The sequence below is a fragment of the Schistocerca piceifrons genome, chromosome X (genome assembly GCF_021461385.2).
Source record: "Schistocerca piceifrons isolate TAMUIC-IGC-003096 chromosome X, iqSchPice1.1, whole genome shotgun sequence".
In the NCBI taxonomy this organism is placed as follows: domain Eukaryota; kingdom Metazoa; phylum Arthropoda; class Insecta; order Orthoptera; family Acrididae; genus Schistocerca; species Schistocerca piceifrons.
The window spans coordinates 751,069,711-751,141,799 of NC_060149.1; the positions used below are offsets into that span (position 1 = coordinate 751,069,711).

The following is a 72,089-nucleotide window of genomic DNA, read 5'->3' on the forward strand; positions in this document are numbered from 1 at the left end:
ATACGCTCATTTACTACTCCCAGTATCAAAAACATGATGATTATGGATCGATAAACTTGCAGCGCCCCAAGTGGCCTGTCAGCGAAACAAGGTCATGTTGCTGGCAGTCCCTATAAAGGTGCGTCCATATAATGCCTATTTTGTCTTCAACTTCGCGCATGAGCATAACTTTCCAGTACCGCAACTATGCATGCACATTTGTGCATGCGTAATTTCCTGGAAATGGAGACCATGCATTAGATGCATTGCTACCCCCTTCGTCGGAAATCTTTGCTCTTTTTAGCAGACAGTGGTATAGTATATAGTGTGTTGAGGTTATGCTGTAAGGCGATTTATGTGCAATAATGTCTGTTGACACGGTAAGCACGCACAAGTTTATAGATGATTACAGACGAAGAAAAAGCCATGTCTCATGCAGCTTCTGAAGGTTATTTGAATAAAAATTCGAGTTGTGTTGCCCTTAGTGTTACGTATTAGATTGTCTCCGATCATATTTCTGCAAATAATAAGATTCCGTAAGTTTCGAAGTAGGAAAACTGAGAAGAATAACCTAAAATTTATGAAAATAGCATATGAAAGCTGCAGACGAATATTCGCGATATGGCGACTTAAAGCACAACAACTGAAGAGCCTGGCATCTGAACAAAAGAAGTGACGAGAAATGTGTAGCTCCTCAACAAACTACTAAAAATGCAAATGGAGCGCACTGATGATGCAAAAAAATACGAAATGTGAAACACAACCTCTGTTCTAGTGAATTCTGGCATCTACAAAATTCCAAAATTTGTCGAATCCTTTTAAGCTAATCTATATATCATATTTCATGATTAAATATAAATGACACATTGAAACAAAATTAACCTTCACATAACGTTAAGAACCTTCCTATTTCTCGGTTTCAGGAATGATCACTTTTATTTATTAATGTTCCATTAATCCAGTATTCGAGAGAACTGTAACGATAAGTCGTAATTGTACATGAGAGCAGTACTTACAGATGCTAACAGGTACAAATTGTAACGTTGTATAGGAACAAAATATGCTAATAATTTCAAGCTTAGGCATTTCATACAGTGAAAAGAGCTATGATACAATCAAATAATGAATTACAATTATTCCACATTGCGAGTTACAAATTTGGTAGAACTGAAATGTTTGTCTTAAAATAAGGACTAAATAATTCAAACGAGTACGTAAATCGCCAGTTACCAGGTAACAAAATTTGATTGTCAGCCTTATCGCTGCATCTTCCCAAGCAGAAACTCCAAAATTACGTCGTGACCTCTTTCTGAAATTTGCAGACAAAACGTTGTCATCAATTTGTATTTCTCATTCATCTGTTGTTTATACGTTTATGTACTTACAGGCGCCTTTGCGTTTTCTTTTTTTTTTTGTCGTGTTACACCACAATAAACACACCACACGCTCCCAAGCAAAGAAGAAGATTCTTAGCAGACTGCTTACGCAATGAGGCAGCGTGTGGATACGAGAACGCCCGTGCGTACACACTTTCCTTTCGCAAGTTTTTGTGCATGCCCTTTTATTCCCATGCTTCCGCGATTTTGTACGAAGAAAGGGGCATCGTGTAGATATACGTTAAGTGCTTCATCCCCGTGGGTTAAGTTATCTTGAGTTTATACTCCGATAAAGAGTTATGCTGATTCGGTACAGTGTATTTTCCGTGCTATTCCAAGAACAGGACTTAACCGGCCGTTATATGTATTTGTTCTTATATGTTTGTATTTACACAAAATTATATCATTAACTGCTCTTATGGGCCAGAAGATGGGCATTAAATAAATAACAAATAAAAATGTGTGGTAAAATCTAAGATTGATGATGGTAAATTAGTGCCAGAGTCGTGCGTAAGCGGAGACTCTTCTGTCATGAAAACAGAATTCGTTCCTTAGTTTGTGCAAAGATGTAAAGAATACTGCCTCTTTGAGTTTACGCAGTACCTTCGACCAAAGCTACTAAGTGGTATGTCCTGTATCTAGTGTCTTTGACTTGTTAGTAACTTGCCGATTGTGTTTGACAGAAGTGACGCGCGTTTGTTTTTCCTTAAATCGGCGGTTGCAGTGTTAAGTTGCTCGTCGTAGTACGGTGCGTTCCTAGAGTATTTCGCCAATACGAATAACCCGTTGCGCATTACGTAAGTAGCGTAAACGAAGGAAATAGAGCGTCATGACAGAAGATATTGTAGATTCTGTGATTAGATATGGGCTATATTTCGGTGCAGTGTTTCAGTTAGTATGCATTGCCGCTGCTGTTATTATGCCTGACAGTACGGGGGATACAAATTCGGTATTGAAGGTAAGATCATAATGATAAGTTATGAAATTAATGATTTTTCGGGAGTAGGATCTCTTCATCGCCGAATAATCACAAGCTTCTGTTGTCTTCTTGTCCGAACTGTTTATCGTCCACATTTCACTTCGACAGAACGCTCCACTCCATACATATACGTTCAGAAACGTCTGTGTAACTCTTAAATACGTACTAAATGTTAACATGTTTATCATTTCAGTATATCTTCTTCTGCCCATTGTCAGTCTGCATTTTATATCATATCCCCTTCGGCTATCATCAGTTATTTTGCTGCCCAAATAACAAAACTCGCGCGCTACGTTTAGTGCCCTGTTACTGTTATCCTCCTTTCAAGACGCTGACTGTCGGGAATTGTGTAAAACACTCACTCCCTTCTCATCTATTGCTTCCCTTCAACTCTTGTAACTTTCGCTCCTTTTATTTTAATCCTGCGACCTTTGTAATTTCACAAAGTATTCCAGTCAACATTGCCAAAAGCTTACTCTGTCTACGAATGCTATAAAATTAGGTTTGCCTGTCCTTAATGTATCACCTCATGTGTTCCTGCATTTATGAGGAATCCAAACTGATCTTCCCCAAGGTCAGTCTCTACCAGTTTTTTCCATTCTTCTGTAAAGAATTCATAGTTCTATAATATTCACACCTGTCAGCACCTTCATTGTTTGGAATTGGAATTATTATATTTTTCTTGAAGTTTGAAGGTATTTCACCTCCCTCATACATCCTGTGCGTCAGCTAGAATAGTATTGTCATGGCTGCCTCTCCCAGAGATATCAGTAGTTCTGTGGGAATATCATCTACTCCAGGGACCCAGTTTCAACGTAGGTCTTTCAATGCTCTGTCCAATTTTTCTTGCAGTACCATATCTGTGGAAGGCTCTTCACTCCTACATAATAGTTGCAACCTACATCAGCCTTTATGCCTGCTTAGTGTAGTCAAGTATTAGTCACCATCTAAAATTTTACTCCCCCACCCCCCCTCTCCAAGGAGAAGAAAGAAGGAAAAAAAAAAATTCCTCCCGTCCTCAGGAAGTATCATATATCATACCAATCAGTTCTTTTAGTCAAGTTGTTTTCCCCCCTCTGTTTCTATTGTGTACTTACTATTTGTCCAATCCACCCATATGCTCTTCGGTAGTTTTGTGCAGCACCTCATTTCAGTTCTCCTTTTGTCTGAACTGTATATTGTCCACATGTTAGTTTTATATGAACCTACACACCAGATAAATACTTCCAGAAGAGCCTTCCTAACACATTTAACGTGAAGAAAATATTTTTTTTTCATTGAAATGATTTTCATGCTATTGTCAGTCTGCACTTCATATTCCCTCTATTTTGGCCAAAGTCAGTTTTTTTCCCTGTTCAAACAACAAAACTTGTCTACTGCTTTTAGTCCATCATATCCTAACTGTATTCGGGTCTAGTGCAGCAGGGGATACAACCCGTCGGCTTTGGACAATGACGTCACAAATCGCCAGAGAGCAGTTTACCATTTTCGCTTTTGCTGTTATGTTTCAGTTTCGTTTTTTTACTGATTGCTTAATAAATTGGATCTGTTTATTCTATCTCGTGAGATTTTTTTTTTAAAAAGCCAAAAAACACTTATCAGCCACTGAAGGGAGCTACAACACTAAGAAGAATCGCTTCTCGATTGGCCACTTGTGACGTCATTGTCCAAAGCCGACGGGTTGTATCCCCTGCTACACTAGTCCCCTGTATTCCATCACTCTTTTTGTTTGGTCTTCTTATTAATCTGTTTCCATGGCACTAACCATTCAACTGATCTTCAGTCCTTTACCGCCTGTGAAAGAGTTACATAGTGTCATTGGCAAACATCAGAGATTTAATAACAGTGATAATAAGCTACAACCCTATCGCCCAGTTTTCTACTCCCATTCATATCCTTCAATTCATATAACTGAATTATGGTGTATGAGCATGTGGATGCAGATCACCTTTCACTCCCTATACTTTCTCTCTGCTGCAGTCATAATGTCAAATGGTGTATTCCAGTTGCCATGTGTCCAGGACAAATCATCCAGTCAACAATGACAAAAGTATCTCTACATCTATAAATATGAGTTTTCCTTTTCAATATAATCCATTATGGAGTCGAGGTAGCAGTTGTTGTTATACTGGTTATCACTGTTAGCATTCAACCGCGATTCTTATACATATATTTTAACAACGCGTTTCAAGAGACAATGCTCTCATCATCAGGTTGTAAAGTCTATGTCATGAAATTAAACGGACTAAAAAGACAAAATACCATCACAAATAGTCAATGGCCGTCCCATAGCTACCAGATATGCTGTCGCACTGCGCCGGCTTGGGAGCTGTTTTGGACTGACGTGCCTAGGTGTTGTGGCGTGGTTACAGCCGTGTGCTTGACGGTAACGCTATGCTATTGGGCGCCTGATTTCCTTATTGCATTGGTCTGCCATCATTAGCCTCTCGCAACTCCGTCAGTGACATGCTACAAGTTTAAAGTCGCATACCTGCCCTAAAATAATTCTAAAAACCCGCTAAAAAATCTCATTTTTTAAAAATTATCTTGTGCATTTAGAATATTGCTTTGTTTCTTTTCATGGATAGCTATCTCGAATTCCTCTAGTAAATCAAGTTTCCTCCCTTTCTTTTCTATATGCAATATTTCTACGTTGTCTTCTATGCTATTAAGGGGATGGCCTGTTTCATATATATGGTTCGCAACAGCTGATTTGTCATAATTTCCTAACCTGAACGCATCTTTATGTTCTTTATACCGGATCGCGAATGATCTTCCTGTCTGCCCTATGTATTTTGCATCACAAGTTCTGCACTGAATCTTATAAACTCCCGATCTTTCAAACTTATTTTTCTTCTCGCCAGTATCATGCTTAAGGTTATCTCGCTAGATTATTAGTCTGAAAAGCTATTTTGACATCGTATGGATTAAAAATATTTGCTATCTTTTGTGAGACTTTTCCGTAGTATGGCATCGTGATAATTTTCACTTTCTATCCATCAGGTTTATTCTTTTTGTGCTTATTACTTTTCCATAACAGTTTTTTAACCATATTTATTCTGTAACCATTATTCATCGCTATTCTTTTAACGGTATTAATTTCAGTCTCCCTATCTCTTTCACTCATAGGTATATTGACTGCCCTATGCACGAGACTACGGAAAGCAGCTTCTTTATAAGCCTGCGGATGGCATGAATCATTCGGGATCATGGCATCAGTCGTAGTTTGTTTTCTATAAATGGAGAATGCATGTTTGTTGCCCTGCTTTTTTATATTCAGGTCCAGGAACTGTAAACAATTGTCAGTTTCATACTCCACGATAAATTCTATTTTATTATGTGTGTCGTTGAACTTTTTTTACTATTCTCTCAATGCCCTCATGGGACATAAAGTTCTAAATTCTGACAATAACGTTATGGATAAAATTGTTTATTACAAACGTTATGTAGATGACACTCTGTTACTTGTCTATGGTTTTTAGAATTATTTTAGAGCAGGTATGCGACTTTAAACTTGTAGCATGTCACTGACGGAGTTGCGAGAGGCTAACGATGGCAGACCAATGCAATAAGGAAATCAGACGCCCAATAGCATAGCGCTACTGTCAAGCACACGGCTGTAACCATGCCACAACACCTAGGCACGTCAGTCCAAAACAGCTCCCAAGCCGGCGCAGTGCGACAGCATATCTGGTACCTATGGGACGGCCATTGACTTGTGTCAACAACTTCAATGTAAGACGATGACCCACAGTTCAATATACTTTTAATTCTGTTTTACTCTATGGACTTACTAACTATTTGTGATGGTATTTTGTCTTTTTAGTCCGTTTAATTTCATGACATAGACATTACAACCTGATGATGAGAGCATTGTCTCTTGAAACGCGTTGTTAAAATATATGTATAAGAATCGCGGTTGAATGCTAACAGTGATAACCAATGAGTTTTCCTTTGACATCCTCACAACTCTCACAGTTGCATATTTCAAGTATAATGAAACAAAACCATGTAATCTGCTCCATGAAAGTAATAGCCTGTGTGCTTTTGTTCAGTGTGTATGTGCAGTTCATTGAATCCCTTAAGTGAAGTAATAGACAAATTTATTCATATGTGTACCTCAAAAACAAGGAGGATTTTACGAATTCAAAGTGTTTCTGTGTCCTGAGTTTAGAACAATCATTAATTTTTCATTGTGTATTTATGTTGGAATTGTTGGAATATTTTTAGCAGAGCCAGTTGGAATTGTCATGTCACCTAAACTTTTTCTTTTTCTTCCCCAGGGCTAAAGCTATATACCACCCACCAAAAAGGAAAAAATCTTGATTGTGGTGACCCTGATCTGTAGTGCAGCCCAAGGTCTAGATTAGGTTAGGTGACAGTTTGGTTGAGAGTTGGCTTTTCCAACGAATGTGAAAGCAGGAAATCTGATTGTGATAAATTTGACTGGTAGCAAAGCCTACTGTTCACATCCATACCATGTTGAAGGCTGCAAACTTTTACCTTTTTCAGTCTGAAAAGTGGTTTGATAGTCCTTTACGCTCTCTATCCTGTGCAGGCTCAACGTCTTCAAAAAAACTACCGCAACCTTGATCCATTTCAATCTTCTTATTGTACTCCTATCTTGGACTTAGTGTACAGTTTTTGTCCTCCACACTTCCCTCCAGTACTAAATTGATGATTTCTGGATGTCTCAGAATGTGTCCTGTCAGCTGATGCCATCATTTAGTAAAGTTGTGCCGCAAATTTCTTTTCTCCCCAATTCTAGTCAGTATTTAATTAGTTCCCCAATCTACACAATCTAATCTTCAGCTTTCTTCTGTAGCATCCGATTTCATGGGCTTCTTTTCTATTCTCTTCTCTTTTTGCCTGAACTGCTTCTTGCTGGTGTATCAGCTCCATACTGTTTCAGTTTCAGAAGAGTTGTTCTTTTGAGAATGCCGTTTACATGTTCACTCACCAAATTTTACAAGAAGAATCACAATATTCTTGTAGATAAATTGGAGTTCGATGGGCTTGATGGTACAGCCAACCAGTAGATACTGTCATATCTAACCAAATAAATGCAGAAGGTTATACTTATACAAACGATGTGGCCTAAGGACCTTATTCTGACTGGAGAGAATCAGAGCAATACAGTAGCATCTAATTCCACCCATCTACGTTGACACGTATCATCAGTAGGGTGTAAATGCCTAGTTCCTGCATATACAATATGGCGACAATGATGTCATTACATACGCATGCTTACCAACGTGAACGAAAATAAAAATGATGCAATTTCTTGCTCCAAAATTAAAATGAAACTAATGGACAAACTGCGGAAAATTGGGGGTTTAGGGTGGGGACGTGCTAAGTATACAATAATAAAAAAAAAAACAGCGCATCGTCCTGAAGCAGGGGGGGGGGGGGGGCAAACAACACCACCTACAACTCTGAAAAGTGGAACCAAAACTCCGAAAATTCAAAAAAATCCAAGTACCCCATATTCACAACATGAATTAAGACACTGTCGACCTGCCATAAATATACAGCAGACAAAACATCACTAGGATAAAATCGAAACAAAAATTACTTACCAATAAAAGCCAGCTACCTTAATTCAAAACCATGTTAGCTTGAGGACAACCAAAACTCAATTGAACCAATACCACACGTCAGACTCAGCACGTCCACACCCATCACCATAGGGCACCATCAAATATGACATGACATCTAAAAACACAACCAATCCAAAAACACCACACCATAGTGGCATCTCGCACCACAAAACCATTATGTCATGGGTCAAAGCAGACAGGTGGAATGGAATGCTTCTGTTGACCCAGAGCCACGAACAGGGTTGCCCAAGGTTCAATCTTAGCTCTACTATTGTTCCTTGTATATTTAAATTATCTTCTGCCTAGCGTACAACAAGCAGAGTTAGTTCTTTTTGCACATGGCAGTAGTACTGCAATTACTCGAAGCTGGCGCGTGCAAACCCCCCCCCCCCCCCCCCCCCCCCCCCCCCAATCCCACAGCCACACGCGTGCGCGCCCACACACACACACACACACACACACATTTTGGAACCCCTAAAACAACTTAATTCAGTCACATTTGCACTTGGAATCTTGCAAATTGTGGAGAGACAAATCAGTAGGTTGACTTATTTTGCACATTTTCATTCAGTAATATATGGAAAAATGTATGGGAGTAACTCATCTTTAAAAAAGTAATTCTTCATTGCTTAAAAATGTGCAGTATGGATAAGTGGTGCTCACCCATGATCATCTTGTAGACATCTGTTTAAGGAGCATTATGACTACTGATTCACAGTATATTTATTCCTTCATGAAGTTTGTTGCAAATAATCCACTATAGTTCAAAAGGAACAATGATGTATGTGGTTACAGTACCAGGTAGAGAAAGACTTTCATTATTCCATGTCAAGTTTGGCTTTAGCACAAATAGGGATGCACAATGCTGCAACAAAAAATTTTGATAACGTACCTGGTGGCATAAAATGTCTGCAGATAGCAAAGTAAAATTTGAACACAAACTAAAAGAGTTTCTCCTTGACAACCCTTCCTATTCTGTAATTTCTATTACTGTAATGTGTGAAAGGTGGGTGGGCAGGAATTAGTAACTCACGTCTTTATATTAAAAAGTAGTTGGCAGGAATTTGTTGTTTGAACGTAAAACGACTCCTTCCACATCGTCATTTGTTATGCAAATGATCCAGGGAACATGAAACTAACAAACTGCAAAGCTACACTCAAGACAAATGCCTTCAGGAAAAAAAAACTACCTAACACTTAAATTATTTGATGTTAACAAACTTGTCTTCTTTAGGAAGGCTTCTCTTGCTGCTGCCAGTCTATATTTGATATACTCCCTTCATTGGCCATCATCAGTTATTTTACTGCCCAAATAGCCAAACCCATGTATTTCTTTTGGTGTCTTGTTTCCTTGTCTAATGCCCTCAGCATCATTCCATTACTCATTTTATTTTTGCTGATGTTCATCTTATATCCTCTTTTCAGGACACTGTCCATTCCATTCAGCTGCTCTTCAAAGTCATTTGCTCTCTCTGACAGAAATACAATGTCACTGGCAAACCTCAAAGTTTTTGTTTCTTTTCCCTGATCTTTAATTCCTACTCCAGTTTTCTGTAGCTTCCTATACTGCTTACTCAGTATAGAGATTGAATATCATCAGGAATGGGCTAAAGCTGTCTCACTCCCTTCTTGACTACTGCTTGCCTTTAATCTCCTTTAACGTGACAAAACCAAAAGCTGTGAGTCTACTCATTTGCTTTGGCCTGTGATTTCTTCAATATGGCAGACACCCTATTTTAGGCATACACAATATGGTGACCATTACGGCACTCGACATCCTTGAACAGCGATAAATAACACATGAAATATTTAACTCCAGCAATAGAATGAAACTAATGGGACAACCATGGAAAGTAGGGGGTTTTGGATTGGGGCAAACTAAATGTATACTAATTAGACCACTCAAATCCAAAGGTATTGTAAATTTCACTGGGCACATATGGAGGTAAAACAAAGCCCGCAGTACCTAAAACCAACATTCAGATCATAAAATCAATGATTGATCGAAGCTTTTGCTTACCATGTCTGTCTAAAACAGTCCATGGTACAATAAACCAAAACCCACTCATATAGCTAATAAGACACATAACATAACCAATTATGGTGAACCAATAGCTGTCATACCTACCAACACAGTTACCAAATGTTGACAAGAAAAATGCTGAAATCCATGAAAACTTGCATCATCGCCAATTTTGATGTACAAAAATAACTATAAACAAAACACACATACTGCATATATTACAATAAAAAAACAAACTACAAAACATACTTATGACTTAAAGCTGCCATCACAAACTCTTCCAGTAACAACCTGACACACTCAGCTCACAATGTCAAATGACTCACTAACATAACTAGGAAACAACTTCAAAACATAAATGTTGAACACAAAGAGTCCAACAAATACAACAGCACACAATCTATGAACATGAGCTGACTCGAAAACACCCCACTACCATGTTGTCACACAACACAGTTACGTCACAGGTCAGAGAGAATGGCTGGAATTGCAACTTATTGGATGAAAATTTATCTCTTACAACTGCAATCAGTTTTTTCTTTTTTTTTTTTTACAATTTGTAGATAACCTTTGGTTTCCTGTATTTTGTCTCTGGTACTTCATCACCCCTATTTGATTTTCTGTTTATAATCCTGTACGCACCTTGCCAGAAGTCCTGTTCATCCTGCCATGAGACTGCAGTAATTCCCACAATACCTAACTTCCACATATCCATTTCCTTTTTGAAATTTTCTGATCTACCTACCTGTTAAGGGGCCGCAAGTGTGTTTATGGTGTCGGCAGCTCTTGTGTTGTGTGCGAATGTTGGCAATTCATTGATGTTGGCCGTAGCCAATTGAGTGATCTAATGATTTCTTTTGGCAGAAGATTCTGATATGTCTTCCGTCCAATACAATCAGATGACCTGTAAAATATGTTACAAAAATAATAAATACAGTACATTATGTTATACTGATTACTTTTTTTGTATTGATAGGGGCAGAATACTTTTTACTAATCTGGTTACTATGAATTTTAAGGTTTCTTACTGATTTTTGTATTTCCTTTGTGCCAAGTAAGACTGACCTGTGACAAACCCTTAAGCCTAGGATCCACTGGAATGTGACAGTTTGGTTGTGACTTATGGAAGCACAAAAATAAGATTGCCAAAATAGATTGATGTTCAGTGTAGCGCGAGATGTGTGTTCATCATTGCAGTAGGGTAACCTACTTATGTCTTTCTGATTTTACCAATAATTCCATCAACATGGTTAAATTCAAACCTTAGTTAACAAAATAACAGCTATCTTTATTTAGGAAATAATAAACGAGAATCTCATTTGCTAGCTGCATCTCACTCAAGATTCTTCATGTTAATTTCTCATGATTCATTGTGTGAACTGTTACCAACAACAATGTGCAACAGAAAAGCCCTTGATGCCATTAGTGTTCTTATACAATTAAGGGATCTAACAATCAGTAGCATAATAATTTATTTGTCCAATGATCATTTTATTAGATTTCTCAGTTTAATACAAGGAAAAACATGTCATATATATACAGACACACAAATGTAAATGCATGTTTGTGATGAGGTGGGACAGGCAGTCTGCCGTGGCCTTGGTGAATGAACCATCCCAACATTTATCTGAAGTGATCTAGGAAAACCTAAATCAGTGGCCAGATGGAGCATGAGGTCCCTGGAGGCCATTGCCTTGAATACTTCGAAATACTTACGTCAGTGAAGAATAATTATATCTCCATACACACCGAACACACATGCAGATGTTGGAAAAATGACCATGCCGTACCTCTATTAAATCTCCCTCAGGGTGGGTGAGATGTGCAACTGTTAGATGGTGAAGATCTGGGGTGATTGTTTTGTAAAAACAGCGTAGAATGTGACACGGGTGTTTTAATTATTACTTTATTTATGCATTATTTTTATTTAGCCCTACTCTGAGTTCTCTAAGTGATCTTTGAATAGTATGTATTATTTGACTGCATTTTAACATAAATGTATGTTAGTCGCTCTTTCATCTCATTGAGAAAATTACTAAGTTTTAGACCATCATAGAAAATACTTTTTAAAGTTTTCATTTGTTTTTCCTTGTTAAATATGATTACAAACTGGCCTTTATTCTCTGATCATGTATATAACAAATTGATGCACATATTATGTTTCTCTTCATGTATTAGTGAGGTTCAGTAAGGATACCCACACTATTTTTAGCTATTACTGTTATGGCCCAATTTTATAGTTACAAAATTATGTTTGTTACATACATCTGATCCTCAGAAAAAATTGCTATAGATAATAATTTAATATACATAGGAGTAGTATATCACCATAAGGCGCAATAGCTTTTACACACTGATTAGTGAACTTCTAATGGCATGACATTTTCTTTGCTTGTGTCTTTGCTTGTTCCTTGTCAATATACAATAAATATTCATCTGTAAGAACTGTGTTTTTTGGGTATTGTGACAACGGATTTTCATCTTTAAGCTGAAGTTCATGCTATATGTTGTTATGTTCATTGTCAATTTAATACATACTGCCCAATTGTAAACATTCCTTGTCTCCTCAGCTAGAAGTTCCCAAGTTCTACCAAGGATGTTAATGTTGCTAATTAAGTTTGTATGACAGCCACAAGTTGTGATGAATACTCTTTGCCTGGAAGTCACTCAGTTTAACAAGAACAGTGACAGAAACTGTGGAATTTACAGTTCAAAGTAGTTGACTGATTTCATTGCCAATGTCATATTAATCAGCCAACTACTTCGAGCTGTAAATTCCACTTTATGACAATACACTTGTTAAATTGAGTGAAATCAGTCAATAAAGAATATTAATTGTGACTTGTGGCTGTTCTACAAACAATTTCAAGAGCCACTGTTCTCCCTGCAAGAAATGCCTATTTTTGTATAATTTTGCTCTAACCAACAAATATCTCCATGCCACACATTGCCCCCCCCCCCCCCCCCCTCCCAAAAAAAAGGTAGGGTGATAGTAGCATACCGTTTGCACCCTAATTTCTAGGCATGACTGAACCGTTCATTTCCTTACATACCTTGGACTTTGCCATGGTGGGATGGCTTGTGTACCTCAATGATAGCTATAAGATAGGAGCAACTGCAACAGAGTAGTAGCTGCTGAGAGGACAGACAAATGTGTGATCCCTGAAGAGGTAGTCGCCTTATCAGTAGCTTCAGAGCCAACAGTTTGGCTGATAGACTGATCTGGCTGTATAAATTCAACCAACATGGCCTAGCTGTGCTGATACTGTGAACAGCTGAAAGCAAGGGGAAAATATAGCTGGAATCTTTCCTGGAGACATGTATCATTGCTGTATGGTTAAATCCTCTTCGGTAAAATATTCTGAATGTAAAATAGTCCCCTGTTCCTATCTCTGGCAAGGGACTATCCGGAAGGATGTCATCAGGACAAGCAAAACTGACATTCTATGGGATGGAGTGTGGAATGTTGTCTTAACCAGACAATCAGTGTGCAAAATATAAAAAAGGAAATGGATAGTTTGAAGTAGGGTAAAATAGGGATTAGTGAAGGTGGATGGCAGGATGAACAGGGCTTGTGGTCAGGTGAGTACTGGCTGGCCAATTGTTTAACTCCTCATGCAGAAATGGAACATTCATGTGACAAAGAGGGACTTAAGTCATTGGTATAACAATATGTTAAACAGAGTTCACTGAAAACTCCATTTGAAAGTGCTGTCTTGGTGAGGACTGGTATCAGGTCTTTACAAAATTAAATCTCTGTCTTTCTTTGAAGAAAGCTGAGCACCTTCAGAAGTTCACAAAGAATGGTACATCAATTTGTACTTTATACATTCATTCAGTGAACTGAATGATTTGCACTAAATATGCGAGCTAAAAGATAATGGCAAAACATGCTTTGTCTAAAATTCTGATGAGCCTGGGTTTGGCAGTAACCTAATTACATTAAGAGGTCAAGCCAGTGAATGACATCTCTGCTGGATCAGGTTGGGAATCGACAACTGTTTTGGTCTGTGTTGCTGCAGATGACACTTATTTGGCACCATTGATCATATACAAGAGAGGTGCAATTCAAAGTTTGTGGACTTTGAGTAATAACTAACCAGGGACACTTCATACTGCTTCTACAAACTAGTAAAAGGAGGAGCCTAAGTTTTATCAGTAGTTCACTACATCTTTTATCTTTCACATTCAGAAATATCATATAAATCACCCATTACCCAGTAAGTATCGTTTATATATTTGATGGGAATGATAGCCATGTCAGTCTATAATTAATGTAAATGGCTGTATAAAGTAACATTCATTTAGTGTGCTTGCTGAGTCATTACCTGACATACTACAACCTTCTGACAAATTTATGTTTGGCCCTGTTAAAACCGAAAAGAAAAAAAACTTAGACATACATTTTTGTGTTTGTGTACTGACAAGGAGTATGTTAAGTACCACCTCATTTTTAATGTTATTTGATAAATTCCTTTAAAAAATTGCTTATTTTGGAATTTTTATTGCATGTTGGTTGGGGAATTGTAAAAACTGGTATCAGTCAGGAAAGGAACAGTGTTGGTTTACAGTTACCTCTACTGGCAAATTCATACCCAGTCCACACTTTGAGATTGCAGTTTTTATTTATGAGGTAAATTTGAACACATGGAGTAAATATAAACTTACTATGTCAGACTCAATGGATTAATGAATCCAATAGCAGAGTTCATATTTCAAACCTCTTATACATTAAAATTGCAAAAATACTCATTTAAATTTAGAAAATTATTAATTACTTGAAATCATAGTCGAAACTTAGTAAATAGTTTCCAGTTACCCCACCTGACCCTATCTGAGCTACCTTGGTCCTGAAGGTACCAACCAATACACACAATTTTTTTTAAATTTTTGTGTAATTCTTGATTAGCAAGTTGGATACATGCAGATGTACAGCTTGTGATCATTAAACTATGTGCGAGTGGAAACTTCATTACAAATTAAAACTGTGTGCTGTACCATAACTTGAACCCAGGATCTTTGCCCTTCATGGGCTCAAGTGCAACTCGCATTCCATCCTCACAACTTTACTTCTGCAAGTACCTCAACACCTACCTTCAAAACTTCACAGAAGTTCTCCTGCAAAACTTACAGGACTAGCACTAGTGGAATAAAGGCTTTTGTAGATACATGTTTTATCCAGAACCTGACATTGATTCCAGACTGAACTTTCACTTTGCAGAGGAATGTGCACTGGTTAGAGTGCCGGTCCAGCATACTGTTTTAATCAGCAAGTAAGTTTCAAATCGCCATATACTCTGCTGCAGAGTGGAAATTCATTCTGGAACCGAGTGAGGTGGCGCAGTGGTTAGACACTGGACTCGCATTCGGGAGGACAATGGTTCAATCCCGCATCCGGCCATCCTAATTTAGGTTTTCCGTGATTTCCCTAAATCGCTCCAGGCAAATGCCGGGATGGTTCCTTTCAAAGGTCACGGCCGACTTCCTTCCCCGTCCTTCCCTAATCTGATGAGACCGATGACCTCGCTGTCTGGTCTCCTTCCCCGAAACAACCAACCACCCATTCTGGAAATAATTCCTTCTGTGGCTGTGCCAGGTCTCTGCAATATCCTTCCTTCCAGGAGTGCTAGTCCTTCAAGTTTCGCTAAAGTCCTGTGAAGTCTGGAAGGTAGGAGATGAGGTACTGGTGAAAGTAAAACTGTGAGGGTAGGTAGTGAGTTGTGCGTGGGTTGCTCAATCAATGGAGTGCTTGCTTGCGAAAGGTAATAGTCTTGAATTAGTCCTGGTCTGGCACACAGTTCCAATCTTCCGGGAAGTTTCATGTCTGTGCACACTTGGCTGGAGAATGGAAATTCATTCTATGTGCACGTTTCCTTAGATTTCAAATGTTTCCACAGTGGCCTATGCTGTTAGGGCACACCCATCAACGATGACAGTCCATTCCTGAGAAAAGAGTATTTAGTTAGCATTTCAGCTACCTTCGGTACTGTTTGAGATTAATGATTTGCATGCTGACATCCTGTTTCACTCTGGTTAATTCCTGCTTCAGAATCAACACACATCTTGTGCCAGCTATACTCAGTACATACTCAACAGACATGTAAACAGAACACTTACTCTTTGAACAGAACAGTAGTATTATATAGGACAGCTACCAACAGCAAAAGTGAAAAATAGCTTTACAATTCGCTCTCGAAGTCTCTGTCAGCAGTGTCATATGGTTTTTATTTTTCATTATTATTGCTGAGGAATTTTCACTAAATTACTTGTGTTCTTGGACATAAATTATGAAATATAAATGTGAGGTCCAACAACTGAAGTTAACATTTATAGCATATCAGTACTACAGAAAATAATTGTACGTCATATGGTGTTAATGGCTAACTTATATAGCCTATCAGTAATACAGAAAATAATTGTACAGATGTCCTGGAACAGCACCTAACTTTATTATTTTTCTTTTTATCTTCTTGAGTACGTAGGTACAAAGAGATATTCAATGGGACTTCAGAAAATAAGCTTCACATTATTATTTCAGGCTTTCAAGAGAGACACAAGACACTATTTTTAAACGTAACAACTGGGTGGCTGCTTAAAGTTTAACGGGATAGTAATTTGTGATATTCTTTCAGGTCTCCAGCTGTAACATTGTCATCTGGACACAATATTTCGGCAGTCCATCTGGCCGCCATCTTCAGGTGAGAAGGCTGTCGCACTAACTAGCCGGAACTGAAATCAAACATGCCGCAGCAACTCCTTTATACACCAACCGTAGTTCCACTGCATGTGTGCAGACGTAACTGCCCCCTATAGCAAGACACAACAGTGCTACGGTGGCGAAAACGATACATCAATATCGAACACTATTGACAGCTTTTGATGACTGAAACAAAGACAGTTGTTTCTTAATGTCAAACAAAACAGGGTCCTAACTCTTACTTAAAGGATACCCCTTATCTCTGTTTATAATATTGACAGATCTGACAGTGTTCTTAAAAAACTTCAACCTGGTGCTGCAGTCCTGCAGAGATTGTACGGTGTGTCTAAGGTACACAAGCAAGACGTTCCTCTTTGGCCTATTGTTAGCAATTTGGGCACTCCTACTTATAACTTAGCCAAGTATTATGCGTCCATTCGCAGTCCCCATGTTGGAAAATGCGAACGCCATATTTCCAATTCTGTGGTTTTTATTCAGCATTTGAAGTCTTTTTGTCTCACTCTTATAGATTTGCTCGTTAGTTTTGATGTTGTGTCTCTGTTTACCAGAGTTCCTCTTGAAGATTCTTTGCAGTTAATTGGTGAAAAATTGGATGAAGAATCAACTAAGCTTTGTCACAATGTGTTGATGTCGGCATACTTTTTATTTAATGACAAATACTTTGAACAAACTGACGAAGTGGCTATGGCGAGTCCGTTACCCCCCATAGTTGCCAATTTGTTTATGGAAGATTTTGAGGATGTGGCACTGAAAACGGTGTTCTTAAAACCAACCTGTTTCTGGAGATACATTGACGGTACGTTTATGGTATGACCACATGGGAGGGAGGGCTTTGATCATTTTCTAGATTATTTTAATTGTCTGCATCCCAGTATTAAGTTCATGATGGAAGTTGAAAAGCATGGAAAACTTCCATTTTGACATGTCTTGGTGTACAGGAGGGATTATGGGACATTAGCACATAGTGTTTATTGTAAGCCCAGGTAGATGGACCGATACCTTCATGCATCAAGTTGTCATCCATCATACCAACGCAATGGGGCCCTACATAAATTGGTAAACAGAGCTTACACCATCTCAGATGCAGATAGTCTGACACAAGAACTGGATCATCTAAAAGCTGTCTTCAAGCACAATGGCTATACTGACAATCAGATCCGTCATGCTCTACAGATTGGACCTTCGTGGGAACCAACAGAAGACACAAGCAAATTTGTGGCATTCCTACCTTTTGCAGCAAGCATATCTTCAAAAATAGGAAGATATTTAAAGCAATTTGATATTACATGAATTCTGTCAGCCAGCTAACACCAGAACTGGCTCAGTGAAGGATGATTTGGGTTTGAGAAAGCCCAGGGTCAACAAGATTTCCTGCCATTGCGGGAAAGCCTATATTGGACAAATGATTCGTACAGTCCAGGATCTCTGCATGGAGCATCATCACCACACATGTTTATTTCAGCCAGAGAAATCTGTAGTGATGGAACATTGTCTCACTGAAGGACATGAGATGATGTACAAAGAGACACATGTGGTTGCCCCTGCGTCGCAGTATTGGAACTGTGTAGTGAAAGAAGCCATTGAAATCCAGCTATCTGACAGTATTATAAACAGAGATAAGGGGTATCCTTCAAGTAAGAGTTGGGACCCTGTTTTGTTTGACATTAAGAAACCACGGTCTTTGTTTCAGTCATCAAAAGCTGTCAATAGTGTTTGATATCGATTTATTGTTTCCACGAGCTTTCACCATTAGTGCGCTGTTGTGCGCTGTTATGTTTGCGCAAGTGCGTTGGACTCATAGTCGGTGTATGAAGAAGCTGCTGCGGCATGTTTGATTTCAGTTCCGGCGAGTTAGTGCAATGGCCTTCTCACCTGAAGATGGGGGCCAGGTGGACTGCCGAAATAGTGTGTCTGGATGACAATATGTTCCCGCTGGAGTCCTGACAAATCACATAATCACTGGTTCTTTGTAAACAATGATTGGAAATGCTCTACTAATTGTTCAATTCCTCTAGAATAGAAATCCATTTCTTGGTCATGGAGCCAATCAAGAACTGCTGTATGAATTCATTGTTGGAAAATTGTCCTAAATGGTTGATGACACTCCTTCCTGATGAGCGTCACCCACATCTGTGTAGCCTTGGTTAAATAGAGGTAGTTGGTACTATTTCACTATGGCTGGACGTGACATTGCATTTGATGCATATATTGCCAGAATTTCACATCCAGTCTGTGTACAGTTTAGGTTTCTGCCCATAAGAATTTTACAGTCCCAAGTACTTCCCCTCTGGAGGATATTTCCAGTTGCTATGCCATTCAGCTCCATGTTGTGATGCAGCAGTTATCCATGCCACAGCAGAACTGTCTCTGCAATAAACCTAGAACATGTACTCACTTCTGACAATGTGCTATGCATCCGGGAAGTTTCATGTCAGTGCACACTTGGCTGGAGAATGAAAATTCATTCTATGTGCAAGTTTCCTTAGATTTCAAATGTTTCCACAGTGGCCTATGCTGTTGGGGCACACCCATCAACGATGACAGTCCATTCCTGAGAAAAGAGTATTTAGTTAGCATTTCAGCTACCTTCGGTACTGTTTGAGATTAATGATTTGCATGCTGACATCCTGTTTCACTCTGGTTAATTCCTCCTTCGGTGGGATGATGTTGATGTGTAAGTTACTTTCGTAAGTCCTTATGTGTACCAAGTCAAATTATGCATGAAATTGTTACAGGGATAAAAGGTTATCTACAACTTGTAAAAAGACCAAACTGCAATTATTAGAGTTGAATGACCTGAAAGGGAAGCAGTAATTACGAAGGGAGTGATGCAGACTTTTATCCTTTCCATAGTGTTATTCAATCTGTATATTGAACGAGCTGTAAAGGAAACCAAAAAGAAATTTGGAAAAAGGAATTAAACTTTGAGGTTTGTTGAAGATGGCCTAATTCAATCAGAGTTGCCAAAATATTTATAAGATCAGTGAAATGGACTTGGAGACTCTTGAAAAGAGATTATGAGATGAACATTTGCGAGACGGAAAGCATGAGGACCCTTGTCAAAAATTTTGCGTTCTGAGTTACTGAGATTACTATGTTCAGCATTAAACCAATTAAGTTAGCCCAAAACTGAGAGAAATTAGTGAAACCTATGCTGTTTCCATTTAGGAAAATATTGGTATTGTTATTCTATGTTGTGGCCAGCTGCAAACTAGCAACATCTGTAGGCATTTATAACTGTAATACAAAAAGTGAGCCTCTGTCTTGTTTGGAATGAGTGTATTCACAAAATGTTCTTTTATACAAAACTACTCTGAGCTGCTTAAAATACCTCTAAAAACTAGAAAATGCTATTTTGTGAAGCATTGCATACACATCTGTGAGATTTTGAAAAAGGGTCCCCTTGTTGAGCCAATGTTACTTTCCAATTATGACAAGAGGTCTGTTTTCAGGAGACCGACAAATGTAAATGGAATGAGGCTAACAATTCAAAGCCCCTCCCAGCCGCACCTCATGATTTCACGTACAGAAGATTGTCAGTCCTTTGCTACGGTTAATCAGTTTAGTATTCAGAAGGGTGTTGCTGCAGTTGCCGGCCTTGTGAAATCTTGCTATCGTTTATGCAATGGTACTTTGCTTTTGGAAGCTGATCGTGATTCTCAAGCACAACAACTGCTTGCAGCTTCAGTCCTCTGCGGCTATCCTGTTCATGGCGTGGCCCATTGAATGCTGAAATCTTTCATGATGTTATTTACACTAGGCTGCTCGATGGTCTAACCAAGGGAGAAATACAAACCTGCCTCTCTGATCAGGGTGTCACTGCAGTCTATTGGGTGATGAAAAAGGTTGATGTATCCTGTGAGTACCCACATGCACTCTTTTTTTCTCATGTTCGATAGAGTAGTGCTTCCATCAAAGATCAAAGCAAGCTATGAAGTCATCACAGTCTGGCTGTAAATAGTGAACCCAATGTGCTGCTACCAATGTCACTGCTACAACCACACTCGAATGTCTTGTCGAAACCCAGCCAAATGTGTTACTTGTGGTAGAAATGCTCAAGGGCTTCCTCCATCTTCCTGTTATATAAATTGAAATGGCAACCGTGCATCCTCCTCTAGAGAATGTCCTGTGCATCTTGATGAGTGGTCCATCCAGATCTGGGGGAAAGAAAAAGTGCCCTACCCTGTCACTCACAAGTTGTTGGTTAGTCACAAGCCCTGCCTTTTACCATCTGGCACTTACAGAACCAGTTTTGCTACATCTCGCTTCACAAAGGACATGGCCATGCACGCTCGCGACCTCAAATTCAGCACCGTGGCTGTAAAATTGCCCAGTGTCATGGTAGCATCCCCTTCTTCTCCACCAGCTCTGCAACAAGCCACCAAATTATCGCCTCTCACTGTGAAATTATCTGCTACACAACCAGCATGTCAGACAGGATGGAAAGAATACTCTTGCAAAGACTTTTACTTTCCTCCAGGCAACAAACATCTGAATCTTCATCTACCAACCACAAAGGCTCCAAGAAATCAAACGAAGGCAAACGGTCTTCTCCTTCACTGACTCGGAGATCCTCTTGAACAGTGTCGCTGTGTTATACCGTTACCCAGCCAACAGCTGTGTCAACGGGCCAACCATTTTTCTGCTCTCATATCTGCAGATTGATGGAGAGAGAATGCCAACGTCTCTGTAGATCTCATGGAGCTGGATCCTTCGGCCTATGTGCCTTGTAGCACAGTCTTTGAAGGTTGACATTTGGCAGCTGCTGAGGTGACACCCCTTCATATTTTCCCTCCTCCCCTTTCCTTGTCATGACTGTACTCCAGTGGAAGGTTCGCGGCATTACATCCAATGGCTGCTCTTGGAATTGAAGGACCCACTTGTTCTCTGCCTCTAGGAAACAAAATTGCATCCTTACAACTGCTTTGACTTCTCGCATGTCTTTCTGGTCCATTTTGACCTTCCGTCTGAGGACGGCATTCCATCTCATGGGGGAGTCATGCTACTCATCCTGGAGGCTTTACTCCCCTCTGGCGACCTTCAATGAACAACATTTCACCAGTTGTGATGACCACGTAGAATACCTTGCAAACATTATCCTTAATGCTGCACAATGTTCCATCACTTGCATTTCCAAGGCCCTTGGTGGACTGAGGTGTGCAGCAACGCAGTTCATGCACAAATACGTGCTTTCCGTGTTTTTAACTGTCATCTTGTGATGGTGGACTGCGTTTGTTATAAACAGTTGCATGGACAATGTCATCACATTCTTTGGGATAGCAAAAAAGCTAGCTGGATTTCATTTATTAGTTCTTTGAACAGTTGCACTTCCTCTTCTGTTGTGTAGGCCAGCCTCAAACGGCTCTCTGGGACCAACGTCCATTCTCCATTTTCCAGCCTGACCATAGCAGATGATGTCATATTGGCCCTTATTGCTGTCTTCAACACCTTGAGCCACTATTTTGCGGAGATTTCGAGCTTCACCCACTATTACCCTGCCTTCCTCCATCGGAAACAAGTGGAGGCTGCTCAGGTAATACCCTTCTCCTCTCAGAATCGCGAATGTTACAATGCCACCTTTACTATGCGGAAACTAGATCACGCTCTCACTTCCTTCCAATCTTCCGCCCAAGGCTCGGACGATATTCACATTCAGATATTGCAACACCTTTCTCTTGCGGGCAAGCACTTTCTCCTTCATATGAACAGTTGCATCTGGGCAGACGGCACATTTCCAGACGGCACATTTCCCAGACACTGGTGTGAAGCCACTGTCATATGCATACCTAAGCCCAGTAAGGGAAAACTGCTTCCTTCTAGCTACCACCCCATTTCTCTCACCAGCTGTGTTTGCAATGTGATGGAACATACGATTAATGCCAGGCTGCTATGGTGGCTCAAGTCTCGCAATCTACTAACCACTGCACACTGTAGATTTCTAGCACGCCATTCTGCAGTTGACTATCTCATCACTTTGTCCTCCCATGTAATGAATGGTTTTATGTGGAAATACCAGATTGTGGCTGTGTTTTTTGATTCTGAGAAAGCCTACACCACCTGCTGGAGGACTAGTATCCTCTGTACTCTCCACGCGTGGCGCATGTGAGGCCACCTCCTCCTTTCCTTTAGGAATTTTTAACTGTCTTGTTGGACACCTTTATCCAGAAAAAGGTTTACCTGACATATCCAACTCCCTTTTCATTGACGATTTTGCGATCTATTGCTATTGGACTTGTCTCCTTGAGCGGCATCTTCAATGATATCTCGATCGTTACTCGTGGAGCGTCAACAATGGCTTTCAATTTTCCACTGACAAAACCGTTTGTACAGATTTCTGGTGGTGCAGTGGGTTTCTTCCACTGTCTTCACATCTTGGGCCTGTTGCTCTTCCGTTCATTGAAATTGTGAAATTCCTGGGGCTCATGCTCAATAGGAAACTTTCTTGGTCCTCCCAAGTGTCTTACCTGGCCACCCGCTGTACTCAGTCCATCAGTGTCCTGTGTTTCCTCAGTGGTACTTCCTGGGGAATGGATCGAACTACCCTTCTCCATTTGTACTGGTCCCTTGTTTGTTTGAAACTAGACTATGGGTGTTTTGTTGTGCATCTGCGCATCTTATACTGTCTAAATACAGTCCACCATCGTGGTATCTGTTCGGCCACTGGTGCCTTTTACACTAGCCCGATTGAGAGTATGCATGCAGAAGCTGCCAAACTATCGCTGTCGTACCGATGTAATGTTCTACTCAGTATGCCAAGCAACCCACCGTATGCCGCCTCCTTTGATTACTCCCATGACCTACAGTATGGGACGCATCCCTCTCCTGGTACCTCCTGGAGTTTGCTTTCGGCTATTGCTCCAGCGCTTAAATTCATGCTACTTGGGTGTGGACCTTTCACCACCTTGGCTTCATGCAGCAATCCCTGATCGCCTGAGACTTGATTCGCTTCCTAAGGACACTCCAGACTCACTCTATTGCTGTAAGTTTCTCAACCTTTATACAGAACTTCACAACAGTACCTTTGTATGTACTGATGGCTCTTAGACTGGCCGTGATGTTGTACGTGCATTCATCATTGGCACTGACCATTTTCGGTATCAGCTTCCAGAACACTGCTTAGTATTTACAGCGGAGCTCTTAATCACGTATCAGGCCACACAGTACATCTGGCGATACAGGCTTTTCAATTGTCATTTGCTCTGACTCTGTCAGTGCCCTGCAGAGCCTCTGTGTGAGGTATACAGTCCATCCCTTAGTGCAACAGGTTAAAGAAAGCTTTCACTTACTCACTCTTGATGGTGCCACTGTGATGTTTGTGTGGGTCCCTGGTGACATTGGTCTGATGGGAAATGAACCTGCTGACACTGTTGCCAAGGCTGCAATCCTCCTACCTTGGCCTGCTAGTTCTTCCATTCCTTCCGATTATCTCTGTGTGTGGTGTCCCTTTGGCATCACCACTGGTCTTCCCCCTCATGGGAACAAGCTCTGGGGAATTAAGCCTCTCTCAGTGCCTTGGCCACCCTCCTCACAGCCCCCTCACCATGAGATCATTTTAGCTGGGCAGCATATTGGGCACTGTTATTTCATCCATTGCTATCTGTTTAGTGGTATCTCCAACCACTTTGTGCTGATTGTCATCAGCCTTTGACAGTTCGCCATTTGCTGACTGAATGCCCTTTTTTAATCACTTACTTTGTAATTCATGTTCGCCATCTGAGTTATCAGCCTTTCAGTGTGGGCTGTCTACCGCATTTTACTTTTTATTCTTCCTAGCAATATGGCGAAGGACATTTAATCTTAAGTACAGGTCCTCCGTTGTCACTCTGGCATATTTTATGAACCTTCCTCGAAGAGGAAGTCTCAGTTTTTAGCTATCTTTCCTTCCATGGATTGGGCATAATATGTAGTTGCTTTTAACTCCTTTTTTGTCTTAGTGTTCTATAGTTCTGACCTTAGTTGTTTTCGCATCCTAAAACAAAACAAAACAAACAGAAGACCAACATCAATACCTTCAACAATATTATTAACTCAGATTAGAGTAAAACAACTTTCAAATTTATACAAGCGTGTACAGAATGAGGTAAATTATTGTAGTACACACAAAAAAATCAAAAGCGATATTTTAGACATTATCAAATGGTTTTGCTTGTACTGAAAATTGTACTTCTCCAATAAGAGGTCCCTTTTTGCTTTGCCTCACATTTACTAAAGTAGAAAAAAAGGGTAATGGACTATAATAGAGAGTAAATCGGTTGATGCTGGAGGAACTAAATTAGGAACTGAGACACTAAAAGTAGCAGATCAGTTTTGTTATTTGAGCAGCAAAATAAGTGATGATGGGTGAAGTAGAGAAGATATAAAGTGGTGCAGACTGGCAGTAGCAAGAAAAGTTGTTCTGAAGAAGAAACATTTGTTGGTGTCAAATATAAATTAAAATGTTGAGATGTATTTTCTGAAAGTATTTGTCTGAAGGTTGTTGGTTTATACGATAGAATACAACTGCTGAGCACTGCATCAGCTTCATGAATTTTAGTGAAAATATTAGTAAACACTCTTGAATGTGGTCCTCTTAGGTCAGGAAAAGATCCACCATATTCTATACAAGCAGCACCATCTCCATTACAATACCCATATACAAAGAACATATCACCATAGTCTGTGTTTGTAAATGTATGCAGTATGTTAAACAGTGCAGTAAAATTGGCCGAAACTGACAGTAAATAAATAAACCCATACAGATGGATTATCAACACACAAAATGAAAGTGTCTTGCAAATTTCGTGCTCTGCAGCTTGTAGAAATTGTAAATATGTCAGACCATTAATAATGAACAGGACATATTTATAAAATAAAAACCTCTCTCTGTAACAAATAAAAATTTCTTTAATGTATACTACCATATCCTGAAATATTTACCGTTCCTTCTGAAATGACCTGTATGTGAACTTCTTAAATTTTTTTAGAATGCTGATCAAAGTGATTGATTAGAAGTAAGATGTTATTAAGCTCAGAACAACAATTTTTTTAATAAAATTATTCATGTGTTATTGTAACTAATAACAGTGTTTTGATTTTAAAGGTATCTGATAGTCATTGCATCAGAGAATGTAGTGTAAAATTTGTTGCCTGTACAAAACCAGGTCTGCTTTGGGTATTTCAGAACAGCATTTACTGAACCTGACAGTCCCATCTTATCCGCTACCCATATAAAGTGTATGTTGAAGAAACTTAGACAAGACTGATGTCTGTTTCTAAAGTATCATCTTGTCTTAAAGCTAACTACTTTGTCATCTCTAGCTCTACCAGTTTCCTCCTTCAGTATATTCCATATTATCTGTATTTTGTTGGTTGATGGGGCTGTCCTTGTCTTACGACGCATCTACTTGGGTGTCTGGAATACTTTCTTTAGCATTCTGCAGTATATCTTGTAATGAACTAATGTTGTAACATCAGAGCTTTTTCTGACTTTGATACTCTTATTGTGGTTTTATCTGAACTACTTTTAGGGTGGAACTGTCTTTGAATAAGAAGGGATGTTATTAATAAATGGTTCCCCCCCCCCCCCCCCCCCTCCACCTCTGTATATATATCTGCAGTTTGCATCTTTTTGCAGTTTCCTAAAGGTCTCCATCTGTGTCTTATTAAGTACCTTCCTGATCTCAGATTTAGTAAATTTTTGAAGTAATGATTGGTGTCAATGCTTGTAAAATAAACTGCATGTTAAGATTTTAGAGACTAGTGCATACCAAGTTTTGAGTACAGTTTGGTTCATTAGATTTTTTTACATTATCAGTAGCTGTTTTTAAGCAGGTGTTTATCCTAGTTGGAAACTGTATAGTGACAATTAAATTGAATGATACTCTTACTGACTGCAGTACATTTTTATTCGAGGGATTTTTAAGAAAATCTGTATTAAAATCACCAGCAGCCACTAACTGTTTGTATCTTAATGTTAAGTAAGCCAGTACTTAGTCCTGCCACTGACATACCACCAAGTCTCCTTCACCCCAGTTTCCCCATTATATTGTGTAATATGAAAATGTGTATACTAAACAGCTTGTGTTCTGTTGCCATGTTGATGATTTTGATGAAACTGGTCAGTTAGGGCACACACACCCCAGAAGAAACATTATATACTGGTTCAGATAGTCTCATGTCTTTTACATTGAGGTAGTAAATCTTCAGCAAAACAAAACATGTTTGAGTGTTTCAGACATGCAAATGAGGAGGCCAGTTCTGATAGACATTGTGGGTGAAGAAGGCACTTACGCATAGGCTGTTTTGTAAACGTGTTTGTTTCTTGTTTCAAGGTAATTTAACTAGTTTCTCGGTAACAAATAAGTAAACTACCGCAAATAGCGTATAACTTCATTGTTTTAATACAGATTTCAGAAAAACAGCGTAACTTTATATCAGAAACTTGCCTATATACGTTTGTTTATAGGCCTATTCTCGTAACGTTTTTGGAGAATCAAAGTTAAAATATCTCGTTTAATTGCCCTTTTTTCATTCCATCGAGTGAAATATATAATAAATAGCGTATACCTTCGTTGTTTTAATACAAATCTCAGAAAACCAGCGGAATTTTAAATCAGAAACTTGCTTATATGCATTTGTGAATAGGCTTAATTCTTGTAACGTCTTTTTTGATTTTCGGTAATTTAATTGATTTATTCTAGCTAAAGTATTATTTTTGCCATGAGTCAGAAGTGCCTGACTTGCCGTAGAATTGTTAGTTCCGGGGTTTGGTGTGATGGATGCAGTAGTTTTTTTCACTGGGGGGACTGCAGTGGCGTGGGTGTTGGGAAAGTGGATCAGGCTCATCAGTGGTTATGTAGGATTTGCAGCAGAGATAGGAAGATAGTGGAACAGGAGGGGAAAATTGCTGCCCTTCAGGCTGAGCTAGATCAGGCTAGGGAAGATCTGGACAGGTTAAGGAGGGAGAAGGGCAAAGAGAGGTGGGAAGTGGCAACAGGTAGCAGAAGGAACAGGCCTAGAACTAAGTCTGACAGTTTTGTGGTGAATGTCAAAAATAAGTTTGACCTGTTGCTTCAGTTAGAAACTGATGAGCCTCAAGCAGAGGTAGGTGTAGACAGGACACAACAAACTTTCAATAGGAAATTGAAAAAGAATGTAGGAAAGTCATCGAAAAGGAAGAAAGTTTTGTTGTTAGGCAGTTCTCATGCCAGAGGTGTAGGCCAACTTCTGCAGGAGGAATTAGGACCAGAATACCAGGTCACAAATTTTTTCAAACCAAGTGCTAGTCTGGATCAGGTGACAGAGGATTTAGGTTCACTCTGTAAAGGATTTACCAGGGAAGACACCGTGGTTATTGTGGGAGGGCCAGGGAACAGCATCGACAGAGATCCTGGGTACAGTATAGTGTGTGACCTGGTAAAGATTGCGTCGGCATCGAGACACACCAATGTTGAATTTGTATCTGTCCTGAGACGCCATGACCGGCCTCATCTGAACTCTTCTGTTGGGAGAGTTAATTTGGAGTTGGAACGGCTGCTTGTGTCGGGTGCGGGGGCTCATATTGGTGTGGTTCCTGTTGATCATCTCAGTAGGTGGGACTATACCAGGCACGGCCTACATCTCAACAGGAAAGGGAAGGGGAAACTGGTTGGGGTAATAGCAGGAAATTTAAGGGGGGGAGGCACTGCCATGAATGGTAAAATACCAGTGGTTACAGGTGTTGGAGCAGCACCTTTTTTAGGATAGGTAAGACAGAAAGATGTCAAGTTCTACGAGAGGTCAGGATTGAAACAAATCTTCAGTTTAGGAAAGAAATTCAACAGCACAATTCTAGCACATTGGATCACCAATCACAGCTATCAATTATAAATTTTCACCAATCACCAGAAATTTTATCTCCACCAAGTTGTATCTCAGTCCTAGGTAATTGCATTGATGAACTAAAGTCACCCAACCCAATTGACATAATCTGCCTCTCTGAACACCATGTGACCACTGGTATAGGAACTAGGCCTAAGCACAATGAGAAACTCAGACAGGGGAGTACTGCAAATGTTAGAATAAGGAAAGGTTCTCATAAAAGTATAATTGAAAGTAATGTAAGTATATTTCATCAAAATATTGGGAGTTTAAAGAATAAAGTAGATGAGCTTCTGGTTTGTTTGGAAGATTTAGAAGCTGGGAATGAAATAGATATACTATGCCTGTCTGAGCATCACATTGTTACTGATATGGATAAGGTAAATGTAAGTGGTTATAAGCTCTCTGCACATGTAATGAGAGAAAATATGGAGAAAGGAGGAGTTGCCATATATGTCAAAAGTTATCATTGTGCAAAAAGTATAGAAACAAAAAAGTTTTGTGTAGAGAAACATATAGACGCATGTGCCTGTGAGCTTAAATTAAATAAAGGCACATTTATAATTGTAACTGTATATAGGTCCCCATCAGGAAATTTTCATCTATTTCTGAAAAATTTGGACTCCTTGTTGTGCTATCTGTCAGACAGGGGGAAGCAAATTATTATTTGTGGGGACTTCAATGTAGATTCTCTGAAAGAGGGTAATAGGAAAAACGACCTTGAAATATTACTCGGTTCTTTCAATTTGACACCCGTTATTGATTTTCCTACTCGGGTGGTAAAGGATAGCAGCTCACTGATAGATAACTTCTTTATAGACCAAGATAAGTTTAACCAGATTAATGCTCAGCCTGTTGAGAATGGTCTTTCTGATCATGGTGCACAGCTAGTTACAATATATGACATAGCTCCATTCAGCAATACTAAACAGTCCTTCAAAGTAGTACGTTCAGTCAACAATTTAACAATTGCAAATTTCAGGGAAAGCCTACAGCAGTTAGACTGGGATGAGGTGTACCGTGAACCTGATGCCAATTTAAAATATAATTTATTTCATGACACTTTTGTAAATGCATTTGAAAACTGCTTCCCCAAGAAAATAGTTAAATATACTCGTAAGAAACCTTGTAACAAACCATGGCTTACTAAGGGTATAAAAATATCTTGTAACCGGAAAAGGGAAATGTATCTGACAGCAAGAAAGAGTAGTGACCCAGAAACTATCAAAAATTATAAAAACTACTGTGTTATATTAAGAAAAGTTATTAAAAAATCCAGGAGTATGTGTATCATGTCTGAAATCAGCAACTCTGATAATAAAATTAAAACAATTTGGAATATTATTAAAAGAGAAACAGGTCAACCAAGAGCAGAGGAAGACAGTATTACCATCAAATTGAATGAAAACTTTACGAACAAAAAGTCAGAAGTTGAAAATATTTTTAATAATCATTTTCTAAATGTTGTGGATATAGTAGGATCCAGGTGTTCATTAGAAGATGCTAGGCTGTTAATGGAAGAGGCCATACCTATGCAATTTGATACAATTGAAATCTCACCCACTTCTCCCTCTGAAATTAGGAAAATAATAAACTTACTTAAAAGCAAAAACTCACATGGAATTGATGGCATTTCCAGCAAAATACTAAAAGCTTGTTCTCAACAGATAAGTAAGATTCTCAGCCACCTGTGTAATAGCTCTCTGGAACAGGGCATTTTCCCTGATAGACTGAAATATGCTATTGTTATACCTTTGCATAAAAAGGGGGATAGATCTGATGTCAACAATTACCGTCCAATCTCCCTTCTAACAGCTTTATCCAAAATTTTTGAGAAAGTAATGTATTCAAGAGTAGCTTCACATATCTGTAAAAATGAAGTACTAACAAAATGTCAGTTTGGTTTCCAGAAGGGTTTTTCAACAGAAAATGCCATATATGCTTTCACCAGTCAAATTTTGAATGATCTGAATAACCGAACACCACCCATTGGGATTTTTTGTGATCTCTCAAAGGCTTTTGATTGTGTAAATCATGAAATTCTGCTAGACAAGCTCAAGTATTGTGGCATGAGTGGGACAGTGCACAAATGGTTTAATTCGTACCTAACTGGAAGAGTGCAGAAAGTTGAAATAAGTAGTTCTCGTAACATACAAAGATCAGCACACTCCTCAAACTGGGGAACTATCAAGAATGGGGTTCCACAAGGGTCAGTCTTGGGTCCTTTGTTGTTCTTATTATATATTAATGACTTGCCATTCTATATTCATGAAGAGGCAAAGTTAGTTCTCTTCGCTGATGATACAAGTATAGTAATCACACCTGAGAAACAAGAATTAACTGATGAAATTGTCAATACTGTCTTTCAGAAAATTACTACGTGGTTCCTTGTAAACGGACTCTCACTGAATTTTGATAAGACACAGTACATACAGTTCCGTACAGTGAATGGTATGACGCCATTAATAAATATAGACCTTAATCAGAAGCATATAGCTAAGGTAGAATATTCCAAATTTTTAGGTATGTCCATTGATGAGAGATTAAATTGGAAGAAACACATTGATGATCTGCTGAAACGTTTGAGTTCAGCTACTTATGCAATAAGGGTCATTGCAAATTTTGGTGATAAACATCTTAGTAAATTAGCTTACTACGCCTATTTTCACTCATTGCTTTCATATGGCATCATATTTTGGGGTAATTCATCACTGAGGAATAAAGTATTTATTGCACAAAAGCGTGTAATCAGAATAATAGCTGGAGTCCACCCAAGATCATCCTGCAGACATTTATTTAAGGATCTAGGGATATTCACAGTAGCTTCTCAGTATATATACTCTCTTATGAAATTTGTTATTAACAACCAAACCCAATTCAAAAGTAATAGCAGTGTGCATAACTACAATACTAGGAGAAAGGACGACCTTCACTATTCAAGATTAAATCTAACTTTGGCACAGAAAGGGGTGAATTATACTGGCACTAAAGTATTTGGTCACTTACCAAATAGTATCAAAAGTCTGACAGATAACCAGCAAGTATTTAAGAAGAAATTAAAAGAATTTCTGAATGACAACTCCTTCTACTCCATAGAGGAATTTTTAGAGATAAATTAAGAAAAAAAAGAAAAAAAAAACAAAAATATTAAAAAAAATTAAAAAAATAAAAAAATAAAAATAAAATATAAAGAAAAACAAAAAACACAAAAAATAAAGTTGTTATATTAACTTAAGTATGTTGTTAAATTAACCTAATTATGTCATGTATTGGAAAATTCGACTCGTTCCACATCATTACGAAATATCGTATTCATGATCCATGGAACTAGAATTAATCTAATCTAATCTAATCTAATCATCCCATTGTCACATTACATGGGATATTCCGCTTAACCTAATGAGTGCTTGAAAAATCCAAGAGCAGGTTTTCCAACATGATTTTGATGTATTCTCTGCTGTGCACTGTACTATGGTTAACAGATGATGGATGTAAAGTTATATGCTTCTTTGACAGTAGACAGGAAATGATTTTGTTGCTGAATTTGATGTATTAGGATACCAATATTTAAAAGTGCATAATGCTTAAAAATTGTACCTTCCATGCTCCCAGTGAGTATTGTAAACCCCCAATCAAATGTGATCAAAACTTTTTGGATTTGGTAAAAAGGATAATGCCATTTCCTGCTCACCTTTCTTTCTAACCAGCACTTGTGTGCCAAGGTTTAATGATTCTTCAGAAAAGTCATTGGCTTCTCATTAAAATTGTCACTATTGAGTTCCTGCCAAATGTCCACACATTATTCCCTCATTTCAGAAGGGAAATGGTGTTGCTCTAGTCTTGCCGAAGCCATGCAAAATTGGAGCATATTAAGAATAACACAGTGATCTAATACTTGTACAATGTTGGAATCCACTGTTATTTGTCACTTTTGTCATTCTGCCATTAACTGCTCAAATGTTTTCTGTCATTGCTTGCCATTCTTGGTGCAGATGATCATCTGCAACAGCAGATGGATGCAGCTGGAGTAAGGTGTTCACTAGCTGCTCTGACAGGGGTGTTTTATAATATCAGATTTCTCATTCTATTTGAATTTTCATTCATGTCACACATGTTCTTCTCCCCCCAGGGGGTCCACAACTCTTTTGTGGACACGTGTGTAGCGAGCACGGGACCCCGAGCTAATGTGGCCCTCCTTCCTTTCCGGGCTGCATACCTTCCCTTCCCTTTCCGCATCCCTCCCCGTCCCCCATCTTCGCCCCCCCCCCCTCACCTCTGGCTCTTTCCTTCCCTTTCTCCCCCTCTGGGAGTATGGTCACTTTTCCAACTTACTTGCTTTCTACACTTACAAGTCCTCGTCCTTCCTCCGTCCTTCTCTTTTCCTTCCCTCTTCTCCTTGCCCTTTTCTCCGCTGCGGCGTTTGAGACCCCCTCTTCTTTCCTTTCCCTTTCTCTTTTTTCCTCCCTGTGCGTGTCTGAAGGCCGACCCACGCACTTCCATGCGTAGCCGGTGACGGGGTAACGCGTAATTCCCCGCCCCGGGTAGACAGGTAGGACACGTACGTACCCCCTGGTAACGGCCAGGCCCAGTGAGGGGTGATTACCCGAGCTGATACTTTCCGAAAGTGCCGATTGGTCCCTCCGTCCGTTTGTCGGGAGGTGTGACCTGAGGTGTGAACAATCACCTAAGGCGGGTGTGCCCTCGGTGAGGGCCCCCACAAGGGAGGAGCGCGCCATCGGAGACGCCGGTAATCATGGGGGATTCTTCCGCAATGGTTTCCTCACCTTCCACTATGTCTGCTCATAAACGTAAGTTCACTGAGTCTCAGCCACAGACGGTTCTTCCATCGTTGCCACAGTTCCTTGTTGTTTCTCGGTCTGACGAAGGTCACGACTTTTCCACGGTCAACCCTTTCATTATTCAGAAAGGTGTCGACGCAATTGCGGGTCCTGTAAAGTCTTGTTCCAGATTACGGAATGGCACCCTGTTGTTGGAAACACACAGTGCCCTCCAGCCTCAAAAATTGCTGCGTACTTCTCTGCTCCACACCTTCCCTGTCCGGGTGGAACCGCACCGTACCTTAAATTCCTCGCGTGGAGTCGTTTATACACGCTCCCTCGATGGATTGTCTGACGAAGAAATTCAGCACTACCTGTCTGACCAGGGCGTCACAGCTGTTCATCGGGTTATGAAAAGGGTTGACTCGAACATCATTCCAACCCGCACTCTCTTCTTGACATTTGACAAAGTTCAACTCCCATCAAAAATCAACGCAGGCTACGAGATAATTTCCGTTCGCCCTTACGTCCCAAACCCTACGCGTTGCTATCGATGTCAGCGGTTCAATCACACCAGCCAGACCTGTTCCAATCCGGCCAAATGTGTTACGTGTGGCAAGGATGCCCATGAGGGTGCTTGTCCACCTCCATCCCCTCGCTGCATCAACTGTATGGGTGACCACGCTGCTTCCTCTCGAGATTGCCCCGTTTTTAAGGACGAAAAACTCATCCAGGAAATAAGAGTGAAGGAAAAGGTGTCGACCTTTGCTGCTCGAAAGTTACTCGCCAGTCGACAGCCCACTGTGCCTCAGAAAGGAAAATACAGCACTGTCCTTGCTTCTCCTCGGCCAACAAAGGAGGCGGCCACGCAGACTTGCGACCTCACCTTTAGTACCACGGTCGTCAGATCGGCCAGCGCAAAGATCGCCCGTTCAACCTCACCACTTTCGCCTGCCCACACTATGGCTCACCCTTCGTCGGGTTCTGCTAAATCTCGAGCCCAAAAGTCAGACGCCAAGTCTTCGAAAAATGAGCATTCTCGTGAAGAGTTTTTACGTACCGCAACTTCACAACCATCGGTTCCTCCTTCATCTAAACATCATACTTCCAAGAAGGCTACGAAGAAACACAGTTCCTCTCCTTCTCCGCCAAGGCGTGTCCCATCTACAGCACCACCTGGCGGAAATCGCCCTCGGCCGTCTTCTGTGTCGCCAAGGCGCACTGCTGGTGGCCGGTCAACTGGCCGATCGTTGGTGGCTGGAGCTGCTCCTGACCAACCTATGGATCAGGATCTTCTGCCTTCGACTGAATGCCATTCCATGCTGTCGGTCGCAAGCTCTGAGCAGTCGTTGAGTTGACAGCACCCTTGGTCACGTTCCTCCATTTTCTGTTCACCCTATGTCCATTATCCACTGGAATATCCGCGGCATTCGAGCCAATCGGGATGAATTGTCGATCCTCTTACGATCCTACTCGCCGGTCATCTTCTGTCTTCAGGAAACAAAGCTGCGTCCCCATGACCGCTTTGTTCTCCCTCATTTTCAGTCCGTCCGATATGACCTCCCCTCTGTTGAAGGCACTCCAGCCCATGGAGGACTCATGATTCTGCTCCACGATACTCTCCATTATCACCAAATCCCCTTAAACAGTTCCTTCCAAGCTGTCGCCGTCCGTCTTTCCCTTTCTGGATACACGTTCTCTCTTTGTACGGTATACATTCCATCGTCCACACCAATGGCACGAGCTGATCTCCTTCATCTTCTTGGTCAGCTTCCACCCCCGTATTTGCTGGTTGGGGACTTCAATGCCCACCACCCGCTTTGGGGATCTCCACATCCTTGTCCACGTGGCTCACTATTGCTAGACGTCTTCCACCAAGCGGATCTAGTCTGCCTCAACACTGGGGTCCCCACATTTTTGTCTGCCTCCACGACAAATTTATCTCATTTGGACCTTGCGGTCGGTACTGTTCCGCTAGCTCGGCGCTTCGAATGGTTCGCCCTTGATGATACACACTCGAGTGACCACTTTCCATGTGTTCTTAGACTGCAGCCTCAACTGCCATATATGCGCTCGCGACGCTGGAAGTTTGCCCACGCCGATTGGACACTTTTTTCGTCTCTAGCGACATTCGATGACCGTCGCTTTCCCAGCGTCGACGATGAGGTCACACATATTACCGACGTTATTCTCACAGCTGCGGAACGTTCAATACCACGCACCTCCGAATTGCCCCGGCGCCCCCCAGTTCCTTGGTGGAACGAGGCATGCCGTGACGCAATACGTGAGCGGCGACGTGCTCTTCGCATTTTCCGTCACCATCCAACTTTGGCAAACTGTATCCGATATAAGCAGCTCCGTGCGCGATGCCGTCGCATCATCCGCGATAGCGAGAAGGCAAGCTGGAAATTCTTTATTAGCTCATTTAACACCTTCACTCCCTCCTCGGAAGTTTGGAGTCGGCTTCGACGGTTCTCAGGCGCGCCTAGTTTCTCCCCGGTCTCTGGGCTCACTGTCGCGCATGATACCTTAGTGGACCCCGTCGCAATTTCTAACTCATTGGGTCAGCACTTTGCTGAGATTTCGAGCTCTTCAAATTACCCGCCAGCGTTTCTCCCGAAGAAACGTGCAGCGGAAGTGCGACATCTTGCTTTCTCCTCTCAAAATCACGAAAGCTACAATACTGTTTTCTCCATGCGGGAACTCCAACATGCCCTCTCTTCTTCTCGCTCCTCCGCCCCAGGACCGGATGGTATCCATGTCCAAATGTTGCTGCATTTATCAACCCATAGCCTGCGTTACCTCCTTCGCCTTTACAATCGAATTTGGACCGACAGTACCTTTCCCAGGCGATGGCGGGAAGCTATTGTCGTTCCCGTTCCGAAACCTGGAAAGGACAAACATCTCCCCTCTAGCTATCGCCCCATTTCTCTCACGAGTAGTGTCTGTAAGGTTTTGGAGCGTATGGTGAATTACCGTTTAGCTTGGTGGCTGGAATCCCGCAGTCTTTTAACACCTGCCCAATGCGGATTCCGAAAGCATCGTTCTGCCGTTGACCATCTTGTTGCTCTCTCCACTTATATCATGAACAATTTTCTCCGGAAACGCCAAACGGTAGCAATATTTTTTGATCTGGAGAGAGCATACGATACCTGTTGGAGGACAGGCATCCTCCGCACACTGTTCTCTTGGGGCTTTCGAGGCCGGCTGCCCCTATTTCTTCGCGAATTTATGGCAGAGCGCACATTTAGGGTGCGGGTGAACACTACTCTCTCCCGCACTTTCTCCCAAGAAAACGGAGTACCCCAGGGCTCCGTGCTGAGTGTTGTACTGTTTGCCATCGCCATTAATCCAATTATGGATTGTCTCCTGCCTGATGTCTCGGGCTCCCTCTTTGTGGACGATTTTGCGATCTACTACAGCTCTCAACAGACCAGCCTGCTTGAAAGACGTCTTCAAGGATGTCTCGATCGCCTCCACTTGTGGAGCATCGAAACCGGCTTCCGTTTCTCACCCAGTAAGACCGTTTGTGTTAATTTTTGGCGACGTAAGGAGTTTCTTCCGCCCTCCTTACATCTAGGTCCTGTCAACCTTCCGTTTTCCGACGTCGCTAAATTCTTGGGTCTTATGTTTGACAGAAAACTGTGCTGGTCCTCCCACGTTTCCTATCTTTCGGCTCGCTGTCTGCGTTCCCTTAACACCCTCCGTGTCCTGAATGGTACCTCCTGGGGAGCGGACCGAGTGGTCCTTCTCCGCCTCTATCGCGCCTTAGTGCGCTCGAAATTGGATTATGGAAGCATAGTCTACTCCTCTGCTCGGCCGTCTATTCTTCGGCGTCTCGACTCTATCCACCACCGTGGATTACGTTTAGTGTCTGGAGCTTTTTACACCAGCCCTGTGGAAAGCCTTTATGCTGAGACTGCTGAACCTCCGCTGTCCAATCGGCGGGCAGTCCTTCTGAGTCGTTATGCTAGCCATCTGTCTTCCATGCCTGCTAATCCAGCCCATGACCTTTTTTTCAACACCTCCTTTGATGTCGGGTATGCAGGCCGCTCCTCCTCCCTACTACCCCCGTGAGTCCGCTTCCGTCAACTGCTCCATTCTCTCCCCTTCCGCTTTCCTAAAACCTTCTTGACAACTTGGGGTACAGCACCGCCTTGGCTCCGTCCCCGGATCGACTTGCTCAGAGACCTATGTCAATTTCCCAAGGATGGTACCCCTACACTTGTCTACCGTCGGGCATTTGCTGCTCTATGTGCACAAATGACGGAAGCCACATTTATTTACACCGACGGCTCGAAAACATCGTTAGGTGTAGGGAGTGCCTATATTGTTGGCGACACCCCAAATCACTTTCGGCTTCCCGACCAGTGTTCGGTTTATACTGCGGAGCTTTACGCTGTTCTCCAGGCTGTCCACTACATCCGCCGCCATCAGCGGATACAGTACGTAATCTGCTCAGATTCTCTCAGCTCTCTCCTAAGTCTCCAAGCTCTTTACCCTGTGCACCCTCTGGTCCACCGGATTCAGGACTGTCTGCACTTGCTCCACCTGGGGGGCGTCTCAGTGGCGTTCCTCTGGCTCCCGGGACACGCTGGTATCTGTGGGAATGAGGCGGCCGATATAGCGGCCAAGGCTGCAATCTCTCTTCCTCGGCCAGCTGTTCAGTCTCTTCCGTTTACCGATCTACGGAGCGGTTTATGTCGCCAAGTTGCTCATTTATGGCATGCGCATTGGTCAACACTTCCCCATAATAAATTGCGGGAAGTGAAAGCCCTTCCTTGCGCTTGGACCTCTTCCTCCCGAACGCGTCGTCGGGAGGAGGTAATTTTAGCTAGACTCCGGATAGGGCACTGTCTTTTTAGCCATCGACATCTTTTAAGCGGTGATCCTCCCCCACTCTGTCCCCACTGCTCTCAGCTGTGGACGGTCAGACACCTTTTAATTGAATGCCCCTATTTTAATCCGTTACGCTCCCGTCTACAGCTATCGCCTGATCTATCGTTGATTTTAGCAGATGACACGCGCTCAGCTGACCGCGTTCTACAGTTTATTAGTGACAGTGAAATGACGTCAGTCATTTGATTTTTTTTTTTGGGGACAACCAACCCCTTTCTATAGTGGATTTTTAAGCATTCCTTCTGCCTTTAGTTTCTCAAATTTTATGACTTTGTTCCCCTTGCTGCTGATTTTAAATTTCGTTTTTTTCCTGTTTCCTACGTCACGGGCTGGGCGCTAATGACCATAGAAGTTTTGCGCCCTAAAACCACAAACAAAAAAAAACAAAAAAAACACATGTTCTTCTAAAATGCTGAGTTGGCTAATAATGTTTTGTGTCATTCAAAAATGGTGCAGCCATCTGAACACTAATACTGTTATAATCCTTACAGCATGAGTTACTACAATCCTTCTAATTCTATAACAATCGTGTTCATCAAAATAACTAATGATATTTGCACATGCGCATTCCATTGCCGCCTAAAGGATCTTTGTTATGATTTCTAACAACTTGTAGGGCAATGACATCAATTAAAAATTGCCTTGCTCTGGTATATGGTGGCAACAGTATTTAAAAAAAAAATATTGTAATGAATCATAATGGGGATTCACTTGAAAGTGCAGAAATATCTGTTAATTTTTTACACATGTGAATGAATCTCTCAGATGCTAAAATACAGTTTTTCCTTATTGAACTCTGTGAATTTGCACCATAATAAGACATTCATGAACATCACAATGATTTGAGGTATGGTCATAGCCTCGTGGTATGTCCTTCCTTCTTCCAACTTGTGAACTGAATAATCCAGTCAGTTATAGGGATCCCATCTTGGCTTATTTAAATTTTGTCTCCATTTCCCAGGCAGAGTAATGAAAACATATTAAATGCTATGAAGAATCTTCCCAATCATTCCAGCCTCTCATTCCCAAAGAAATGAGACTGTGCCTCTATATCAATTTTGACTATGACAGAGCTAATTTTCACATCATTTCACCTGCTAATTTTTTTGGCCCTATTATGTGGTTTTCACTTCCTGTTCTCATAATTTTAGATTTTACCCACTACTTACAGCATGATTTTCAGCCTTAATCATCATTCTTATATAAAAATTGGAAATCCATAATGGAATAATGACAAACTCATGAAAAGTATAAATTGCTACTCACCATGTAGTGGAAATGTTGAGTCACAGACAAGCACAACAAAATGACTGCTAAATAAATAAGCTTGGCCAAAAAGCATTCTTCTGGCACGCGCACATGTGCTCGCATGCACACGCGCTCACATGCGCACACACAGTAACAAGCATTGTGTCTACATGGTGCTGGCTGGACCAACAGTGCTAGTGTTGCATTTCTGCAGGTAGACTAGGTTCTAGTGGTGGTGTGCCAGGTGGGGTGGGTAGAGGGGTTGGGAAGTGGGAATGGGGTTGAGTAGCTGGGACTCGGAGGGAGCAGAAGCTTTGCCAGCAAGGAATGTGGAAGGAAGGGGAGGCAGGTACACAGCCTAGGCATGTGATGCACAGTTGTCAAAGCCGGTGGGAGCAGCATGTACGGAAGGCAACAAGTAGATGTGGAATGGGATGGGGTGACAAGACGGGGGAAGGGGAAACAGTTGAATAGAGGATACGGGGACAGTTGGTTATCACAGATTGAGGCCAGATGTGTTGCAAGGATAACTCCCATCTGCGTAGTTCAGAAAAACTGAGCATGGAAGAAAGGATCCAGATGGCCGGGTTATGAAGCAGCCATTGAAATTGAACGTTTTTTGTTCAGCTGCATGTTGTGCCACCGGGTGATCGACTTTGTTCCGGGTGACTGTTTACTGGTGACCATTCATCCTGATGGACTGCTAGTTGGTTGTCATACCAACATAAAAAGCTGTGCAGTGTTCGCATATGACATGGCTGCTTTCACAGGTAGCCCAGCTTCTGATGATGGGATAGGATAAGCCTGACAGTGCTCGTGTAGTAGGTGCTGGATGGGTGGATTGGGTGTTCGTGCACATTGGTCTACCACATAGACATGATTCCTGTGGCAAGGGGTAGGGAGTGAGGGTGACATAGGAATGGACTAGAATTTTGTGTTGGTTTCGTGGGTCATGGAACACTACTTTGGGAGGGGTGTGAAGGAACCTGGGTAGAATGTCTGTCATTTCAGGGTATGATGAGAGATAATCAAAGCCCTGATGAAGAATATGTTTCAATCCAGGGTGATAAAGGAGGCACTCTTATTGTTGATTCTTGAGGGTGGTGGGAGGATTGCAGTTGTGTGAAGATATGGCATGGGAAATCTATTTATTGACTATGTTTGGGGGTAGTGACTGTCCATGAAGGCCTTCATGAGACCTTCAAAATACTTGACAAGGGAGTTCTTGTAACTGTAGATATGTCATCCGTGGATGGCTGGGCTATATTGTTTTTTTTTTTTTCTTTTTTTTTTTTTCGAAATGATAGCAGCAGTCGAAATGCAGGTACTGGTGGTGGTTGGTTAGGGCGTTTATTGTGGACAATGTTGTGAATGGAGCCATCAGGGAGGTGGAGGTCAACATCCAGAAAGGTGGTGATTTGTGTCACCTACTCACGGTGACTCTCTCATCAACCCATCATAGCGCCTAAAACCTACCTAACTGACCTTTTCAGTTTCCCACATCCTACAAAACTCATTCCCAACACTCCATAAACACAGAACTCAAGCAAATTCAATACACTTTTGTCAACCTTTCCACCAAAAACATTGATCCCACAGAAGCTTCAGTCCTATCCAAAGGCCCAACCTTCGGCCCCACACCCTAGTCGAACCATGTTGCATGTGTCAAAGACCTACTCTCCTCCCAATCCCTACAAGTGAAACACTTTTTGCCACCAACCCCTCCAACTACAGCAATCCCAATCCCAACATTGAACCTTGCTTCTCCTAGTTCATAACACCAGCCAAATATGACCCTCCCTCCCCCCTCCCACCTAACCAACCTCCCATCACCTTCCAGAAAATCCTTATCTCCAGCTGGGCCTGACCATCCTTCCCCATATTGCTTCCTAAGAACACTAACCATTCAGTAGAACAAAAGACAGCCATGCACAACCTGACCTGATCATCTTCCTTGCATACAAAGGCTCCACCAAGTGACAACCTGACAGAATGCATCTGACAGCTATCTAACTCCTCCTCCTACAATCTCTACCATGGTGATCCCACCCCAGAAGTTCAACATAACCTCCAATCCCTAATGAAAAACATAAGTCCTTTGCCATAACCTCTCCCCGAGTCCATCTCCATCCTCACCCTGACATCACCCTGCACATCCTTCTCCTGCATGCTCCCCAGAATCCACAAACGCAAAAATCCTGGGTGCCCCATTGTAGCTCGCTGTTGTGCTCCCACTAAGAGAATTTTTGCTCTTCTCGACCAACACCTCCAACCAACTGCCCGAAACCTTGCCTCCCACTTCAGATGCTAACCATTCACTTCAGTGACTCTCCACCATCCTCACCTCCTTACTTGCTGGATCTCTACCCATCATTGTTCATGCCACCTCCCTATTCACCAACATCCCTCATGCTCATGGCCCTGCTGCTGTCAAACACTACCTCTTTCAATATCCTTCAGACTACAAACCCACCACCTCATTCCATATACACCTTACCAACTATATCCTGAAGAACAACTACTTTTCTTTTTACGGGAATTTGTACAAACAAATTTGTGGCACAGCCATGGGCACCTGCATGGCAATCTACAGGAAACCTTCTTAGCCTCTCCAAACCCTTAATCTTGTTCAGGTTCATTGACAATATCTTCATGATCTGGACTCATGGCCAAGATACCTTATTCTCATTTCTCCATAACCTCAACACCTCGTCTGCTTCTACATCTACATAGATACTCAGCAAGCCACCACACAGTGTGTGGCAGAATGTACCCTGAACCGCTACCAGTCGTTTCCTCTCCTGTTCCCTTGCAGATAGAGCAAGGGGGGGGGGGGGGGGGAATACTGCCTATATGCCTCCATATGAGCCCCAATTTCTCAAATCTTATCTTCATGGTCCTTCAATGTATGTTGGCAGCAGTAGAATAATTCGGCAGTCAGCTTCAAATGCTGGTTCTCTAAATTTTCTCAATAATGTTTCTCAAAAATAACATTGCCTTCTCTCCAGGGATTTCCATTTGAGTTCCTGAAGCATCACTGTAACACCTCAATGTTGTCCGAACCTACCAGTAACAAATCTAGCAGCCCCCCTCTGAATTGCTTTGATATCTTCCATCAATCCAACCCAGTACAAATCCCAAACACTCAAGCAGTACTCAAGAAAAGGTCACACCAGTGTCCTACATGCGGTCTCCTTTACAGGTGAACCAGTGTTTCCTAAAATTCAACCAATAAACTCAGTCAATTTACCATACACCATGGCATCATCAGGAAATAACTGCAGATTGCTGCCCACTCTCTCCACCAAATCATTTATGTATATAGAGAATTGCAGCAGCCCTCACACACTTCCCTGGGGCACTCTTGATAATACCCTTGTCTCTGATAAACACTTGGTGTCGAGGACAACATACTGGGTTCTATTATTTAACAAGCCTTCAAGCCACTCTCAAATCTGTGGACTTACTCCATATCCTTGTACCTCCGTTAACAGCCTGGAGTGGGGTGCTGGCAAATGCTTTCTGGAAATCTTGAAATATGGACTCTGCCTGTTGCCCTTCATCCATAGTTCACAGTGTATCATGTGAGAAAAGGACAAGCTGAGTTTCACAGGAGCAATGCTTTCCAAAACCATGCTGATTCGGTGCACCTAAACTTTTCAGTGTAAAGAAAGTTTATTATAATCAAACTGAAGTTATTGGTCTATAATTTGGTGGGTCCATTCTTTTACCCTTCTCATATACTGGAGTCCTGTGTGCTTTTTCCAGTTGCTTGGGACTTTGTGCTGGGTGAGAGATTCACAATAAATGCAAGCTCGGTAATGGGCCAATACTGTAGAGTGCTCTTTGTAAAATCGAACTGGGCTTCCATCCAGATCTGGTGATTCATTTACTTTCAAATATCTCAGTTGTTTCTCTGTGCCAGGGAGGGTTATTACTATGTCATCCATAAGGGAGTCTGTCTGATGATCAAATGACTGTATGTTTGTACAATTCTCCTGTCTGAATGAATTCTTGAACAAGAAATTTAAAACTGTCTTTCATTTTGCTATCTTCAGCTTCCACACCAGACTGGTCAACAAGGGACTGAATGGAAGCCTTAGACCCACTTGGAGATTTTACATAATACCAGAATTTCCTTGGGTTCTCAGCCAGCTCTTTTGTTCAGGTATGATGGCGGTAGCTGCGTGCTTCACGCATAGATCTTTTCACAGACCCCTGAATCTCTGCTAACCTTCGCTTATTGTCATTTGTGCGTTCCCTTTTGAACCGAGAGTGTGACAGTCTCCCATCCAGTTCAACTGGTCCTCAGTCCTCCTTGGCAACCTCCTGGACATAGATCTCCACTTCTCTAGTGGCTCCATCCACACCTCTGTCCACGTTAAACCCACTGATCACCAACAGAACCTACATTTTCACAGACGCTATCCTTTCTACACCAAAAAATCCATCCCATGCAGTCTAGCCACCTGTGGACCATGTATCTGCAGTGACAAGAACTCCCTTCCCCATTATGCTGAAGGTCTCACGAAGGCCTTCAGACAGGCACTGCCTCGCAAACTTGTGTGCAAACAGATTTCACAAGCCATATCCTCCCACAACCTGAATCCTCCCCCACCCCCAAGAACTGGCTACAGAGGAATGCTACACCCCCTCCCTTTGTCACCCAATATCACCTTAGACTGGAACAACTGGACCATGCCATTCATCAGTACTTTCTCTCATCATGCCCTGAAATGAGGAGCATCATACCAAAGATCTTTCCCATCCCTCTTAAAGTGGTGCTCAGTCACCCACCCAACCTACACAACATCCCGGTCCATCTCTGTGCCACTTCCACTCCCAACGCTTTGCCACAGGGATGGTATCCCTGTGGTTGACAAAGATGCATGATCTGCCTAATCAATACTTCCTGTCACAGGCTTGTCCTTTCCCATCAGAGGCCGGATCACCAGTGAAATCAGTCATGTACCAACTGTGCTACGAACACTGTTCAGTAGTTTTTTGACTACCAAGCAGCTATCCACCTGGATGAATGCCTGCTTCTGCCTGCCTCTCGCCACCCCACCTCACACAACCCCAACCCCAACCACAACTTAGTCCACTTTCCAACAAAATGCCGCACTTTCACTGTTCGTTCAGCTGACATCATGTGGAGGTCTCAGATGTGTGTACTTCTGCCTTTTGGTGAGTGGTCACCTTCATTCCAAAAGTATTTACAGTCTACCAGAACTTCCCTACAGCAAATGAATAAATTTTTGAGACATGATTTCGATTGTAAAAGAAATGTTATCTTTCTTCAGAAAACTGTGCCTCCACACAAAGGCAGTGACAGGCAATGGCAGTGGTGAAACTGAAGGATTTGAAGTATGAATTGTTGGATTATTGACCTCTGATAAACTGTTCTCATATATGAAAAAAGTTTGTGGATAAAGTATATTCTGAGTGCAATGAACTGTTCATGGCAGATGTTGATATGTATTTTTGAAGGTCCTCCACAATTTTCCTTTAAAGATGGAATCTACTTATATTTTAGAAATGCTGAACACGATCATTGATAGAAAGGGGATATTGTGAAAAAATAAATTTATTTCTGACTGGCCAAGGACTAGTTGCTATTATACTAGGACAGTGAGTTTTGGAAGCATTGGTTTTATCTTGCATCACTATTACAGTGAAGGTCCGTGAGAAGGTGATTTACTATTGCTGTTTTCCCACCTGTTGTAAAGGGGGCTGAGAGAGAGAGAGAGAGAGAGAGAGAGAGAGAGAGAGAGAGAGAGTGGGGGGGGAGGGGTGCACGCATTCTGGCTGGAATGAAGGTTCATATATGCGCTGTGCATTGTATTGTTAATTATCAGTACGGAAAGAAGCAGATAAAATCCAGTGCTGCCACATAGCTTCCTACTTGGAAATAGTGCTAAATGGTAGTGTTACTTCATGTCCTTGTGTGATTGATGGATCATGGTATCACATGCTACCCTGTAAATGAATTTGAGCTTTAAGTTGGACTATAGATAAGAGTTCTGTCCACTTGGAACTTTACACCACAGCCTCTCTTCTCATTTCTGCCCAAGTCTTGGTGATGAATATTTATTTTCTTTTTGCAAATATGTTGCAGGATTTAGAAATGAGTGATGATGAAGGTTCTGAGCACAGCACTCCACAGGCAACTCCACGGAGGCCACATATTCACCATCGACCACGAAAACAGGAGAAGAAGAAACGCCGATGAGCAAAATTTATGGGAGTTCCTTCTTAACAATTAATGAACAGTATTAAATAAAACTGAATCTCTTATGAATGATCTAGTAAAGAGTTCAGGGATAGGAGTGAATTACTTTCTAATTTTGTGCAAAGGGGAATGAGATCACCACGAAACCAAAAATCAGAGGTATACACCATTTACTATCATTTCATTTCTTCCTTTCTGTACAGGTTGTAAGGCCACTTCTGCTTTGTTCATCTGTCATAAAATAAGTATGCAGCTTTTTATTAAATGTGTGTTCAGTACATATCATGTTATTCTAAGCGATAGTTGAAATCAACAAAAATGTAGAACTTCTCTTATCCATCTGTGTTTTTTCTTGTTAACTTATATATCTGTTAATTTATATATCTGTGGAAAGACAGAAGCATGAATTTGTACTTTTTCTGACAATGTACATGACTTGAGATCATGATATTATTTTAAAATAAAATCAGGATGTTTTCTGAATCACAAAAAAATCCAGAGGAAATAAAAAAACGCGGAACATGACTGGAATTTCAGTTGCAGATATTCTATTAATTTATTTGGACAAAAAAGGAGATTGATTGCGATATTCCACATAAACTTAAATTTCAGTACAATTGTTACATGTTTTGAGCTATCTTAGTTTGATGAAGTAGTCATTGGCACATGGCCATTACTCTTGAGTTGTATTTATTTTCTCTAGAAACTTATTGTCATTCCTTGACAGATAATGTTAATATACATAAATAAGGTTAACAACATTAGTTACTAGACTTGTGAGAGATTTCATGGTTTATAACTTAAGGCTTTTTCCCCTAGTCTGCCCATCATGTGGTATTGTGACTATTTAAAAAAACTATTTACACATTTGTTGTAACCTGGTCTTGTTAGAGGAAACTCAGCTTAGCTTCTGATATGCCCTACATATCAGCTTAGTTTCTGTTATGCCCTAGATAATATGTTCATTGTGAAATTGTTTAAAAATGTTCTGCCATTTTTCACTGGCTCTAATAACTCATTTGTTACTTCAGCTCAGCATTTCATCTTCACTTATCCACTCAGTAACATTCATTGGTTTTTCTTCCTCCGCTGTGAAATTTAATGTAGTATACTTTCCAAAAATGGAGTATTAGTGTACATTTGACCAGCTAATGGTTTAAGTTAGAATGATCAACTCCATTGACATAAGAGGTTCCAAAAATCATTTATGCCAATCACAGACCTGCACAATGATGATACAGAAATACATAGCAATACCGTTGAACTGAACCTATGTCACGGCCCCCTCACTTTCCACATCATGTAACTAATGGTTTGTACAGATGTTAAAAACATTTCAGTTGTAACTTCTGTTAGTTACTCACTTTTCAATGTGCAGAATGCTGTTGAAGGTACCTAGCTGTCTGGAAAGTAACTGGATGTTTATGTGGGTGCAAATTTTTGAAGAATATTGTTGGGCAAGAGGGTACTTATCAAGAGACAGGAAATAAGATGTTCAAACGTGCAAAACATTGTTTTTATTGTTTAGTGAGAGAGGGAACTCTGTGGTTTTGCTATGACCTGGAGTCTCTTGTATTTTGTTTCATGGATTCACGAAATGATTTTAGTTTTTTGACACATGGCTTATAAGTATGGAAATGGTACATCTTCCCAATAACCAGCTATGTCAGTGAGTAAGCAGTCTGCAGCTGTTTGGACATCATTGTGTGCAGTAAGAGTTTAACATTCTATACCTGTTAATTTATTTGCAATCTTTTCTTGCTGTCAATAATAAACATTATTTGTGCCTTCTTGTCTTCGCTGTACATTTAATTGTTCTGGAATTGCTTCCCTCTTTTTCTCAACAAGGAACTTTGCCTGCACATCTAAGCAGTAAGAAGTCAAATGCACTTGAGAACTAAAATTTCACAAGCAAAAAACCTGTCTTAAAATCTATGTGGCTGGAAGGTTCAACCATTATTGAAATAATCTGCACTACTTAGAGTTCATTGATTAGTTCTTCAGAATAAATGGTGTAAGTTTATTAGTGATCAATGGGTTTTTTAGTTTGAACATGAAAACTCAAATTTGAATAGTTTTTTAATGGTATCAGTGGCATAATTCAGTGACTGAAAACTCTTAATTGTGTTTGATAATGTGATTGGCAAATGTAGCTTCTTTCACAGCAGATTGTTTTTCCATGTATGTAACTGTTTTTGTAGATAGGTAATTATCAGTTTTAAGATCCAGATATTTCTTTTGAAGAGCAACTTAATTTCCAGAATGAACAGGAGGAAGGAGAGCGGTACTAGCTGGAGGTGTGTGTGTGTGTGTGTGTGTGTGTGTGTGTGTGTGTGTGTGTGTGTCATAAGTAAGGGAAATTGTCAGTGGGGAACTTCCCCACAAAAGGCAAAGGTCCCACATTTGAGTCCTGGCCCAGTGCACAGTTTTAATCTGCCAAGAAGTTTTCACTTAATATTTCTTTGATTTTACGCAAGTTATAATGTCTGTTACCTACATCCAGTTCTAAATTTTGCACCGTAAACTGTACAGTCAACATTTTCAACTTGTCCTTAAATGCCCTGGAAGTATTCCAATAATTTACTGTTTGCTTTGCACATATGTTTCCACATGACTAACACAGGCAAGTCAAGAATGAGGACAGTCAGAAGAATTTGAGTGAATGGGAACCTGAACGTAACTGTTACTGCTGCACAATCATAATTTTCACAGCATGTATATTTCTTTTATGAACAATTAACAGTGATTTCTTTGTGGTACATGTAGTGCAATAATTATATTGTCTGGGATGAAATTTGGGTTAAGTGGAAAAAAGGTGAGGTGTGTGGCAGGGGAGATAAACATGATGTTTGCATATAATACACTCCTGTTTAAAAAGCTAAGGACCTTTTTGGGCATTATCACCTGAAGGTTGGATAAGCAGCATCAGTTCATATTCTTGGTTTAATACTCAGCTTTGGTTAACATGTAGTGATAGAAAAGTGTGTAGCTCTATCTTTGTTGGAGGATGGTAATTATAAAACTTGTTCATACATTCAGTAATTAAAACTTCCGGGCTAAGAGGCCGTGGTCCAATAGTAGAAATACTTCTCCCTGACGTTTCGTTGCCAGCTGCGGGCAACATCATCTGAGGTGAGTCTACGGCCGTGAAAGCCTACACGTTATGATTGTTCATACATTGTTTCAAGATGATACTTTACTCAGCTGATTGCCTGATGAGAAGATAAAATCAGCAACACTTGCTTAGAAACACTTAGGTGCGGCCAGAGACCATCATACAAGTACAAAAGAGGTCCCAAGTAACAGTCAAGACAGTTCTTGACCAACATCTGAATTGACTTAATTGTACAGCAGAGCCTCACCAGCAGCCTTCAGTAAGACTTACATACCTCTCTTGTTAAAGCCTATTGTAACACTCGTGAAACTTGTAGCACTTGTATTGGATGATTCTTGTAATTTGGTAACATGTCATAAACAGACCAGTCACGTTAATGCGACCACCACCAATGTTTGACATTAAAGTTCAGTAACCACCCAGAGGGCAGGTGGCAGCACTAACGGTGGAGGGTATACAGAGTGTAACAAAAATGTATGGCACAAATTGCAAGACACATTCCTCACATATAGACTAAGAAATTATGTGAACATGGGTCTGGAAACACTCATTGGAAATGAGCACGAACAGAATGCAGGAGCATACCTCCTGCAACTCTTTCTCACAGGTGATATTAAATATGCCCTCTGTGGGCATTGATACATGCATCAACCTGCTGTCATAGTGTATCTTGGATGTGCCGATGTATCGGGAGTATTGTGTATCGTTTCACAGCCTTCCAAAATATGGGCACGGAGACTCTGATCATCTTGTACTGGGGTTACATACACAAGAGCTTTCAAATGCCTGCACAAATAAAAGCCTAGTGGGTTTACGTCCATAGAACATGGAGGCCAGGCAATTGGTCCATCTCTACCTATCCATCTGTCAACGAATCTTATTTAGAAGCCGACAGACATTAATACTAAAATGAGGAGGTGCTCTATCATGAATGAATTACATGATTTGTCGCACAGCTAAATGCACATCTGCTAACAGATCAGGTAGAACATTCTCTGCAAAATGATAACTTTGTCCATTAAGCCTGGATGGAAGAAAGTGAGGCCCTACCAAACAGTCAATGCTGGCCCAAAATCTTTGATGATGACATGCTTAAACAGTTGTGAGAGAATTGACGTCTGTCCATACATGCCAATTGTAAAAATATACAATCTGTTCTCCTTGAAACGACGCCTCATCTGTGAACAGCACTGTTGCACTAAAATTAGGGTTGACACTATTGAATAGCCCATTGGCAGAAGAGTACCCATGCAAGAAAATCAGCTGCTAATAGTGCCTGTACACACAGTAAATGTTATGGATACAGCTGGTCCTTGTGTAACACTTACCAGACAGTCACCTCATCCACATTTAGTGTTGCAGCTACATGTCTACATGTCTTGTACTGACACTGTGGTCGTCGCCAATTGCGTGAAGAATTGCCGCCCTCCATTGCCATGTTCTCATTCTTCTAGTCCTCCCTCGGTTGTGAGTATCAGGCTTAAGTGACCCATACTCCTTCAGATGACACTCAATAGCTTCAAATGCTTTCCTGTCAAGGCACCTACATCCTGGAAATCTCTCCCAGTACAAATATTGAGTTCGAGTGCAATTGCCGTCAGCTAAGCCATACATCAAATGAACATCCGCCATCTCTGCATTTGTGTACACTGCCATTGTATGAGCCAAGTCTGTGATTAACTGTACACAGTAAACTGTATGCTTGTAATGCTCATACTGATTGCTGGAACAGCTGATGTTCCCTATAAACAAGCAATGGTGTACATCGCATGGCAACAGGGACATGTAAAACAAAACACTGGCGGTGCACATCATAACCAGACATCACCAAGAGTGCGTGTTTCCGATGTTCTGTTCTTGTGCGTTTCCCATGATTAATGAGTTGAAGAAAATGACTAGTAACATTGGAAGTAAAGCATTTACAGAACTGTGTTCATATAACATAATTTCTTTGTGTACTTGTGAAGGATGTGTCCTGTAATTCATGCTGTATATATTTGTTACACCCTGTGTAAAGTGCATGTGGAGTTGTTGAAAATGGTGCACTCATTGTCATACAAAACGGAGCAATTTATCAGGTGTCCAAAATGGCATGACCATTGGATTTCGAGGTAAAATAGCACTATCCAAAACTGTGATGCACCACAGGCCATAGATGATGGGTGAGCAACGGCTATGGAGACATCTATGGGCAAATGAGTGTGCAACTCTTGAGCAACTGACTACCCAGATGAACCAGGGGGCTACCAACAGCGTTTCCTCAATGACAGTTCAGCGAACATTGTTACGGATGGGTCTTGGCAGGGTGACTTCTCTTCATCGGGTGAAGGCTGGAATCTGCACACCAGTGCCACAATGGGAGGTCTACTGAGTGGTGACAATCTTTTCAGATTACTCACAATTATTGCTCCATTGGACATTCCTTGGGTGAGCTTGTCATTCTGAAAGGCACAATGGGTCAACACAAGTATGCATCTGTCCTTTAGGGACTGTGTCCATGCCCCTACATGCAGTTTTTCTTTTCATCAGGGCATCTACCATCAGGACAATACAGTGCCACATAGTTTGGTGTGTGTGTGTGTGTGTGTGTGTGTGTGTGTGTGTGTGTGTGTGTGTGTGTGTATTTAAACCAACCTAATCAAGAATCAGTGGGACCTGGACTCGTATTCGGGAGGATGACTGTTCGTTGGGCCAACCTGATTTAGGTTTTCCGTGACTTCCCTAAATCACTTCAGCCAAAGGCTAGGATTGTTCCTTTGACAGGGCACAGCCAACTTCCTTCCTTGTCCTTCCATAATCTGATGGGACCAGTGACCTCGCTGTATGGTCCCCTTCCCCTAATCCTCCTCCTCCTCCTCCTCCTCCTCCTCCTCCACCACCACTGGGACCACTTTGATTGGGCTGTTCACACCTTGGCTCCTCAGCCGAGAAACCTAGTGCAGCTGGTCATGACACTGGATTTGGCATGGCTCTACACCCCTGCCAATACCTTCCAGAACCTCAGTGACTCTTCCTGGACGCCTGCGCTGCAAATGGTAGTTATTCAGGCTTTTGACAGGTTGTAACATACCACCGGTTAGTGGGTAGTTAAAAATGGTTTAAATACCTATAAATATCTTGCCTTCGGTGTCCCTCGAGGACTGCATACGTGAGTGAAAATAGGGTTGTTCAATAAACACTGGGTACCATAATGGATTTCACTACAATAATGTTGGCCACAACAGAAGTAAAGTAAGTACGTAGATTTATTCATTTCAAAATCTGTATCTTATGAGCTCATGATCAATCTTCAGTGTAACAAGCCTTGTTGTTACTACTACAGCTAACCAATGGTACCACATACTATACTGGCGATATTAAATAGTCCAGATTCAGTAATTTGATAGAAATGCGTGTGTGAGGTCCATTACATTGTTCAACACTAATACTCAACTAAGTAACAATAAGAAGTCTCACACAATTCTGCCTTTGTGATACTAAATCAAACTGTTTAACACTCTCAAATAATCCATCACTGCACTGTTCTAATATGCTGTTTCAGACAATGTACAACACACGAGTTGCTCTATTGTAAATCCAAACGTGAATCATGCACCAAGAACTTATCTCAACGGTATGCACAGATCTGTCCCCTAGTAGATGTAACACTCATCTGCCCTAACAATACTCGAGGCAGAGTATTTATACGCTTACTACAATGTACTACTGGTTACAATAATGCAAAACATAATTTATAATATGAAATAGCTTAACAACATTATCAAACACACTATAATATTCCTTACTTTGCTAGAACAAGTTTAACCCAGATAGGCCTGAATTATTTGTTTTTCAAAATTGATTTATATCTTATCTACATTCATTCACAACGTTGTAAGGAAGAAAGTAAAAACAATTTTGAGTATTTCTTTTTATTTAGTATTTCCAAAAATGGGCGTCCTTCCAGCAGAACATCAGGACAATAAAGGAACATGTTTTTAAAGTATGTGAAATTGCACAATTAACTTATTTTGTTTTTATACTTTCAAATAAACATAAATAAATTTGAATTATGGGCTAAAACAGGTAATAAATACAAAAAAAAAGAAAATAACCGATACACATATTTTATGCACTAATATGATAAGACAAAAAGCAACAAACATGAAGTGGTTCGTCACAGTTTTTTTTGTGGCAACTTCGACGTTTCAGCTGCTTCTTCTTTTTTGTTATCTCGTCCGTTGGTAATTCAGCAACGTAATGTTCTCTTCGTACAAACCTAGAATCTAGTTTTGCCCTCTTACTAGGATGTCTTCTGATGGTAGTTATTCTTTTGTTACTTTCAAGAATTGCAGTGATAATTCGACAACGAAATGTGAGATGATCTATGGGTTCTTCATTGTTCTTGTAAAGTTCCCAGGCATTTTGCTCTGCAATGTCTATAAAATGTGCAATGATCGGGAAATACCACTTTTTTCCTCTTATAGAGCATCTATATAGGGATACATCTTGGTCAGCTTGATCTATGCCTCCCATATGAGTATTGTAGGAGTGTAATAAGTTAGGTTGAGGCACGCTAATCCTTTTCTTTTGTTCCCTGGAAAATCTTGCTACAGAGTGTAGTGGTTGCATTCTGTCAAAGTTGGTGGCTACAGTAACAACATTGTTGTCATTCCAACGTACAATGGAAATCCCGGATGCTGATTCAGAACAAACTTCATATGATCCTCTGTTTTCTTTAATCATTTTATCTACAGATGATAGAGTACAATTCTTAACTTGTTTCCTCTTATTGTTCCAGTTGCTTCCACGCCCCTCTCTTTTAGGTCATGTAGTAGTTCAATGCTGATGAAGAGGTTATCAAAGTATATTCGATATGGAACATGTGGAAGTAACTGGTCAACATAAGTCGTTACCACACCGTACCCCATACCTTTCGTTTCATAATCCTTACTACACGTGCCAGATCCTTGGTAGGGTTCGAGCGAAATAATATATCCACCACTTGTGCCTCCACACCAAAATTTGAATCCGCGTCAGATTGGTTTTCCTTTTATGAATTGTTTGTACCGGTGACTTCCGAAATATGGGACCATCGATTCATCGACAGAATGATGATTTGTGTAAGTGACCATCATCTGAAGCACTTCGTTATCAAAAAACTGTTGGAAATATTCAAGTGGTGTTCGCCCTTTCTTCATTGCAACTATGAGCATTAGAGGCCATACAGGTGTTGGATTAACTATTTCACCACTTTTCCAGTTACATTCCCTGAGATTTAGAACTATATTCTTCGATAGCCATGCTGGTTTGTTTGTGGTTGTTGTAGATTTAGAACTATATTCTTCGATAGCCTTGCCGGTTTGTTTGTGGTTGTTGTTATTGTTACTGTTTTTGCACTGCTGGAGGGTCCTGGAACAACATCAGAGGTAAAGGATTGTTTCCTTGTTGCATTCACAGCATTACCATTGGTAGGAATGGTCAAATCACAAATCACAAAGCACAGTGGCATTGAGCTGACTTGCTGGTAATTTATCTACACTGGGATTTTCTTCAGCACCCGAATCTTCATCTGTTAAGTCATCAGTTGAATTTAGAGGAGGGTGTAATGTTACATTCACACCAGTATTAGGTATTTCCTCATCTTTTGATTCTAACATGTCCAAAAGTTACATCAGTGTACATCATTTTCTGTAAATACAAAATGACAACATATTACCTTGAAGTCCTTCTGGAACGGCGGTTGAAAACATTATTGAATTACAACTGACGAAAACTTTCAATCGTAATATGAACCCATAAATAATATAGGTTAATTCTTTAAGACATTATATGACAAGTTTCAGAAGTATTGATGCAATATGAAAGAAAATATACATACCCATCGATGACAAGGTCAGTCAGTTCGTCCATGGTAAAATCAGCCCTATTTTCGAGACACAATTTCTCACTCACTATGAACGACAGCGTCAAACTGACTGTCGCAGTGCGCAAGTGACTCTGCCTACTTCATATAACAATGCATCACAGTCCGTTGCAACAATGCGTTATTCGCAAAAATAAATAATTTCAATAGTGAGTGATGTCGTCCTTCCAGAAGGACATCAGAGTTATCTGGGTTAAGACATTTTCTAAACACAAAAAAATCACATGAATATTGAAATTGCAGAAATAAGCATTCTAACAATGCTAAATGATCAGTTATATATATATTTTGTTAACTAGCCTCGAGATTTAATTCCTACCATTTACAGATGATAACGAAATATATTATTCTTTTATCCAAACATTTTCCATACATTAATTTCCTGAATCTGGTTTTGATTGTTTATCGTACAAAGGGTATTGTAACTACTATTGTTTGGTATTGCTGTTATTCTTCTAAAAGCCTTTTTCCTATTATCAAAAAGTAATTGAATTTAATTATAGCTGGAGATATGAGTATTGATGTAGTAATACATAATGCAGGGGTGGTAACCATAAGCCTGGAACGTTACAACTGGTCGCATAATGTGACTGGACAGCGTATGTTGACACAAGGTGGCCTCTGTTAAGAGTTGGATGTTCTCAGATTCACTTTGAGTAATACTCGGTCTTGATCTGACTAAATAGAACATAGACTCCTGTGTAACTTCTTTCAGTTGTTATATTTAACTGTAACTTAAACCTTTGATTTTTATCGCATGATCTGTACCCCTGGAATCTTTCTATCCCACTAGAGCTCCAATTCAGGAAAAAACGTTTCAGCTTTTGGCTACTAAGTATCTTTTTAGCTGTTTGCTGGACAAACCTGATTCTGCCAAAAAAATTCTGAAGCTGTTCACAGAATTTGAGGTAAGTCGGTAGTTGTGTTTAACCTGATAACAGTAATGTGACATAAGCACTGGTGTCATGTGAGGTAGATTCTCCATACCACTGATTGGAATGTGTAGTTTTTACTAGATCAGTCTAACACTGAGCTCAGTGGCATTCTGGCTTTGAAGAAAAAAAATATTCCTAGTAATAGGAATTGTTACATTGTGCTACAAGATGTTACATAGATGTGAGGCATAAGCTAGCACAGCAGCCATATAGGTAGTTTCTATAGATGTGACACAAACTGGAAGACAGGGCAGGTGATAGCTGTTGTGAGCCTGCAAGAGGATTGTTGCTGCCACCATAAGCCACAATCGGAGAGCCTCTGCCCAATGCCAAGATTGCTGCATGGACCTCCAGGCGATAAACAGCCCACATTTCGAGAGCAGCTTCAGTTCTGTCGCACCAGAGCAAGATCACTGCACTGCCTTTGTCATCACTGCTGCTGCATCGCATCATAAAAGTAAGCACTAAGAAGTAACATACCACTGTGACCGTACAACAGAAAGACTGCAAGTAGAGCAACAAGTCAGTGTCCCTGAAATTCTGAAATTAATTCCACAATCGTTCTATGGAACCAAATTCTAACTGCACAAATTTACCAACAATTATATTACTTTTGAACTCATCAGAAATGATTGAGAAGTACTCTTAAAATCTGTTGAACCAAAATTATTAGGACAGGTAGAGGTAAACTACTTATGAGACTTGACTTCCACTTGGGAAGATGTATGTACAATGTTGTTTGAAAACTATGACTGTATAAGTGCATCATACATTTCTATGCGATAAAGATGTTTGCCATCAGGCAAAGAGAAAAAAATGGATTGCACTGTGCGTGCGTGCGTGCGTGCGTGTTCCCTGCCAACTTGCTGCACTTAAATAGTTCTGCAGTTGCACTGCATAAGACTTAGTTTTATATTTCATGTCGCCCAACAACACAGATCACAAACAATACAAATCTTTAGTATTTTATTATTTTGGCGCTCTATACCTAGTATAATTTTTACCTGGTACACACACTCAGCATATGGACAGACGCAGGCAATGTCACATATGTTTGCACTCAGGTTGCCACATACTCATGCCATATTTAGTTTCATAATCGAAAAAGTTATTGTGCACACAAGTCGTTTGAAATGTTGTAGCACTTTTGTAACCTCGTTATTGAGACATGGGAACGCTACCTGTGGAAAACAATTCATACATACTTGTCAATTTAACGTAAAAGAATTTGTATTTAAAATGGGAATTACATTTCAGATCAATAAGTTACATCCACCCAAGCACAGAGGTGCTTTCAACTGAAATGGCAAATGGTCCCTAAAACAGGAGTAGCATTAGAAGTGTCCACAACACTTATAAAACTATCCCTGTAATTTTTTAAGGCCACAATGAATTCTTCAGACCTCATGTTTGCTTTAATGCTAGTGAGCTGAAGGAAATGAAGGTTTTTTTTTTTTTTTTTTGTTGGAATTTGTCCCTTACAAAGTGCAATTTTCTTTTTCCCCATCAAATCAGAAATTAGTTGTTTCTCACCTTGGAGTATCTTACTGTGGCCAGTGTGCAGTCAAGTCCACTTAAAATGTGAGGTCTGCAATCCATTCCAGGTGTTACAATTTTTGTTTGTGGACCCTGAAAATTTGTTGCAGGCATGCCTTTTGGCTTAATCAACATACTTCACAGCAATATATAGTTGCCATACTCTTTATTTAGTTCCATTGAAAACTGTTGCAACTGGTAGTGGCATAACGTCTGTGACTTAAGAAATTTTAGTTTTTGTACCACCGATTTCTTTGTGTTTTAATGTTTTGCTTGCTCACTGTTAACTAAATCTTTCAATTCTTTCTGCATGGTACTGTAATGTTTCATAGCAAATAAGCAGTACCTGTCACTGGGATGCACAGAGACAGTCGACACGCAAGAAGAATTTTAGCAGTTGTTCTGGTTCCAAAAGAAATACATCAGGGTATGGAAAAATGAGAAAATGTCCCCATACTAAATACAAACTATTTCCATAGAAACAGAAAAAAGTTGAATCCATTTCAGTAGAGAAGTATAAATTGTGCTAGTTACTGGTACATTTGGTTCCATGCAAGTCAGAGCCATGGCAAATTTTTAACTGTCATCAGCATGGTCACTACATGAAGCAGTGTCCAGAAAATGCATGGTTAGCAACCCATAATCAAACTCTGAAACAGGGAAACTAGAGAGAGGTATAATACAGCAGTCATATTATGCCCTATCAAGAAGAATTTTTCAAGAAGACTGTGTAAATTAGAATGAATGCATTCGTGTAAAATGCACAGAAAGTAAGGTAAATCCACTGATAGTGTTCATTGATTATGGTGCACAGATTTGTTTAATAATAACATTTTGAAAGATGGAACGTGATACAAACCGAGAGTATCGACCCAGTTAAAATGAATTTCAGATGAAATCATAAGTACGGAAGGCACAGTACATGTAGAATTGTGTATATATTGGAAGTTGGGAGAGGAGGCGGACCTCCTCGTCGTAATAGGACGAGGCTGCTTCAAAGAAAATAATGCAGTAGTTAATCATGCCACCAGAAGATAGGAATTTAAGAAAGTTTGTCATGCACACTAACTTGAGGAAGTACACCAAAGTTTAACAAGTTATATGTTATATGGCAAAAATAATACCACTTACAACAAATTGCAAGCCATAGAATTGTTGCCCGCTAGAGGAGACAGGAAGGGAAAATGTAAGTTGGTAATGAAAGTGTAATTGTCAAGAGAGAGGATTACCTGCTTGGTAGCTCAGCAAGAGGAAACTAATTAAAAGATCATATAGGTAGCACCCAATAAAACATAAGACTGACAGGGTCTTAATCATGAACGAGGCACTGTACAGTGAATGTCAAAATCGAAAATGTATATCAGATTTTGCCAGAAGAGGATTTTTAGGTTGAAAATTGAAGCAAAGGGATCATCAAAAGCAATGATTCACAGGCAAGAAATTCACATTCTGGAAGCATTAGTATCTATCAAGCAAGATACATGTTTAATCAGTGTTTTAAATACCACAGAAACACAGAGAATTCGTATGTTGAATATTGAGCACCAAACGAGTAACAAGTGATGTACCATGAGCTATTAAAATTCAGGAAACTGAAGCTGCAACTGGGGGGAAGAAAGTCGCACATAGATATGATAAAAGAAAGTTTATCAACCTACCATTTAGACTGCAAAGAAAGAAATGCGGTTAGAGAGTTGTATACTGTCTACAATGACATGTTCCATTTAACAGGGGATAAATTGACATACACAAATAGTATGACATGAAATAAAACTAATCCCAATAGCAGAAGAAAATGTGATAAATTTCCCCAATACAGAACCCCACAAGCACAGAAGAAATTTTGTTAGAAGAAGATATTAAACTAAAAATGGAAAGAACTTCCCACTTGTTATGTTTAGAAAGGAGAAGGAGCTTAATAGGAAACAAAAATTGAGAGTGGTAGCCAACTACCAAAAACTGAAAGACTGAGTAGGAAGAGCTAAGTACTTTTTGACTTGAGACCTTGTGAGGGGTTTCCATCAAATATTATTACACCATCCAGGCATATTAAAGTGACCACTGGTCAAAAACCTAGATAACCACTTTTTGTGCTGTAAACTGGTGAGACATGCAGGAAGAGACCCAATGAGATTCTGGTAGGTACTGACAGAGATGTGGAGGCATGCTGACTCCAGGTTTCTCAATTGAGGATCCATGGCACAAGCAGCCTGATCAAGGTGGTCCACCAGATTATGGATTGGTTTTAAACTCCAGACATTTAATGGCCAGTGAAGTACAGTAAACCCATCCCAGTGCTCTTCAAAACATGCATGTACACTGCAAGCTGCAACATTGCATTGTCATGCTGGTAGATGCCATCATGGTGAGGAAAAGCAAACTGCAGGTAAGGGTGGATATGGTACCCCAAGGATAGATGCATACTTGTGTTGATCCATTGTGCCTTCCAGAATGACAAGATCACACAGGGAATGGCACAAAACCATTCCCCAGACGACAACACTCAAGTCTGGACTTTAAAGATGATTTTTGCACAGTGATTGCTTTCAGATATATCATGTCGATTGACTAGAAAACGTGATTCATCTGAAGAGGCCACCTGTTGCTACTCAGTGGATGTCTAGCTGCAGTGTTGGCGTGCAAAATCCAGTCTTTTATACCAGTGAAAAGCAGTTGGCATAGGTGCATGAACCAGGAGCCTGCTGCAGAGAGCAATACACACACTTTCACTGAATGCTCATTGAGGATACAGTATTGGTAGCCCCTTGGTTCATCTGGATAGTCAGCTGCTCAACAACTACACGTCTGTTTGCCCATACTCATCTCCGCATCTGTTGTTCACCCATCATCTATCGACCATGGTGCACCACAGTTACCTCGGCACCAGTTTTGGATAGCACCATTTTGCCATGCGCAGTACACTTAGCCATTTTGGAAATGCTTCCATCCTTAGCCTGAAAGGCAATGATCGCGCCCATTTGGATGTCAGATAAATCGCTCCATTTCTGCATTATGACGATGGCTGCACTGTTTTCCACATCCCACACACACTTCATATAACCTCCAATGTTAGTGCTGCCATTTGTGAGTGGTTATTGCAAGTTGATTCTAAACATAGGTGGTGGCCACACTGTGACTGGACCGTGTAGATGAATAGGAGAGAGATAGAGAGAGAGAGAGCGCGAACTGCATTCAGTACACCGTACAGACACTATGAATACAAATGAATGGCTGTGGGTTTGAAAACCACACCAAGTACATTTTAAAAGTTAAGTCAGTGTTAACAGGTTTGCAAGGAGAAAAGCTAATCATCTAAGTGGATGATGTAATATTCAGAGCATTGCTGACAGCATACAGCCAATGACTAGCTGAAACATTCAATAGATTGTTCAATTTAAAATTACAAGTAGACAATAGGAACTAACCTATTTAGGACATGTGTTGTCAGAAGGCGGCATGGAGTCCGACCCAGGCAAAGCAGAGACATTGAAAGACGACCTGGTGCCAAAAACGTCCAAACAGAATCATTCTTGGGTCTGCTATTATCGAAGATTCATGGATAAATTTAGCAAACTAGTACAACTACTGCATGAATTACTAAAGAAAGGGATAGCATATAAATTGAATGCAGAATGCAAAGAAGTGTTCGAAAAATTTAAGGAAAGGCTGATATCTCCACCCTTACTAAAATATTGAGATTTCGAGAAAGAATTTACCATTAGTACAGATGCTTGTCGGGGTGCTGATTGACCCGCTTTGAGCTCAGGAGAGTCTGGAAATGATCTTCTGATAATGTTTGCTATTTGAATAAGGCAGAAAAGAATTATAGCGCGATTAAAGAGTGTTACCATACTATGGGCCGTTAAATGCTATAGGCTCTACATGTTTGGTGAAGATTCAAAATTTATCAAGATCGTAAGCCACTAACTTGGTTTGGAAGCATATCTGGCGCTTCATCACGACTAATGAAATTTAGACTGACATTTGAGGTATTTGTTTACGATATGATATATAAGAATGGAAAAAGCAATCAGGACACACACACAAGAATATGGGGAGTCCAGACAATACATTGAAAGCAGAGGTTAACGAATCAGCAAAAGTGGCGGAAGCACTTAAGAAAAAATACGGAATATTTTAAAGAGGATTCATGCCTTGCCAGTTGGAGGACAGCTGGGCATTGGCAGAACTTTAAAAAGGGTAAAACAGTACAATATCTTGGAGGGTATGAGACAGAACATAGAATAAATTCGAACATGCAAAATTTCTGAGAAGAATGTAAGGTTGCAAAAGGTCAAACAACCGTCGGAGTTCACAAAAACTCCAAACAGTGTATTTAAACACTGCAGTGCAGGTATCACTGGACCATGAGTTGAGACAGAACATGATCACAAATGCGTATTAACATTTTAAGGTACACATACAAAGTGTGTATTAACAGGAGCTATCGGAAAACCTGGTGGGCGATAATGTCGTAAGAGCATTCGTAAGTGCGAAAATATGGGATATCCTCTACACTTTCGAGTGACATGGGAAACAACAATTTTATAGGTGTATTTAGAAGAGTATGTAGACTCCTAAAAACCTAAAGCACGAGTCGTTATCCACCGAACAACGGAACATGAGAAAGATCGCACAAGACATAACAGAATTCCTAAGACATTCTGTAAGAGCCAAATCGATTGAAATACCTCGTTACCGTATTCAGGACATTTTTCGGCTCCACATCCCGTAGTTCCCCGGCTATATACTGCACCAGTTATTTTTTAGGAGAAAGTGTAACATGCCTGGTATATTGCATAAAGATGCCACTGCAGTACATTTAACGACGACAACTACTATTCGCTAGAATTAAAGGAGAGAGTGCAATAAATGCAACGGTGTGCTAGAGAATATGTTATGAGCGGCAAGGTACGTAACGTTACAGTATCATCAGGCTCAAAATCTCAAGAAGTTGGAGATGAATGGAAGGAGATAGTCCCAGCATACAACGAATGTGTGCATAGAGGACGTTCACATAAGCTAGACAGTCAGTTTTAAGGGCCATTTACTGTTATGAACACTCAAGGGCCAAATGTTGTCATTAGATTCAGAAAGAATAGTCGGGAAGGTACAGACAAGAAGGCTGAGTTCTTTTAACTTACTGATGAGGGAGACGACCCTTCTGGGAGAGCTGATGCTCACGGGAGTAGCCACAATAATTTCTCAGGCAGACCCACCCAGAAACACAAGAACTTCAATCATAGACGATTAAGAACGCAACAGGGATATCGCTTGGGGAATGATAATATATACACTACTGGCCATTAAAATTGGTACATCACGAAGATGACGTGCTACAGACACGAAATTTAACAGACAGGAAGAAGATGCTGTGATATGCAAATGATTAGCTTTTCAGAGCATTCACACAAGGTTGGCGCTGGTGGCGACACCTACAACGTGCTGACATGAGGAATGTTTCGAACCGATTCCTCATACACAAACATCACTTGGCCGGCGTTGCCTGGTGTAACATTGTTGTGATGCCTCGTGTGAGGAGGAGAAATGCGTACCATCACGTTTCTGACTTTGATAAAGGTCGGATTGTAGCCTATCGCGATTGCGGTTTATCGTATAGCGACATTGCTGCTCGCGTTGGTCGAGATCCAATGACTGTTAGCAGAATATGGAATCGGTGGGTTCAGAAGGGTAATACGGAATGCCGTGCTGGATCCCAACGGCCTCGTATCACTAGCAGTCGAGATGACAGGAATCTTATCCGCATGGCTGTAACGGATCGTGCAGCCACGTCTCGATCCCTGAGTCAACACAAGGGGACGTTTGCAAGACAACAACCATCTGCACGAACAGTTCGACGACTTTTGCAGCAGCATGGACTATCAGCTCGGAGACCATGGCTGCGATTACCCTTGACGCTGCATCACAGACAGGAGCGCCTGCGATGGTGCACTCAACGACGAACCTGGGTGCACGAATGGCAAAACGACACTTTTTTCGGATGAATCCCGGTTCTGTTTACAGCATCCTGATGGTCGAATCCGTGTTTGGCGACAGCACGGTGAACGCACATTGGAAGCATGTATTCGTCATCGCCATACTGGCGTATCACCCGGCGTGATGGTATGGGGTGCCATTGGCTACACATCTCTTTCACCTCTTGTTCGCATTGACGGCACTTTGAACAGTGTACGTTACATTTCAGATGTGTTACGGTCTGTGGCTCTACCCTTCATTCGATCCCTGCAAAACCCTACATTTCAGCAGGATAATGCACGACCGCATGTTGCAGTTCCTGTACGGGCCTTTCTGGATACAGAAGATGTTCGACTGCTGCCCTGGCCGGCACATTCTCCAGATCTCTCGCCAATTGAAAATGTCTGGTCAATGGTGGTCGAGCAACTGACTCGTCAAAATTCACCAGTCACTACTTTTGATGAACTGTGGTATCGTGTTGAATCTGCATGGGCAGCTGTACCTGTACATGTCATCCAAGCTCTGTTTGACTCAACGCCAAAGGCGTATCACGGCCGTTATTACGGCCAGAGGTGGTCGTTCTGGGTACTGATTTCTCAGTATAAATGCACCCAAACTGCGTGAAATTGTAATCACATGTCAGTTCTAGTATAATATATTTGTCCAATGAATACCTATTTTTCATCTGCATTTCTTCTTAGTGTAGCAATTTTAATGGCCAGTAGTGTATATACAACATAAATATAAATGAGTTACAGAGTAAATTTAAAATGATGTGCCCATTAGCGAGTCCGCAGCCTGTGGTAGTGCGGTAGCGTTCTCGCTTCCCGCGCCCAGGTTACCGGGTCAATTCCCAGCGGGGTCAAGGATTTTCTCTGCCTCGTGATGACTGGGTGTTGTGTGCTGTCCTTAGGTTAGTTAGGTTTAAGTAGTTCTAAGTTCTAGGGGACTGATGACCATAGATGTTAAGTCCCATAGTGCTCAGAGCCATTTCATTTCAACCAATTAGCGAAAAATTCAATAGAAATGTGCAAACAAAGACTTATGGCATTAAACAGTAGCACTCTTGAATGTAATGTCGCAAACAAAGCTTTAAATGGGCATATACATATTAGTGGACCACAGTATTATTGCACTTGGGAGTGTGGGCGCTTTGGACAGTTTATCATAAGTTTTTATCATGGTATTTCACAAAGACATGCTGAACCACTTGACAGTATATTTGCAACTGTCTTGAAATTATTCACTGTCTTGAAATTATTCACAGTGCAATGTGCTTTTCTTAATCACCACTGAACTCATCTACTGTGGCATCACCACGTTTCTGATAACGATCACGGGAGCCCTAGTGCAATAACATCGTGGTCAGGTAGTAAAACTGAAAAAAACACAGAGTTTGATAGGCAAAAAAGGCAAGAATCTAATAAAAGATGAGGAGTATTAAACTTTGTGGGGGAAATCAGCAAAATGCTTTTTGGGGAATTGGGCACAGATGATGCATCATATTTTAAACCAAATGTCATTGTCATAGATGAAGAACAGAAGCAGTTATTAAGGCTGAGCAAAGAACATGTAACAGTCGAAAGAACAAAGTTGATCGGTTTCAACCAAACAATGAGTACCATTGAACATAGTGAACACGTAATTACCCCTAATAAAAGGAAACTGAATTTTGTTAATGAATAAACCAACAGCACAGAGAAGAGATTATGCCTATATCATCTCTTGATGTTAACGATGATGGCTGAACAGTTAATCCAGTTTATAACATTACATATTTAACAACCTAGAAAGAGAAGATGATACGTTAGTAACCGCAATAGTTAACATACAAAGGGATATTGCAACCACATATAATTAACCCTAGGCCACTGGTTAAATACTTAGAACCAGTACGAGACAACGTAGGAAATAAGAACTTTCCCACTGCACTTGCGGAGGACAGTGAAATTAAATGCCGTGTGACGAGGGCCTCCCGTCGGGTAGACCGCTCGCCTGGTGCAAGTCTTTCGATTTGACGCCACTTCAGCGACTTGCGCGTCGATGGGGATGAAATGATGATGATTAGGACAACATAACACTCAGTCCCTGAGCGGAGAAAATCTCCGACTCAGCCGAGAATCGAACCCGGGCCCTTAGCATTGACAGTCCGTCGCGCTGACCACTCAGCTACTGGGGGCGGATGTGGATATTATTTACTACAAGCGATTGAGCTAGACGTGTTAATATTTACAAATTGTTACCCTTACTGGAACAAATAGAGCCAACAAACACTTATTCATGTTATGCACCAGAAAAAAAGAGATTCTCATTACTCATTGTGTGAAATCACAATAGATCAGTTGCAGTGTAAAATAATAAATCAATGTGTGGGTATGTAAACCGAATTAAAATGTTCGTCATCATGATCATCTAACTGGAAAATACATTGCCCCATTGTGCAATAATTGTAATTTACAACTAAAGCATTCAAGTTTTGTACCACTTTATTTACATAATCTCTTAGGATATGACTCATTTGTTTGTGAAAGAACTTGGTTATGATAATAAAGACACACATTTAATGAAGACAGATATATCAGTTTTAGTAAGAAGATGAATAGTCTGAAGATGAGATTTATTGAAACATTTAGGTTCATGGCCACTTCATCAAATTCGAAGAGAGATCAAATGAAAAATGTTAAGAAGATTTTCAAAGCAGATTTATTCGATTTAGTGATCAAGAAAGGTGTATATCCATATGATTACATGGATTCTTGGAAGAAATTTAGAGACACAGTTACCAGCAATAGAAGAATTGTACAATAAACGTAATGACTGTGAAATAAGTGATGAAGATTACAAACATGTAAAAATAGTTTGGGAAAAATTTAATATGATAAATCTTGGTGAATATCATGATCTGTATCTTAAAACTGATGTATTGGTATTGGCTGATGTGTTTGAAAATTTTAGAAGAACTTGTGTAAAAGTATGGTTTGGATCCAGGTTGGTATTTTACAGCACCAGGCTTATCTTGGGATGCAATGTTGAATATGACTAAACAACCACTAGAATTATTACATGATTATCATATGATTCTTATGGTGGAAAAAGGAATAAGGCAAGGAATATCACAGTGTTGCAAAAGATATATCAAAGCAAATAATAAATATATAAAAGATTATGATGTGGAAAACATATCAAATTATCTAGCATTTTTAGATGCAAACAAGTTGTGTGGTTATGCAATGAGTCAATATTTACCATATGGTGGATTTGGATGGGATGAGCCAAATAATTTTGAAGACCTGAGCACAAAGTGTGATTGTTCAAAAATAAGTGAGATATTGGATACTGGCGAAATTGGATATATATTTGAAGTAGATCTAGAATATCCCAAAGAACCGCATGACTTACAAAAGATTTACCACTCGCTCCTGGAAATAAAATTTTACCTAACACCAAACAGAGCTAGTTGTTGACTACACTGAATGACAACCATAATTATGTAGTTCATTATAAAAATCTTAAACAGTATCTGTCTCCAGGAATGAAGATAAGAAAAATACACAGAGTTTTAAAATTGAAAAAATCTGATTGGTTGAAGAAATATATAGATCTGAATACTCAGATAAGGGTGCAATCGAAGATTGATTTTGAAAAAAATTTCTACAAGCTGATGAACAATTCTGTGTTTGGTAAGACAATGGAAAACATCAGAAATCGTGTGGATATAAAATTAGTGTCAGATGGAGACAAATGTGATAAAGTTATTGCAAAACCAATATTTAAAGCAAGCACTATTTTCAACGAAAATCTTGTTGCTATCCACATGAGTAAAACAAAAATCACATTTAATAAACCTATCTACGTTGGCATGAGTATACTTGATTTATCTAAAGAACTGATGTGTGATTTTCAGTACAGAATAATGAAACGAAAGTATTGAGAAAATATTATGTTGTGTTATCAAGATACAGACAGTTACATTTAAAATTTAAAACTGAAGATTTCTATGAAGACATGAAATCAATGATTGATAAATTTGATACGAATGACTATCCAACAGATAATATTTATGGTATTCCACAAGTAAACAAGAAAGGTGTTGGAAAAATGAAAGATGAATGTAATGGAAAAATAATGGAAGAATTTTGTGGTTTGAGAGCAAAAATGTATGCTTGTAAAGTTCGAGACAAAATAGAGAAAAAAATCTAAAGGAGTTAAGAAATATGTTGTTAAGATGAAAATAAACTTGGAGGGCTATAAAGATTGCTTATTTAACAACAGAGAACAGTACAGAACAATTAATTTGATTCGAAGTGAAAATCACGAAATCTTCACAGTTGAGGTAAACAAGAAAGCATTGAGTCCTCATGATGATGAGAGATGGTTTTTAGAAAATAGAATAGATATGCATTATTCATTATTGTAGTTATCTTCATAACCATATTTTAAAATATATCTACTGTTAAAGTTATAGTTAATTACTTGTTTTACTGGGTGTTTCCAGTTTCTTATTCTATTATTCAAGAAGAAGAGAGAAGAAAAATAATTTTTCTGAATAAAATTTTTTATATATAAATGGAGGCTCTACTTAAGAAACTCAACAATGCCAACAAGTCTACTTCATTTAAAAAAATTGTTGACCTGGAACTGGACACTATACAAGCTTTCTGAATGTGAATATTTGAAAACTAGATTAGGGAAAAATTTTTATGACGCTTAATAATGAGTTTAAAATTATTTTACCAGGTAGATACCTGAAAATAATGAGGGGATGGGATTTGGATAATTTTGAGAAAGAAATTTTTAAACTAAGATACAAAGGAATGAAGAAACTTAAAAAATAATAAGGAACTTCATGATTTAGATTTCACTCCCTAAAAATTTTAGGTAAGGAATAGATTTCTTATGTTCACCATGATTCATTTACTTATTTTCTTACGTGTTCCTTTTATAGAAAATGATATTAAATTTACTCTTTGACTCTTTTTTCCCTATTTAATTTTGTGTTATTTAAATGTACAAAGTCAAACCACAATTAAGGCAGTGTAGTGAATGTGTAGAGAAAAGGAATATCAGTGAATTTTATAAAGATAAATATCGAACAGGTGGGCATGTAAAGACTGTAAGAGATACAAGGACAAAAATTCTAAAAAATTTAGATGTGAATGTGGAAGAACTACAATAAGTTTTATCTCCACAAAACATAAAAATTCGGCAGTTCACAAAAATCTTATTGCTGCTGAAGAAGAAAGAATTAGGAAAATTTTAGGTAAGGAATAGATTTCTTTTGTTCACCAGAGTTCATTTATTTATTTTCTTACATGCACCTTTTATAAAAAAGTAATAAACATCTATTTTCTTATGTGCACCTTTTATAAAAAAGCAGTAAAAATCTATTTTCTTACATGTACCAATCATTTTTTATTTGCACCTTTGTAAAAAATATATCCTTTTGAATGAAAATGGAGTGAGTTAGACGTGAATATGTGGGTAAGAGTAAGTACACAATGGGGGTTTTGGATAACTGGCTCAGTTTTTGGCGAACCCAAGGGGTGAGCCAGAAAGTGAGCCAGTGAGCTAGAACCCCCATTCTGTATCTACTCAGCCCACCTGTGCCTGACATAAGCCAACCAGAACATGTCTTGGAGGCAGCAAAGTGGGGTTTAACTGACCATGTACCACATGGTGGATGGCGTCCTGTAATTCCGCTATCTCAATGTGGGTATCCCCTATACCAGCTGCCCTCAAAGTGGGGGCGCCCCCCCCCCACTTCAGAGAAATATTTGAATTTTTTATTATGTAAGAAAAAGACTTCCATTAAACAAATACTGCTAGGAGTTAGGAAGCTCCCCCATCGTTAATTTAATGTTTTATTTCATAAGAACTGACCAGTAGATCCTGTCAGCAGGATCACCCTCGAGATTAGCTACTTCCAAGCATTTAATAACCACAAATGTCAATAAACCGCTTGATAATGTGACCGCCCCTTCCTTGCAATGCTGACTACAGTAACAGACTGTTAATCACAGCCATTGTGACTGTTCATTCGATTTCAGACTATGTAAATAAACCCATCGACTTTTTTAGCGTCATTAGCAATAGCCAAAAGAACAGTCAGATTCATCAAAAAACAGGTAACATTCCCTAAGAAAGCCCTACAAGTATTCAAGACGTATTCTACTTAATTGCAAAATCCAAAGCATCGCGCATTATTGGCGAGAAATGACTTCTTCCCACAGCTGTCAAAATGCATGGGGAAAGAGTTGGTGATAGTCCGAAGTCTATTCCACTCTCATATGGTACTGTGGTGGTCTTATTGGTGCAACAGACTCTGACATGAAAGATTAATTACTACCAAGTCTTCATGATAGCCCAATATTCACCCTGGAACTTGATGACAGTATTGTTTTTGTACGTTACTGTTATGAAAAGGAAATGTATGAGGACTTCCTGTTTTGTAAGGCTCTGTAAGGGTGGGGGGTTACAGGTGAAGATATTTTTTTCTTTCTTGTGAAATTCTTTGTGTTGACACTAATCTGTCACAGATAAATTGTGTTGGTACATGCACCGATGCAGTGGCAGCATTTACTGGAACCAAAAAGAGATTCAATGGAATGTGTGTTGTTTCTCCTTCTGTAAAATTCACGCATTGCTGGATAGGTAAGTACACATTGGCTTATAAAGTAGTACAATCAGAATTGAGTGAAGTGCTGAGTCATGCTGTCAGTGTTGTAAACTATGTAAAAGCATGAGCTTTCCAGGAAACAGTAGGCTGTGTTCTGTTCTTTGCAGGAAGGTGGGTTCTACTCATGAGTTGCTTCTATTGCATATGGAGGTATGCCGGATGTCTCATGCTGAAGTTCTTTGTCGCTTTGTGGATCTGAAGGATGAACTTTGTCTTTTCTTATTGACCATCCTACACTCGCAGCTCTGTTTTTAGATGAAAAATGGCTTCTAATATTGTGCTTGGCCGTTGTTTGTGAAGAACTGAATAATGATAATAAAATTTTATTTTCATTCAGCTCTTACAACAATAGGCAATGTCAAAAGCATACATTTCTATATTAACTACTATATCAATGTAACTTAGTTTACATGATATAGGTGAAACTAGAAACTACACACTAGAAAGCAGTATTTTCTTCTTCAAAAAATTTGTCAACTGTGTGAAATGGATTGTTTACTAGTAGCTTATACAATTCAGCTTCAAAAATATTAACAGGTAATTCATTAAAATCTACTCTTAGTCTATTAAACATCGTGAATCCAAGGACTGATTTAGATAATCTGTGATATGGCATGTCTACATATTTCTATTTCTACTGTTACAACTATATACTTCACTTCTTAATACAATATTAAAAACTTGTTTCTGACACGCAACAAAACATTACAGATGAATAAGTTCACTGTTGTCAGACATGCCAGTTTAATGAACAGAGGTTTACAATGCTCTTTTTTATCAAAATCAGTTATTATTCATTACTTTCTTCTGCAAGGGTAAACTATCATATACATGAGAACTACTACCCAACAATAAAACTGCATATGATATGATACTTTGGAAGAAAGCAAAATATGCTGATATTACGTAGTTATTTGGAACATATCTTTTTAAACTTCTAATTGAATAAATAACTCTTGAAAGTCTAGCAGATATATTTTTAATGTTTGGTCCTTGTGTCAATTTATTGTCAATAAGAACACCTAAAAATTTAATACTTCCTAATTCATGATGGTTAGGAATCTCTTTGAGGCTAAAATTAAATACCTGCATTTTACTTTCGTTTAGTAGGAAACCATTTGCTCTGAACTGTAATGAAGAATGAGTAAGGGTATTTGTGGTTAATCTTTTCAATAAGCTTCGAACTGAACTTTTATTTAGAAAACTTGTGTCATCGACATACAATACTGCATGAGAATTTATGAATAAAGACTGATCATTAATAAAAACAATAAAGGGCTGTGCACCAACCCTTGTGGCACTCCAGAGCTAACATAAACCAAATTTGACTTCTTGATGCCAATGCACACAACTTGTTGACGGTTCTCTAGGAAAGATTTAAACATATTTATACTGTTGCCATCAAAACCAAAATAGAATAGCTTATTCTACAAAGTACCATGTTCTTTACAGTCAAAAACTCTGCTCAGATCGCAGGATGTAGCCTGGGCATAGGCCCTAGCCTCGAACACATATAGGACAAATTTTCTTTGGGAGTCCATTGCATCAGTTGTGGATTTACCTTTTCTAAATTCAAATTGTTTATCATTAATTATATACACTAACTTGATCATAAATAATTGTTTCAAAATTTTAGACAGTACAGGGGTCATAAATATAGGCCTATAACCAGCGGAACTTTTATTTTCACCTATTCTATATATAGGCACAAATCAAGAAATTTTTAGTATATCAGGCAACTTACTGTCAACTAGACATTTATTTACACAATAAGTTAAAGAATAAATTACACAATACATACACACACATTGTTCCATAGATCATGAATACGACATTTTGTAATGATGTGGAACGTGTCACTTTAGCGTAAGTTTTCTTTACACAAAATAATTAATTAAATAATTAATTTTTCTCCACAGTTAGTACTTCATATTTAGGAATTCATCTATTGAGTAGAAGGAGTTGTCGTTCAGAAATTCTTTTAATTTGCTTTTAAATGTTGGTTGGCTCCCTGTCAGACTTTTAATACTATTTGGCAAATCACAAAAGATCTTTGAGGAAGCATAATTCACCCCTTTCTGTGCCAAAGTGAGATTTAATCCAGAATAGTGAATATCATCCTAATTTCTAGTGTTGTAGCTATGCACTTTGCTGTTATTTTTGAATAGGGATGGGTTATTAATGACAAATTTCATAAGTGAATATATGTGTTGCGAAGGTACTCTGAATATCCCAAGTTCCTTAAATAAATATCTGCAAGGTGATCTTGGCTGTGC

At 40.0% G+C, this 72,089-nt stretch overlaps 1 protein-coding gene across 1 annotated transcript; it reads left to right on the forward strand.

The window, feature by feature from the left end:
- The first annotated feature begins 2,021 nt into the window (after window positions 1-2,021).
- LOC124721702 (protein anon-73B1) lies at window positions 2,022-47,464 on the forward strand. Its single transcript, XM_047246788.1, has 2 exons — window positions 2,022-2,313; window positions 45,557-47,464. The coding sequence occupies exons 1-2, from the start codon at window positions 2,185-2,187 to the stop codon at window positions 45,668-45,670; spliced, it is 243 nt and encodes an 80-aa protein (XP_047102744.1). The 5' UTR covers window positions 2,022-2,184; the 3' UTR covers window positions 45,671-47,464.
- Window positions 47,465-72,089: the final 24,625 nt, after the last annotated feature.

Coding starts and splice junctions, on each gene's coding strand:
- LOC124721702 (XM_047246788.1), top strand. CDS start 2,185: ATGACAGAAGATATTGTAGATTCTGTGATTAGATATGGGCTATATTTC. Junction 2,314..45,556: donor ATACAAATTCGGTATTGAAG/GTAAGATCATAA, acceptor AATATGTTGCAG/GATTTAGAAATGAGTGATGA.